This window comes from Pipistrellus hanaki (genome assembly GCF_964339955.1).
Source record: "Pipistrellus hanaki genome assembly, chromosome: 13".
Lineage (NCBI taxonomy): Eukaryota > Metazoa > Chordata > Mammalia > Chiroptera > Vespertilionidae > Pipistrellus > Pipistrellus hanaki.
In genome coordinates, this window is record NC_140515.1 from 55,385,993 (window position 1) to 55,456,543 (window position 70,551).

General features: G+C 51.0%; 2 protein-coding genes across 3 annotated transcripts; both read right to left on the reverse strand.

Moving 5' to 3' along the window:
* Positions 1–2,733: 2,733 nt before the first annotated feature.
* SLC6A20 (solute carrier family 6 member 20) lies at positions 2,734–27,061 on the reverse strand. 2 transcript variants are annotated; one of them, XM_084902046.1, is made up of 11 exons: positions 26,800–27,061; positions 15,303–15,443; positions 13,613–13,704; positions 12,454–12,681; positions 11,585–11,695; positions 10,554–10,795; positions 9,545–9,707; positions 8,215–8,419; positions 7,751–7,910; positions 4,375–4,540; positions 2,734–3,698 (listed from the first exon to the last, which is right to left on the reverse strand). In XM_084902046.1, exons 1-11 carry the CDS (start codon positions 26,918–26,920, stop codon positions 3,549–3,551), a joined length of 1,779 nt encoding a protein of 592 aa, XP_084758172.1. In that variant the 5' UTR covers positions 26,921–27,061; the 3' UTR covers positions 2,734–3,548. The 2 variants fall into 2 exon arrangements, with proteins under 2 accessions (XP_084758172.1, XP_084758173.1); XM_084902047.1 differs by lacking the exon at positions 15,303–15,443.
* A 14,987-nt stretch (positions 27,062–42,048) lies between these two features.
* Positions 42,049–52,376, reverse strand: LZTFL1 (leucine zipper transcription factor like 1). The gene is made up of 10 exons (XM_084903322.1): positions 52,228–52,376; positions 50,402–50,526; positions 49,698–49,892; positions 48,275–48,335; positions 47,152–47,223; positions 45,563–45,628; positions 45,404–45,481; positions 44,379–44,555; positions 43,582–43,685; positions 42,049–42,488 (listed from the first exon to the last, which is right to left on the reverse strand). Exons 1-10 carry the CDS (start codon positions 52,228–52,230, stop codon positions 42,470–42,472), a joined length of 900 nt encoding a protein of 299 aa, XP_084759448.1. The 5' UTR covers positions 52,231–52,376; the 3' UTR covers positions 42,049–42,469.
* Positions 52,377–70,551: the final 18,175 nt, after the last annotated feature.

The window sequence follows — 70,551 nt, forward strand, 5'->3', positions numbered from 1 at the left end:
AACCCCCTTGAAACACACCCTCAGGCTGTCTCCTCGCCAATCTCTCCACCCTTGGCCTTCCTGGCTGCATCAAACCAAAGCAGCTCTCCCTGGCCACAACTGGAACTCCACAATGGCTCTCAGCGGCCCGAAAACGGCACTTTAGATTCCGTTATCCTCCAAGACCTGGATAATTTTTGCCACCGGACAGGGAGGCCTCAGAAGTCCCTACGAACAAGCCTTCTTCTTCCCCCCGCCCCCCACTCTCACCCCTCTTTGCTCCTCGTGTTCCACCATCAGAGCCTCCTGGCAAAGTCCTCTTCTCCCTCTCAGCCCCCTTCTCTGGCTTCTGCCTCTTTCGACCCAGCTGATCGCTCACCTCCACCTCTCCCGCTCCCGCCGCCCCCTGACGACCCTGCCCAGAATCCGCTGCCCGCTCTGCCCTCTGAGCACTCTGTGCCCGCCTTCCCCTGTGCTCCCGCCCCGTGGCCCCAGCAACCCAATTCACAGGTGGCTGGCCAGTCCCCTCTCACTTTCTGATCTTTCTCAAATCAAAAAACGCCTTGGCTCTTTCTCTTCAGACCCTCTTACCCAGCAGCAGCCGCCTCCTCCCCAGTCCCTGAGAGCCCAAATCTGGAGAACCTGAGCTCCAGAACAGCCTTTCCCTCTAACACTCACCCTCAGGCCCAGAGGCCGCCTTCCTCCACAGCCTCTTCTATTCCCGCTCCACTCCGCCCTGAGGGAGGCACAGGGACTGCGGGCGCAGTCTGAGTCCACGTCCATTCTCTGTGTCCAGCCTCACAGACGGAGAGGCACCTGAGGTTTCTTTTCCCTCTGACCGGACCACCTTGACTCCCCAACACACGCCACAAACTTTAAAAAATAGATACGGCCACAAACGCCTCAAAAAGACCTCGTTAACCTGACCTTTCAGGCTTTTAATGACAGAGACCAGGAGACCCAAATCCAAAATCAAAGGCGCGATCAGGCCAGGCTGAGGCCCGTTAGGAGGCCTTCCAGCTCCCGGCCACCGCTCTCAGGTAAGATGCCCCTGACGACGCCCCCTCTCAGCAGGAAGTAGCTACGGAAGACGGACCTTTGCCCCCTGACCTTGCCATGATTCTCAATTGTTTACTATTATATTACCAAAAGCATGGATAATAGATCCTCCCCCCAACGGGTGGGCGGAGTATGACGTAATCTGTGGCCTGGACATACCCGAGCACCTAGCCAGGCGCCTTATATGGACTGTACACTGAACCACCAATCAGCACCTGCCAAATGCCCTAAGCCCTTGTCCCTATATGACCATGCAGCAAGCCACCACTCAGCGAGTGCCGATACTCTAAGGCCCCGTTCCTTCCCATTCCTCCCCTCAAAAGGCGCGTTCACCTCTGCACGTGTTGCTGTTCTCCCCTTGCGAGACGGGTCTCTTTCCCCTAATAAAGCCTGTAATCCTGGATTTCGGCTCCCGACTGATTTTATCACCGGGCAATATTCCCTGACTGGGAATCAAATTGGCAACCTCCTGGTACATGGGACAATGCTCAACCAACTGAGCCACACCAGCTGGGCTCATTTAAAAAAAAACACAACTTTTTCTTTTTTTGTGTGCCGACCACAACCTACGCAGGCATCGGGGCCATTTTCCGTCTTTCTTTCTTCTTTTCTTTTTTCAAAACTATATTTTTAAAATTGATTTCAGAGACGAAGAGACAGAAGAAACATCCAGGATGAGAGAGAATCATGGATTGGCTGCTTCCTGCAAGTTCCCCCACTAAGGATCGAGCCCACACCCCGGGCATGTGCCCTGGACCAGAATCGAACCTGGGACCTTTCAGTTCGCAGGCTGATGCTTTATCCAGGCTAAGATTCCTTCTTTCCCAAACGGGTGCTGTTTCTCGGGTTTGGCGGGTGCCAGAATGTGGCCTGGGCATCGGGGTTTTAAATGCTTCCAGCTGGTTCAAATAGGCAGCCAGGTGGAGACCATTGAAATCCAGTTACTGTGAATAACGTGATGGTCTACTAGGACTGTGGTCGGCAAACGGCGAGCCACATGTGGCTCTTCCACAAAATACCGCGGCCTGGGCGAGTCTATGTTGAAGAAGTGGCGTTAGAAGAAGTTTAAAAAATGTGGCTCTCGGAAGAAATGTCAATCGTTGTCCTGTTGCTATTTGGCTCTGTGGACCAATGAGTTTGCCGACCACTGGCCTAGGACCTCGGTCTCCAGGCTCCTGGGGACCCATTTGGGCCTGAGCCCAGGCAGGGTGGCCTGTGTTTAATGTCAGACAGAGGACCGGGGGCTGCGGGTGGGGCTGGGCTGTGTTTTCACCATCCAGTGCGCTCACTCTTCACACCCGGTATCCTATCCGAGGTTTCTCAACACTGAACACCCTCAGGAGAAATCAGAGGACTGTGTGGGGTAAATAAACGCTGGTCCCTCCATGTGACAGGCAAGTGATCTTTTTACAACCGGCCAACAGTGAGGCCGAGGGTGCGGATAAGGGGGCAGCTCCGGACAGAGGACGCCTCCTAAGACCCCAGGAGAGGGAGTGGCGTGGAACTAATGAAACACACAAGCATCTCCACCTGATGTCCCACCTCAGTGCTTCCGTGTCTGCAAAGGTGTCTGCACACATCCACCCGGGACCGGCCCTGCACCCCGGGGTCCAGGGCCGCACACACAGACCGCACACACCCTCTCCCGAGGGCCAGCCTTCCGCAGCAAAAGAAACACGCAGGAGTCGGTCAGGGTGGTGGACGAAAGCTCTATCATACATACAGTGGTGTCGCTTACAGGACGCTCTGCGGGAGGTATATACACTTTAGAAAACCTATGTACAGATAAATAATTTAACGGGGCTGTCGGTAGTGTTCCTGGCCTTCCCAGCGATGCCCGTCACGCCCGATGGAGCGCGAAGCCGCTGGGAAAGTCGGGTTTAAGGCACCCAGACGGGGCGAGGGGCCCTCCATGGCCACGCCGAGGCGGCTGGGGTGCACCCTGTGGGGGATCTCTGTGGGGAGGAGGCCTGGGCCACCGGAGAGGCTGCACACGAGGACGGTGCTCTGCCCCCTTCCCCCCCGGGGGTCCCGGGTAACGGCCTCGCTCCGGCCACTCACCCGTTGGCCGGAGACGGCGGCGGCGCATCCTGGCTCCGCAGGGAGGACCCGGGCCGCCGGGGACACGCAGGGTGTCCTCTCCGCCGCTTACAAGGGCCCGTTGGCAAACGATGGCCCGCTACTATTTTGGAATCTCGTTAGAAAAAAAAAAAAAGGCTTACATTTTATTCCATAAACATGGTAGTCAAAAAGTCAGCTCACAGTGTGCGCTAATTCTAGGCCTTCCGAGAGCCGAGGAGGCCGCGGCGGCCTGAGGCTGGCCCCGAACACCGGCCCCTCCGGCGGAGAGGCCCTGCGGCCTGGGGGGCCTCCTCCACACCTTCTAGCGCTTTCTAGGCGCCGGAAGACGGCGCTCCGTGCTTCCGGAGTAAATGCTGGCGAAGCGGCCGCGGAGGCGCCCCCGGGAACTAATAGCGTGAACGTGGGCGGCGCGGCCTCGGAGCCGGTCCTCAGGCCACGGGCGCCGGGTCTCCCCGCCGGAGGCGGCGCACGACGAAAGTCCCCAGGGCCACCAGCGGGATGCACATGGTGGAGGAGGCCACGAGCAGCCCGATGACGGCCAGCGCGTACGCCGGGTAGTCCTTGGTCACCAGCTGGCCCTGCAGGGAGAAGCGGAGCTCAGGGAGAGAAGCTGCACAGGTGGAACCCTTCTGGAGCGCGAGAGGCCCGCCCACCGTGCCCGGGCCCCGCCCTCCGGCTCCGGGCCCCGCCCCTCCGGGCCCCGCCCCTCCGGGCCCCGCCCTCCGGCTCCGGGCCCCGCCCCTCCGGGCCCCGCCCCAGGCCCCACCCTCCAGCTCGCCCCGCCCTCCAGGCCCCGCCCCAGGCCCCGCCCTCCCGCTCGCCCGGTGTGAGTGTTGGGCATACAGGAAGTAGCCAATCCAAGAGTCTCTCTCATCATTGATATTTCTCTCTCCCTCTCCCTCTCCCTTCCTCTCTGAAATCAATAAAAATATATATTTAAAAGAAAAAGAATAACTGCATGTGGTTATGCTTGAGACGCCGGGCAGGGCAGCTGGTCGTGGGGGTTGGCTCTTTTAGCCCAACACAGTCCAGTAGAACTTTCTGGGCTGATAGACATGAGCCACGTCCGGATACCAGACACAAGTGGTTGCTGAGCACCTGAAGTGGGGCCGGGGAGGCCGTGTGCTGAGCGTTCAAGTACCTGGGCGATGCGGCCCTGTTGTGACCTGCCCACGCCACGGCAGGAAATCCTTGGTTTCAGAAAACCAAGGCCTGCGCTCGCGAGGCAGCTGGGGGCCCCAGCAGGGCAGGTACCTGGGAGGCGTCCCAGGCTTGGTACTGCAGGGTCCCCGTGAGGATGTAGTCGCTCAGGTAGAAGAGCAGGAGGCTGATGATGAGCAGCGGGCTCACGCCAGCCCACATGATCTTCCAGTACCAGCTCAGGGTGCGGCCGGTCATGGCCTGAAGGTCATTTTCAAATCTGCTCGGAAAACGGGAGAGGAAGTCCGGATTAGCCGCACTGTTGGAGCCAGGGGAGCCCAGCTTGCGCATCCCTGTTCGCTTGGGGAGAGTCTGCTCTGGCTCCATTGTGGTTTGAGCACAAGCACGGGGCCTCCCTCCCTGATTCCTCCTGGGGCTGGATGGGGAGAAGGGCTGAGGCTGACCCGGAGCGGGTGCAAAGCGATGGCCCACAGAGAAGTGGGCGCCAGGAGCCATCTTCCTGGTGCTGACCGTCAGCTGGAGGCTGGCGTACACCAGAGGGCAGCTCCCAGCCGCGGTGGGAACAGAGAGCCTGGGACATGGGTCCAGCCAGCCTCAATGCCAGGGCACCCCCAGGGCAGCTCTGCCCCACTCCTCCTGGCTTGGGGCCTGCCAGCGACTCTACTCCCCATTGCAAACACCCCAGAGGGGAATCTCTTTTGCCCCCTGAAACCACAGCAGGTTTTCTGGGCGCAGACAGAGAGCCAGACTTGGGATTAAAGGGAGGTGGCCCGGTGGTTGGAGTCACCCAGGTGTAGTCGCCCGAAGCCCACCACCGTGTCCAATCGTGTCTGCAGACTGTCTTTATTTCCTTTCCTAAGTTCAGCAATAGCATAACAGCATCCATTCTTTTGTGGGTTTGATAAGCTAATCATGTATTTTAAAAAAAATATATTTTATTGATTTTTCTTACAGAGAGGAAAGGAGAGAGATAGAGAGCTAGAAACGTCGATGAGAGAGAAACATCGACCAGCTGCCTCTTGCACACCCCCTACCAGGGATGTGCCCGCAACCAATGTACATGCCCTTGACCGGAATCGAACCTGGGACCTTTCAGTCCGCAGACCGACGCTTTACCGCTGAGCCAAACCGGTTTTGGCTAATCATATATTTTTAATATGCACACAAGTGAGTAAGAAAAGGATCTTGGGTACCCTGGGAAACGCTGACCCAGCCATCTCCTCGTTTCACAGGGGAAGGCACCTGTGGCTTGTCGGAGGGCTCCAGGTGTGGCAGACCCAGTCCAAGGGCTTTCAAACCGCTCCCCAGGACGGAGGAGGCGGCCTTGCGGGAGGGGAGGAGTGAGACTGTCACCAGGTGCCACCACAGCCACTGTCTCTCTTCTACCCCTGGCCGGTCCCACGAGATTCTACCTACCCCTGTGTGGCCGCTGACCTAGCCAGACCTTAGGCCACGAAGACTCAGGTGCATAATGTGAACACTGGGATTTTCAAGCCCACACATGGCAGAAAGTGTTGGGTTCTCTTGTCTGGTTACCTCCCCTGCCCTCCACTTTCCTGGTTAGGGAAACGTGGGAAGAGCTGCAGAAAGGCCGAAAAGTGGCCACTAGATGGCGCAGCCCCCCCCCCCCCCGCCCCTGCAAGCAGAAAGACTGCCCTCTGCTGGTCATCCCCAGATCTGGCTGCTTGCAAAATCCCCAGGATACCTTTCGTTTCTCCCTCCTTTCTGCCATTGACCAACACCCCTCTCCAGCCCCTCCACTGGGCCCTCCAGTCTTTGGCCCCTTGAGTGCGGCTCTTCCACAAAATAGCACAGCCTGGGGGAGTCTATTTTGAAGAAGTGGCGTTAGAAGAAGTTTACGTTTAAAAAATGTGGCTCTCAAAAGAAATTTCAGTCGTTGTGTTGGCTCTGTTGACTAATGAGTTTGCCAACCACTGCTGGGCATTTCCTAGGTGACCAGTTTGTCCCAGTTTACCCAGGACTTCCCTGGGTTTAGCACTGAAAAAACCCCAACGTCCCAGGAAGCCCTTCTTTCCTGGGAAAACGGGGTGACTCTAACACTAAAGTCCTCGCAATGTTACCAGCTGTGGGGAAGGAGTACGGGCCGATAAAAAGGCATTCCTTGTAATTTGCAGTATTTGTTACAACTCCCTCTTTGAGATTCACAATTGTCTTCAAGGGTCTGAGAAATCCCAAGGCAAAGAAACTGGCTTTAATTCGTGTCCTGGACTTATTTGATGGCGAAAATCCCTCAGAAAGGCTTCCAAGAGCACAGTGGGACACTCAGCACAGGGGCCTGGCTCCTGGACTGTCCCAGCTGGTCCCCTGAACCCACCTCCAGATCAGTTGGGAAGACGATAAAAGACTGGGGTGGGGACAACGTGGTACATGCCTTCATTCGAGCAGCAGCAGGTCCCAAAACATAATGGGCCTCGACCCCCAAAATATGAAACTGATTCAACGGCTTGTGGGCCTGAGGCCCTGCATTCTTCTTGTTTAAATAATACATTTGTATTGCTTTCAGAGAGAAAGGGAGAGAGCTAGAAACATCAATGATGAGAGTCATTGATCGGCTGCCTCCTGCACACCCTCTGCCAGAGACCTAGCCCACAACCCAGGCATGTGCCCTCGACCAGAATCAAACCCAGGACCCTTCAGTCCACAGGCCGACGCTCTATCCACTGAGCCAAACCAGCGAGGGCGAGACCCTGCATTCTCACAAGCTCCCTGAGGCTGCTGCTCTGGGGCCAGACTCACCTGCAGCTAGAGCCCCACCTGGACCCACCTAACCAGCATCCTGGGGATGAAGGCGGGGGTGGGGGAGGGGGGTCCCCAGGGGCTCCGGTGCACGCCCAGGTCTGAAAACTGCTCTAGCCCCGTGATTCTAGAACCTTAAATCTGAATCTGCCAGTCTTCAAGGTCAGACTTATCAACTGGCCTTTGGTCAGCGAGCTTCAAAAATGCTGGTTTCAGCCTTAGCTGGTTTGGCTCAGTTGATAGAGCGTGGGTCTTGGGATTGAAAGATCCCGGGTTCGAGTCCAGTCAAGGGCGCATGCCTGGGTTGTGGGTCAAATCTCTAGTAGTAGAGATGTGCAGGAGGCAGGTGATCAATGATTCTCATCACTGATGTTTCCATCTCTTCCTCTCCCTTCCTCTCTGAAATCAATAAAAATACATATTTTTTTTAAAAAAACTGCTGGTGTCGGCCAAGGGCCAGAACAGCCAGGGCCCGGAGGCTGGACTGCCTGCCCCAGGAGCCGCTGGGGCTCAGCAGGGCCGAGGGGCCAATGTCCTTTACTAGAAAGTAGAAGCACAGGAACGGGGAAGATGAAGGCTGAAGGCCGGCGGAGGGGACGTGAGGCAGAGGGTGAGCTGCGATCTGGGGGAAGACCAGAGCCCTGGCAGGGGCCAAGCTTAAGGGCAGCGCGCAGTGCCGCTGGGCGGGTGGTTCCTGCGGGTGGGCTCTCACCTCCTCAGCCCGTACACGTAGCACACGGCCACCGTCTCCACCAGCACGATGAGCAGCAGGGACAGGGTGGCCGCGTAGTCGTTGAAGATGTCGAACCAGTAGTTGCCGGCCTCCAGGGTGAACACCAGGCCCACGGCGCAGTTGACGAGGCACACCAGACCTGCGCCAAGACACGTCAAGTTCACTGAGTTGGGCCTCTGTTCAGCAAGGACAAAAGCGGCGTCTCTCCTGGCCCCGGAGCTCTGGCTGCCCGCGTGGGGGGCTTGGCCTCTTCCCAAAGTCGGGGTGGCCGCTTCCCGTCCCCCTGGGGTGGAGAGCCAGACGCATGGGGTGACTGGCCCATGCCAACTGCCCAGGGCGGGGAGCCGGTGAAGGCAGGACTCCTGGGAGGTTGCCACCTCAGCCCCGTGGCCATCCACCTGCTGCTCCCAGCCCCCCATCCGCCCTCCCCGCCCGCCGCTCACCGGCGATGGCCTCCTTGGGCAGGTGGCGGGTGATGGCCTTGCTGTCGGTGAGGGGCGTGAGGATGGCGGCCGTGTTGCCCAGCATGCTCCCGATGCCCAGCATGAGCAGCATGAAGAAGTAGAGCACGGACCACAGCTGGGAGACCTCCATGTTCTTGATGGCCTCCGTGTAGACGATGAACGCCAGGCCGGTGCCCTGGACGGCCTGCCCCCGGGGACAAGGCCCCGTCACACACCGAGGGCCGCCCGGCAGCTCGGGCACACCCGGCGCTGAGCCGCGGGGGCCTCGGAGCTGGCTCTCCCCCCTGCAGACCAGCCCCCCTCCTCGGAGCCCCAAACGGCAAATGTTTACAACGGTTCCTCCAGGCTGCTGCCCACATGGGTGCCGGTTAGATGACTTTGTCCTTTCTGCCTTTTTTTTTTTTTTTTTTTTAAATATATTTTATTGATTTTTTTACAGAGAGGAAAGGAGAGGGATAGAGAGTTAGAAACATCGATGAGAGAGAATCATCGATCAGCTGCCTCTTGCACACCCCCCACTGGGGATGTGCCCGCAACCCAGGTACATGCCCCTGACTGGAATCGAACCCAGGACCCCTCAGTCCTCAGGTCGACGCTCTATCCCAGTGTTTCCCAACCTTCTCTCATGATGAGAATCACCTGGTGGAGTTGTTAAAACACAGATTCCTGAATCCCAACTAAGAAGTGCTAAACTAGAATTTTTGAGAACATATAGGTAAAATTGTATACCTAACTTAGTGCTCTGTATATAAAATCTGTGTTAGAGCACTAGTTAAGTATACAATTTTACCTATATGTTCCCAAAAATTCTAGTTTAGCACTTCTTAGTTGGGATTCAGGAATCTGTGTTTTAACAACTCCACCAGGTGATTCTCATCATGAGAGAAGTTTGGGAAACACTGCTCTAGCCACTGAGCCAAACCGGTTTCGGCCTTTCTGCCTTTTTAACATTTAAAAGGAAAAGGAGCCGAAACCGGTTTGGCTCAGTGGTAGAGTGTAGGTCTGCGGACTGAAAGGTCCCAGGTTCGATTCCGGTCAAGGGCATGTACCTTGGTTGCGGGCACATCCCCGGTAGGGAGTGTGCAAGAGGCAGCTGGTCGATGCTTCTCTCTCATCGACATTTCTAGCTCTCTGTAAAAAAATCAATAAAATATATTTAAAAAAATAAAATAAAAGGAAAAGGAAAAGGGGGCAGGGAGGACCCCAAGGGCCCAGGGCCCCCGGGCGGCCGCCAGGGAAGAGGGGGCTCCGTTCTCCCTCCTCCGGGAAGAGGCGGAGGGAGGAGAACTCCCGCCCGGGGGCGCCTCACCGTGTCCAGCTCGGCCTCCAGGCTGCAGTTCCTAATCAGCGGGAACACCTGGCTGTACTGGTCGGGATAGGTCGATGCCAGGTAGCCCTTCGCCTGCTCCAGGTTGCTGGCCGTCAGGAAGCCATCTTCCAGGTCGAAAGAATTGGTCAGCAGCAGAATCACCCTGTGGGCAGAGCAGGGGACTGACCTCTGGACCGGGAAGGCCGCGGTCCCCGCTGCAGGGGGCTCAGGCCCACACTGCCCACCCCCTCCCCCGCCCCCGCCTCCTCTTCTCTGATTAGGTGAGGTCTGCAGATTGCCAACCTTTCATTTATTTAAAAACATACACTTGTATTGATTTCAGAGAGGAAGGGAGAGGGAGAGAGAGAGAAATGTCAAAGGTTAGAGAAAAAAAATCATTGGTCGGCTGCCCACTGCACGCCCCACAATGGGGATGGAGCCCACCATTTGGGAATCGAACCCTGACCTTCGGAACGTTCAGAGGTGGACGCTCGCTCAACCACTGAGCCACTCCGGCCGGGCAATTGCTGACCTTTATTTATTTATTTATTTATTAAATATATTTTATTGATTTTTCACAGAGAGGAGGAGAGAGGGATAGAGAGCTAGAACTGTCGATGAGAGAGAAACATCGACCAGCTGCCTCTTGCACACCCCCTACCGGGGATGTGCCCGCAACCAATGTACATGCCCTTGACCGGAATCGAACCCGGGACATTTCAGTCCGCAGACCGACGCTCTATCCACTGAGCCACACCGGTTTGGGCCAATTGCTGGCCTTTTAAAGGGCAAGGTGCTTAGAGCGGCTCTGAGGAAGCCTCGCACAGGAAGCGGTGACCAGAGGAACCTGCTGCACCTGCCTCTGGCAGGGCGTGTTTCCAGGACGTGGCTCTGCCAGCGCCACTGGCCTCCGCCGACAATAATGAAAGAAATGCCCACGCGCCTCCCAGGCGCCCCCCGCACCCCGGTGCCCGGCACTGCCCCTCGCGGCCCCCGGCGGCCGGCTCACTTGCTCACGCAGCTCTCGTAGTTGAAGGTGGCCTTGAAGCCGTAGATGGAGAAGGTGACGACGCTGGCGAAGATGGAGGTGGAGCTGTTGATGAGGGACACGATGATGGCGTGCTTCTGGCAGTTGTTGGAGGGCTCGTTGTAGCTGGCGAAGGCGATCAGGCTGCCGAACCCCAGGCCGAGCGAGAAGAAGATCTGGGTGGCTGCGTTGATCCAGGCCTTGGGGTTGGCCAGCTGCTCCAGCTGGAAGCCAGTGGGAACAGGCTGTGAGCTGGGGGATGGGGGGGAGGAGGAGAGGGAGGCCCGGGAGGCCCCTGCCTGGCACAGCCGGGCCTGGGGCTGGAGCCCGGCCTTCCTGGCTCAGGCCGGTGCCCCGCTCACTGCTTCGCAGATGAACATCCCTCCTGCGTGTCCCCACGGCCCCTTCCCCAGGGGAGTGTGCAGTGGGAAGTGTGGGGTGAGTCACCGATGCAGGAGCCGGACGCTGCACGGGCCTGGGCCTCCCGAGATGGAGGCGGTGAGGCTGAGGTCTGGGTTGAACCCTGGCAATGTGGTGGGGTGCAGGGGTTCTTGGGGGAGCTGCTACCACAGCCATTTGTTGCCAGGGGCCCGATTTGCTAAACAAAGAATCTGTCCGGCCCCCGAGGCAACCGTGAGGAAGACTGGCTGAGGGGAGCCTGGGGAGGGACCCCGAAACCCCTGCCGAGAGGGGATTTGCCCCGAAGGGAAACCGAGATGATGCTCACAGCAGATAACTCAGCCCGCAGGCTGGAAGGCGAGGCTGGGGTGAGCCCGGGGCCGGGAGGCCAGGCGTGGGGCAGCCGTCACCGGGGGGCGGTGAGGAGTGGACAGAAGACGGGATGCCCCAGAAGTCACAGGGCTTGGGGACCGCCTGGCTGAGGGCCGCTCAGCACCCGCAGGTTATCCATCCCCACCCAGCCTCCTGGGTTCACCCACCCTCCCTCGCCCTCTCCGCCCTCTGGAAGGGGCAGGAGGGTGGGGCCCCGCAGGCCCCGCCCCTCCGGCTCGTACCTTGGGGGTGAACATGTACAGCAGGCCGTTGGTGGCCCCGTGCAGCGTGAGGCCCCTGATCAGGTAGATGATGAGCACGCAGTAGGGCAGCGACGCGGTGAAGTACACCACCTGTGGGCACAGGGGGCAGAGTCAGCCTGGGGCGATGTGGCCAGAGGGCCCTGTTTGCCTACAGCAGGCCCGCCCTCCGGCCGCAGGCTGCGGGCCACGGGGAAGGCACGGGTCTCGGTCAGGTCCTGCGTCTGGGCTGGGAGACGGGCGGTGGGACGTGGTCGCCAGGCCCGTAAGCGCCAGGAAATTCCCGGTTGCACAAGAGGCCCGGCCCTCCACGTCCCTTCAACGCAACCTTGTTCCGGGAAGGGCTGGGGCCGCCCTCAAACATATCCATCACAGGAACGGGCGTGCATTTCAAACCCAGCGCTCAGGCTGCCCTCGCCGATCACCAGAACCTCCAGGTGTGTGTGTGTGTGTGTGTGTGTGTGTGTGTGTGTGTGAGGGGGGATGGAGGGCTGAGACGGAAAAGCTCTTAGGCACTGCCCGTGGGCAGCGAGGCTGAGAACGGGGCAGGTGTCTCCGGGAAATCTGGAACCATCTAAGGTTTCAAAGGAGGAAAACTCCCTGCCTGGTTGCTTGGTGCTCCTGGGCAGGGTGGCTGTGGGGCTGGCTGCCCGGAAATGGCCGACCTTTCAGGGGAGGGGAGGGCTGCGCCTCTGACCACCTTTACAGTCAGTCACCGGGAGGTGTTTGTGCCGGTGCACCGCCCGCCGCCCCCAGCCAGCTCTGCCCTCGCCGGCAGGAGCCAGCCTGGGCCCTGACACCCCGCCCCGCACCCTTACCCCCCCCCGCCCCCCCTCCCCGCCTTGCCCCACCTTGCCCGTGGACTCGGTGCCCCGCAGGATGCACAGGTAGACCACGAGCCAGGCCAGGAGGAGGCAGAGCGCGGGCTCCCACTGCAGGCCGCCGCTGTCCTGGATGGACGGCGAGATGTTGAGGGTCTTCCGGTACCAGAAGTACTTGGTGGAGGAGGCCTGCTCACACTCGGCGTCGTAGCCCGTGCGGTTGGCGTTCAGCGGGCAGACGGACCACGGCAGGGGGTCCTGGGTCAACACAGCACCACGCAGAGGTGAGGGCCGAGGCGAAGGCCGGGGGAGGGCGGGAGGGGGCCCTCCCACGGGGCTCTCGGAGGAGAAGGGAGCTGGTCCCGAAGGGCAGGCGGTGGGGCCCCGAAGGCGGCCAGGGAGTCAGGGATGTGTCACGGATGAGGTGGGGAGAAGGGGGAGGCAGGGAGGGGGTGCACAAGGGGCTCCACACGCCTTACGGCCCTAACGGTGCTTTTGGAGGATCATCTGACTCTACTGCGGGTCAGAGAGACTGAGGACACAGGCAACAGAACTCTGCCCGGCAGCCCGGCTGGTGTGGCTCAGTGGCTGAGCATCAACCTAGGAACCAGGAGCTCACCGATGGACTCCTGTCAGGGCACATGCCCGGGTTTCAAGCTCGATCCCCAGGAGGGGGCCGTGCAGCGGGCAGCTGATCAATGATTCTCTGATGTTTCTACCTCTCACTTTCACTCTCCCTTCCTCTCTGAAATCAATAAAAATATATTTAAAAAAAAAACCAAAACCAGTTTGGGTCAGTGGATAGAGCGTCGGCCTGTGGACTGAAGGGTCCCAGGTTAGATTCCGGTCAAGGGCATGTACCTTGGTTGCGGGCACATCCCCAGTAGGGGGTGTGCAAAAGGCAGCTGATCAATGATTCTCTCTCATCGATGTTTCTAACTATCTCTCCCTCTCTCTTCCTCTCTGTAAAAAAACCAATGAAATATATTTAAAAAAAAAATATATATATATATATTAAAAAAAAAAAAAAAAAAAAAAGGAACTCTGACCTCCAACCTCCCGCCTGTCCCCTGACCCGTGGCCGCCTGCCCTTACCCCGCCCCCTCATGCACCGCCTCTGGCCCCGCCCCTCGTACAGGCCCCGCCCCTCGCCCCGGCCCCGCCCCACACTCTGGCCCCGCCCCCTCACCTGGAAGGAGTGGAAGAGGTACCAGAAGGCCCAGGCGTTGATGACGTTGTAGTACATGGACAGGAAGAAGGACACCACCACGCTGGCCACGCCTGTCAGAAGCAGAGGGCGCTGAGGGCCCGTCCCCGCCCGCCTGACCCACAGCCCTGGTCCCCCTGTCCTCCCCCCCCCCACGTGCGCCCAGGACACCCCACCCTGCAGTGACCGCCCTGGGCTGGCAGAACCTCCGCAGCAGGTGTGGGCGGCTCCCCGTGGCCAGGGCCCTGCGAGCACTGCTGAGGGTTAGCCTCTCCCTCTCCTCTCTCCGGCTCCTGGGACAGGAGGTGCGACATTTCTTGGAGCCCCGAGTGCCAGCTGCTGTGCTAAGGACTGTACGTGCCTGGGCGTCACCATCCCCTCACAGAAGGGAGAACCCAGGCACAGAGCGCGCCTGGGACCCAGGCTGGGCAGAGGCAGACTCGGTGATTCCCCTGCCCCCTCACCTGGACCAATCCCCGCCCTGGGGCGGCAGGGAGCAGGGTGTGAGGAGGTGTGTCAGGTGCACGGGACAGGAGGGAGGCTGTCCCGCCCGCACGGTCAGTCTGCAGGGGTCCCGGGGAGAGGGAGAGGAGAGCCGAGCAGAGGGATGGCTGACAACCAGCGGTGTCTGCAGGCGTCAGCAGGCGCCCACCCCGTGTGCGTCTCTGCCCAACCCCTGGCTCCGGGACATCTCATTGGGAGCTTGAAACTGGCCGGGGTGTTGAATTCACACCACGGTGTCAGCAAACGCTGTGCCTTCCCGCACCCCACCGGGAGAGCTGTGGTTAAACATCCACCAGCCCCCCGTTCGGCACACACGTCCGGCCTCTTCCCGGGGACACGGCGGCCGGTGCCCTGGAGAAGCCCTCTGGGACTGCTCGCGGGGCGGACTGTCAAACCACACGCCTCGGTGCTAAACATTAACAGCCCCGCAGTCCGGGTTTGAAGATGGTTTGTGAGGGCACTGGGCACATTTCTCCTGCGCCCGAGCAAGTCACGTACACGTGTACCCCCTCCTCGCCCTGGGGTGTCACTCTGGCATCCTGTCTGGGGCGGGATCGCTGGCAGGACCGAGCAGGGGCATCGCTGGTCAAAGTCCCTCCTGCTGGCGGAGGCAGCCCAGGAGCCACGGGGTGTGAAGGCAGGTTAACCATCTCCCCAGGGTGCCAGGCCCTGGGCTCAGGGTGCCAGGCCCCGGGCTCAGGTGGCTCAGGGCGGGCAGGCAGTCGGGCGGCGTGTGCCCAGCTTCCGTCCACCAGGGAGATATGGATGACAGCCCGACAGCCCCTCAGTGGTGGGAAGATGAAAGGAGCTGATGTAGGAGCCTGTGCTCTCCAGGCCAGCACCTGGCACCCAGCAGGGCTCACGGAGAGGAGGTGCCACTCACAGCCAGCAGGGGGCAGTGCCCAGAGCACACGGAGGCACAGCTCCAGCGTGCAGCTGTTTCCTCTCTACAGACCGGCACCCTGCGGTCCAGTGCGGTCTCCGTTCCCCACCTGTGCCTCCTCCAGTCCTCACTCCTGTTCTAGGGCGGTCAGTCCCCCCTGGGTCATCTGCCCACTCTTGGGCCTTGTGCTTACCCTTTGCTCCCTCTCCCCCCCCCCCCCCCAGGGCTGCCCAGGACACAGGGAGGGGGCCTCCCGGTGGGGGAAGGCTGGAGAGCACCACCTACCAACTCCGCTCAGGTAGGGGCTGATGGTCCTCCAGGCGCCGATGCTGCCCTGGCGCATGCGCTGTCCGACCGCCAGTTCCAGGTACAGGAGCGGCATGCCCTCCACGATGAGCATGATGAGGTAGGGCACCAGGAAGCTCCCTGTGGGCGGCCAGAGCCAACAGCCAGGTCACCAGTGGCTGTACTCGGCATCCACCAACCTCCCTGCCAACCTCCCCCTCCTTCCCTCCTTCCTTCCTCCCTCCTTTCCTTTCCTTTCCTTTCCTTTCCTTCCTTCCTTCCTTCCTTCCTTCCTTCCTTCCTTCCTTCCTTCCTCCCTCCCTCCCTCCCTCCCTCCCTCCCTCCCTCCCTCCCTCCCTCCCTCCCCTCCATCTCTCCATTTGCTCATCCTGCACCTTCAGCCTTCACACGCTTCCAACTGTCATTCCTCTCATCCATCCATCCATCCATCCATCCATCTATCTCCTCAGCCATCTGTCCTTGGGTGATGACACCCAGCCATGCCAGTGAAAATCTCTGGCCTATTTTACCGAGAATGTTGGAACTCTGTCTGCGAGGCAGTCCCCGGCAGGGAGGGTGCGACGGAAACGTTGGTTTTCCTACCCACCTCTTCTACTCCATATGGTTTATCTAAAGACTCTTTAACAATCACAACTAAGGCTCCAACTCATGTGTTTGCTAGTGTTTTTTCTCTCTCGCCTTGGTAGTGACAGCTCAGGGTAGCGCCGTGGCACCCGGGAAGTCTGAAATCGTCATCATAAAAAGAGACTTGCCAGGATGTATTTGACTGCTGAATCCTGAACATCCAGACCCTTACGGAGAACACCTCTTTAAAAAAAATATATATATATTTTATTGATTTTTTTTTTACAGACAGGAAGGGAGAGGGATAGAGAGCTAGAAACATCGATGAGAGAGAGACATCGATCAGCTGCCTCCTGCACCCCCCCCCCCCCCCCACTGGGATGTGCCCGCTACCAATGCACATGCCCCTGACTGGAACCGAACCTGGGACCCTTTAGTCCACAGACCGACGCTCTATCCACTGAGCCAAACCGGTTTCAGCTGGAGAGCACCTCTTAAGGGGCCTGTAAACTACACATGATCGACAGTCTTATACATATTGTGGACGGATCGTGAGAATTCTCGTGTTTTCTGCTCTTGTGGCCGATCACTTACCTGGCCACTTGGGTAAAGCTAGCAATAGAACTACTGGTCTGCAATGTGTTAAAGTATGGCCATTACTCACCACATCTGAGGTAGGTATTGTGGCTATAAATACAGTCGCTTACAAAGAACAAAATCCCTATTCTGTCCTCTCTTGTGGTGACGGATGGTGAGTCAGGGCCGGCCACACAGAGTTGCTAAATATTTTGCACATCATTCCACCCAGCTGCCCACCTTTGGCGTTTTGCAGCCCTGACGTGCCCACCGGGAAGGGTGTGCGGAACGGCTGTTTCACTTTCTCCAGGTCAGCCCTAGAGCTGGGTGTGGGGAGGATGGGAGGGTAGCTGCCCTGCTCCTGGCCCTGGAGGGGTCACCTGGACAGAGGAAGGTCAGCTGCCTCTTAATGGCCCCGCTCGCAAGCTAGTCCTCCAGCCTCACATTTCAGAGATAAGGCAGGGGCTGCGGTGTCTGTGTGGGGAGGCCAGGGGGTCCCCAACAGACAGAGCCTAGGCTACCACCTCCTTTAGGAGCACCTCTATGTGTATGTTTTATACCTTCAGCCAAAAATTTCATTAAAGAAATGTTTTTATTGATTCTAGAGAGAGAGGAAGGGAGAAACATCTATCCATAGACAGAAACATCCATCAGCTGCCTCCCGCACACCTCACACTGGAGATTGAGCCTGCAACCGGAGCATGTGCCCTGACCAGGAATCGAACTGGTGACCTCTTGGCTCACGGGTCAATGCTCAACACCTGAGGCATACCAGCTGGGCCTAAAATTTCATTTTAATGAAACTGACTAAATAAATTTTACACCCTCTGATTCCCAAGGAGCCACCTGTAGACAAGTACCCTTGGTGATAGCGGGGAGCCAGTGAACAGAGCTACGGACACCCCCTCCCCCCCACTGCCCCACACATGGACAGCGGCAGGCAGCCTGTGTGTGGGGGTCACCACATCTGACACCATCCCCCCTCCAGGCAGATGCCTGACCCACTGCTTCTCCTGTTGGCCCCGCCCCTCCTTCTCTGCAACCCTCCGGCCATGGCCATTCCTCCCCCAGGTCTGTGGCTGTGAACCTGAGAAAAAGGTCCAGTGGGAAAGATAGCAGACTCTGAATAATAAAACCCTGACGCTGCAGTGCAGGGCTTAATTAAGGTCTGGTTCCAGAGGAACCGGCTCTGAAAGCTCAAGGTAAACAATGAGATTCACACCTGCTTACATAAGCAGCTCACACAAAAAGCCTCCATGGTGGGTGTATGATGCCCTATAATCCCCCAGGTCTGCCAGGCCCTCTCCCGACACACCCCCATCACCCCGTTAGTAGCTGCAACATTCCGCTAGGAAAACGGGTCTAGAATTCATTTCATTGTCCTTGGACACTTGGCCTGTGGCCAGTTTTCTGCCATCCCAATCCCGGCTGCGGCACAGAGCCTGGCGCTGTGTGTGGTTATTTCCTCGGGTATAAATCCCAGAAGTAGATGGCAGTGAACATGACCAGGCAGAGGCCCCGGGGCTCTCTCACCGCAGAGAGAAGGGGGAGTGCAGGGCAGTACGGTTCTGGGGCCTAGAACAAACTCTGCCCTCTCACTTCTGGGCCTGAAGATGCTGCAGGCCACTCCCCCTCCTGCCCTGCAGAAAGGCATCTCAGCACCGTCCCAGGCTCCTCTCGCCAGCAAGGAGTCCATCACGGTCCCACCCAGGGCATTCCGACAAAGAGGTGGTGCTGACACACCTGCTTGGAGCAACATCCAGACTCTCAGTGGTTACAAGAAAAGCTCAAGGTGTTAAACGGTCACAGCAAGGTGCAGGAAAGCTTGTCCCTGTGACAGGGCTGGCCCCATGGCCCCCTGCCCGTGGAGGCGGGCAGTCCCCCTGCCCAGGTGGGAGCATGGGGCTCCATCATCCTGCCCCACAAATATCCAAACACACAACTAGAACAATATGCAGAGAAAACGAACTTCAGTATCTCAGACTGTATACTGAAAACCCTACCCCTCAAAATGCATCATCTTTATATATAAAAGCCTAATATGCAAAGTGTCCCCTCGGAAGTTCAATGGGAAGACTGAGAGGTGGAGTTCAATTGCTCGCGATGACATGAGCTGACCACCGGGGGCGGCGTGGAACTAAGGATGGCCCCAGCTGGCAGCTGGAAGGCCTGGATGGGCCCTGATCTTCGGCCGCACTAGGGATTCTACCTGTGCATGAACTTCATCACTGGGCCTCAATTAGGCCTGAATGTATAACTCAGGACTTTTATAAAATTTCTAGAAGAAAACATGGGAGAAAGTCTTTCTGACCTTAGGTTAGTCCACATCAAAACGTGTCCTAGAGACGACACCGAAAGCATTACCTGTGAAAGGAAATATCGACAAACGGGACGTCCTTTTAGTTCTGCTCCGTGAAAGACAGCGATAGGAGAATAAAAAGACAAGCCACAGACTGGGAGAAAATATTTGCAAAACACATATCTGATAAAGACTTTGTAATCTAGCACATAGAAGGGACAATCAAAACTCAACAATGAGAGAAAAAAGGAACCCTGTACAAAAAAAAAAAAATTGAGCAGACATTTTACCAAAGAAAATATTTCGATGGCAAATTAGCACGTGAAAAGATCAACGTCAGCGTTCACTGATTCACAATGCAAATTCAAACCCCAATGAGATGCCCCTGCACGCCCCTTCGAATGGCTCAACTCGCAGACGCTGGGAGCCCCCGGCCTGCGCTGGACAGGAGGCTGTCGGATTCTCCAGCCGCTTAATAAAGCCAATGCCAGTGCCTGGGAGGGTTTGAGAACGCCCACAGTCGCCGGGGAAACGGAAGATGCTGCAATCTGCCAGTTTGGCCGTTCCTTATAGCTTAGCGCACACTCACCGAGGACCCCACCATGACAGTCCTAGAGAAAGGAGCACTCACATTCCCACAAACCCCTGGACGCCATGTTGACGGCAGCTCTAGTCGCAGTTGTGGAAAACTGGAAACAGCCTACGGTAATCACCCTCCTACGGGTGAATGGGCAATAAACGCAGGCACCTCCACACCCGGGAGACTTAACTACTCGGCGACGAAAAGGAACAGACGCCCGCAGCTCCCAACAGCCCAGGAGCATCTCAGAGAGGCATTCCGCTGAGGGGAAGCCGCCGGAATCCGGGCCCCACACCCTGGGACTCCGTGGCTATGACACGCTGGAGAAAGCAACCCCGTGGGGACAGAAAACAGATCTGAAGTTGTGGGGGGAGAAGGGAGTAGGGAGAGGGGGGATTGACCGTAAAGGGCACGATGGTGGCGACAGTAACACAACCATTGCATGTGTCATCACTCACGGAACTGGACACCAGAAAACCCCGAAATTTTCTGCATAGAAATCTCTGCCGATAAAAGAGAAATTGGGCTGAAACCGGTTTGGCTCAGTGGACAGAGCATCGGTCTGCGGACTGAAAGGTCCCAGGTTCGATTCCAGTCAAGGGCATGTACATTGGTTGCAGGCACATCCCCGGTGGGGGTGTGTTCAGGAGACAGCTGATCGATGACTCTCTCTCATCGATGTTTCTAACTCTATCTCTCTCCCTTCCTCTCTGTACAAAATCAATAAAATATATAATTAAAAAAAAAAGAGAGAGAGAGAGAGAGAGAGGGAGAAATTGGTTTTGCAGTCCGATTGAAAACACGTCCACTAGCCCACCTTCTTCTCACGGCACTGTCCCCCAGGCTCCCGCATGTGGAAGTCGGGACCCGGGCTCTGTGCGGGGGGACCCTGGCGTCAGGGAGAGGCGGACAGAGGCCCGCGAAGCCGCCTCTGCTCCTGCGTGTCCTGGGGCGCATCGCGTGGTAGGTTACACGCAGCCACATTCCGTGCAGCTGCTCCCACGAGGAGTGGAGCCCACGTCCCACCTGTGGGTCTGGCTGGCCGTGGACCTGCTCTGTGGAATGGGAGGTGGGGAGAAGGATCCCTCGTTCTCCTGGAACTTGGCCTGGGACCCCCTTGTCAGGCAACCGAGGAAGACCGAGGCCCCGCCAACTTGGCACCAGCTTCCAGCGTGCGAGGGGCCCGGCCAGACCAGCCGAGAAACATGCAGCCCCCCAAAGACCCGTGAGAAACAACTAATTGTGGTTTCAGCCACTATTTTCTTTTTGTAAAAAAAAATATATATATATATATATATTTTTTTTTTTCATTGCTTTCAGAGAGGAAGGAAGAGAAACATCAATGATGAGAGAGAAGCATTGATTGGCTGCCTCCTACTGGGGATCAAGCTGGCAACCTTGGCGTGTGCCCTGACCGGAGTCGAACCATGACCTCCTAGTTCATAGGTCAACACTCAATCCCTGGGCCACACAAGCTGGGCATTTTTTTCTTCTTCTTAATACTTCAGCGTGTATTTCCTACAAACAAGGACATTCTCTCACAGAATCCCTGTGCACTCAGCAAAATAAAAAGATTAACGCTGAGCCCTGGCCGGTTAGATCAGTTATTAGAGGATCATCCCGATATGTCAAGGTTTTGGGTTCCATCCCGGGCCAGGGCACTTACAAGAAGCAACCAAGAAATGCATAGATAAGTGGAATAACAGATCGATGTCTCTGTCTGTCAGTCTCTAAAGTCAATAAAAAAAGTTAACGCTGATAGAGGACTATTATTTTATCTACAAACCTCTGAACTTTGGCTTTCCTTTGTGTCCCAGCCCTCGGAAAGGGAAGGAGAGAAGCACTGTGAAGACAATGTTAGAGCAGCGGTTCTCACCCTTCCCAATGCCGCGGCCCTTTAATACAGCTCCTCATGGTCTTAGGCTCTACAGCAGCGGTTCTTAACCTGTGGGTCATTAGCAGGGTCACCTAAGATCATCGGAAAACACAGATATTTACATTACGATTCATAACAGTAGCAAAATTACAGTTATGAAGTAGCAATGAAATAATTTTTAAAATATACATATATTTTATTGATTTTCCACAGAGAGGAAGAGAGAGGGATAGAGAGCTAGAAACATCAATCAATGAGAGAGAATCATCGATCAGCTGCCTCCTGCACACCCCTACCGGGGATGTGCCCACAACCAAGGTACATGCCCTTGACTGGAATCGAACCCGAGATTCCTCAGTCCACAGGCCGATGCTCTATCCACTGAGCCAAACCGGTTTCGGCCAACGAAAAAAATTTTATGGTTGGGGGTCACCACAGCATGAGGAGCTGTATTAAAGGGCCGCGGCATTAGGAAGGTTGAGAGAACCACTGATCTAGAACTTGGTCTCTAAGAGTCAAGGGGACACTGCGTATAGAACAGCATCAGGCAATGAAGAAGAAAGGACAATTCAAGAAGAAACAGGGTTCCATGACGGTGGAAAATAGGAACACAGCCTTGAGCCAGGATCCTGCCGCCCAGAGGAAAAGGGCGAAGTGGGGACCAGACGAGGCTCGGACAGTAAGCCCCAGGGTCTCCCATGGGGAATGAGGACGGGGACACAGGCGGCACGTCCCACAGGACATCTCCCTGCGTGTGTCACCGGCGGGCTCACTGGTCCCGGGGAAAGTGATGAAAACGTACTTAACACCGAGACATAGAACTCACACGTTTTAAAGGTAAAAATTGCCCCTAAGGGGGCCTAATAAATGAGGATGGAAGACTTGACTTTAGGTGATCTTGTATTTTATGTCTGTGTTGTATTTTACTTGTGTTTTTCTGTTTTCTAAATGTCATACATGGAGAGGCAGTACATGGGTAACTCCGAAACACAGAAATCCGTTATTCTAGAGTAGGGATGTCGAACTCAATCAGAGAAGGGGCCAAAATCTAAAATCCAGCCTAAATCGCGGGCCAAATGGTTTACTGAACAGTCATAAACTGACAATGTCATAAACTGACAGCGGAGTGCAGTGATGACAGCGAGGTGCGGGCCACATTGCAAGGCCTGGTGGGCTGGATTTGGATCTAGAGCATGCTGCTACTTATTTTCCTAATTGTCCCACCTGATCTGTCTGCTACACCCAAGAATCTCACTGGAAGAGAAATTCCTTCTGTGTGAAACAGACCACCACCGCAAGCCCTGGCATCTGGCTCTCTCTCTCTCTCTCTCTCTCTCTCTCTCTCTCTCTCTCTCTCTCTCTCTCTGAGTCCCAGGAAGAGACAAATCGGGGTCTGCCACTCTCAGGGCAAAGTTTCCTCAGGCTCCCGAACTCCTCCTCTGCCTGCACGTACACACCTCTGTGCTCTGCAAAGCCCACCTGCTGTGGCTCCGTTCTGGGCTGGGTGCGGGCTAGAAGGGCTGTGGCTACAGCCGTGTGCCGGGTCCGGCTCCCCCTGGCTCCCAAGAGCTGGCTGTGCCCATCTCCTCCCAACCCCGGATGTGACTCTGCTAGTCTGCCGTCGGCTGTGGTGGGAGCATTTACACCATGGGAATCAGCACCTGCTACACGCTAGGTCCTGTGCTACTAAAGCCGGTGGTCCAGCACCTCCCAGCCCCCCACCGCCTGGCTCCCACAGCTGGTGCCGAGGAGGAGGCTTCCTCTGACGTGTGGTCCATGGACCAGCCGCTATGATGGGCACTGCCGCCTGGGAGCTTGTGGGAACCGCAGAATCCTGCCCTCCCGTGGGTACCGGAGGCAGAATCTCTGGGCCTGGGACCCAGCGGCTCACCAAGATCCTAAGACGCAATGGGGAGAGCAGCAGGGGCTTTGAGGGGAGGGGACAGCCAGGCTTAGAGTGTCCTACTGCATGGTCAGCTAGCCTCGGATGCCCTCTCTTTATGGCTCCAATAGCCCACAGAGACAATTCAGGAGGAAAAAAAAAAGTTCGATTGCCAGCAGCCACACCACCATGCTCAGGGCCGCACGTTTCTTTCCGGGCGGGAGCTCGTGCTTCTGCGAACAGCCGCCGCGGGCGCTCTCTCCCCTGCACCTCAGCACGCGGCAGGCATATTTGCATCCCGATTGCTTCCTCCTGAACACCTTAGACTTTGGCATGATCACCGAGACCCGCCGGCTTTTTCCAGAAGAGGTGGTGTGTGTGGTTCCGACAGCTGCACCCCCTCCCCCGCCCCCGGGGCCAGGAGGCGGTTGGTACCTGGCGTGCAACCTGCAGAATTAACATTCCGGGAGGAAAGGAGTCTCCCCGATGCGGGCACAAACCCCTAATCCGTTTTATTCTGGGAAGTATTTGGCACCTCGAGGCTCCGCGGCCGGTCAACCAGCTCTTTGTTGACCGGGGGTGGGAGGTGCCCGCTCTGTTTGGAAGGAAGTGGCACTCGGAGCCTTTTATAAGGTGGCTGGTTTTCCCTTCAGCTTTCCGTGAGGGATGCATCTGTAAGCTGCCTGGGTTGTGGGGAGGGGGGAGGGGAGGGGAGACATAAATCACTTATGAATTAATAGGCGACACGATTGTCAGCAAAAGGCTCAGAAAAACCACGGGCCTCCCCACCTCACAGACCCTGCGCTTTTCATAACCTGCTCATCCACCCAACAAAATATAGTGGCGCCTCCTCTGACCCGCGCCTCTGCACGGAGACGGGCCAGGAGGAGACAGAAGCTCCAGAACAGGGTGCAGACCTTCGGGGGGACCGCCTGGAGGAGGCCTGGCCTCGGGGAGGCCTGGGAGTGACCCAGACTAACTGCAGCTCGGGAGGAAATACCCGCGCAGGGTGCACGCGGCGTAGCTGTGCCCCAGGGAGAGTGGCTGGTGTAGTTGGGGGAGGGGCTGGAAGCTGGGAGGCAGGGAATGAGGTGGAAATCGGGGCAGGTTCAAGTTAGGTGTTAGGTGTTCACTGTGCTAGGATAAACTACTTGGTCATCTTTCTTTCTTTTTTTTTTTTTTTTAAAATATTTCATTGATATTTTACAAAGAGGAAGGGAGAGAGACAGAGAGCCAGAAACATCGATGAGAGAATCGACCAGCTGCCTCCTGCACACCCCCCACCAGGGATGTGCCCGCAACCAAGGTACATGCCCTTGACCGGAATCGAACCCGGTTTTGGCGGTCATTTTTCTATAGACACTAACGCCTGAGAGGGTGCTATTCACCCAACCAATATCCACCCATCCCCCAACCCAGCCATCCTTCCATCCTCCCATCCCTTCGTCAACCCTCATTCATCCATCTTTCTAGCTAACGACCAAGTTAATATACTCTGGCCTAGGCACAAGTTTTTTCTTTCTTTCCTTTTCCTGAGTCCTCAAGTTCTTGAGGTTTCCCCCAGCAATGCCTTAGATCTATTCCACTCCCACGTTATTGTGTCCACCTGCAGACTGCCCAGGTGATGGTGTTGTTAGAAACAAGGAAGGAATAGTCATGTGACAGCAAGGCTCACCTGGCCAGTGTCGGACAGGACAAAGGTAGCAGGGGTAAGTGTGCTGACACAGAATGACAGGGAAATCGCCTCCTGACAAGTAATTACTTCAAAAGGCAGTTAGGGTCCCATTACGGCATATGGCCACACACACCCTTCACATGACTAGGATGTATTTATGTCATTAGCATTAAAAAAAAAAAAATTCAGCCAAAACCGGTTTGGCTCAATGGATCGAGCGTCAGTCTGCGGACTGAAAGGTCCCGGGTTTGATTCCGGTCAAGGGCATGTACCTTGGTTGTGGGCACATCCCCAGTATGGGGTGTGCAAGAGGCAGCGGATTGATGATTCTCTCTCATCGATGTTTCTAACTCTCTACCCCTCTCTCTTCTTTTCTGTAAAAAATCAATAAAATATATTTTTAAAAAAGGAGAGAGATAAGCCTTTCTCTGACTTAAAAAAAAAAAAAGTTCAGGGTTAAGAATGCACTATTTAGCCCTAACAAGGCTCAGTGGATAGAGCATAGGCCTACAGAACGAAGGGTCCCAGGTTCGATTCCAGTCAAAGGCATGTACCCTGATTGTGGGCACATACCCAGGAGGGAGCGTGCAGGAGGCAGCTGATCGATGTTTCTCTCTCATCAATGTTTCTCTCTATCCTTCTCCCTTCCTCTCTGTAAAAAAATCAATAAAATATATTTTTAAAAAAGAGGATAAATCTCATTTAAAAAAATGCACTTAAAAAAAAAACCCCTCTGTGCATTAACCTTTCTGTTGAGGTTTTGTTTTTTGTCTTCGGAGTGGTGCTCCCAAGAGAGGGGAGCACTGTTTTAGGTCTTGGTCTTCTTACATGGGTTAAATTTTGCAAATACTTTGGCTTGACATCTTTCATTGTCCTTCATGGTGGAAAAAAAAATCCATGCAGATTATAGAAGATATTACACACAAAACACACACACCCACACACACACCCTCTAACATAAGCCAGCACCACCCACAGACAACTAACTACTGTGAACAGGCTGGTATATTTTTTTCATTCTCTTTTCTCTGCTTATTTTAAACTGAGATCACTCATTCTATGCAGCCTGGACTCTGACTTCCCTCCCTCCACTGAATGCGTGAGATGAGAAAATGCATTAACAGTGGGGGCCCCGCACGGATGGTCCACGTCTCCCCAGCCAGGCGCCCGCCCGGTCAGCAGTGCCGGGCTCGGCAGTGTTCAGTGTTTCGCTTTTTCTGAAAGATGGAGAGCATCCTGTACCTTCCGCCTTCTGTCAGAACTCTCATGTCTCCTTCGGGTGGAATTTTAGAAACGGACCCACTCAGAGAAACATTTTTTAAAAACCGCCGAACTTCAGTCCCTGCGGTCACATTGCCTTCCACAGGCCCTTGGCCTTCGGGGAGGTTCGGGGGACCTGGTGCAGGCGCCCCAGCTCTCCGGGTGCTAAGAGAATGGGGTGCCTGGTGCTGTCCACCTGGTGAGTAGGCTGTGATGCTTCAGAGAAAAAAATTGTAAAAAAAAGGAAGGAAGGAAGGAAGGAAGGAAGGAAGGAAGGAAGGAAGGAAGGAAGGAAGGAAGGAAGGAAATGATTTGCCTTCCTGCCCTCTGCGGTTCCAAACCCAATCTTTTTATAAGAAATCTAAAGAAACGGCTCACGATCCTCCCTCCTGAGTCTGTCCTGAGTTTCTAACCACGCTGCGGGAACCAGAGAGTGTACCGAGTTTCTGTTGAAGCAGGCAATTTCCTGCTCCCTTTTGACCCTCATTAGAATTCAGACTGCTGCCACCTCTCAGAACAGGGTCCCCTCCAGCCTCCTAGAGCCTGGCCACCAGTGTCCGGTCAGGGGGCTTGGCCGCCCCTGCGAAGGAGCTGGGGCTGGGGCTTCAGAGGACGTGGGAAGTGTGGGGGCGCCTTGGCTGCCCCTGGATCCCCTTCCCAGCTCTGCCAATCGGGGCAACCACACCAGCACGCCCCGGGCCGGTCCCGGCGCGCCCTCCAGCGCGGGGCTCGGTGCCCGGGGCCGGCGGCCGGCGGGCACTCACCTCCGCCGTACATCTGGCACAGGTAGGGGAAGCGCCACACGTTGCCCAGGCCCACGGCGTAGGAGATGCAGGCGAACACGAACTGCAGCGGGTTGGCCCACAGCGGCCGCGCTTTCTCCATGGTGGCGGTCCGCGCTGGGCTGGCCTCCCGCCCGGCGCCCGCTCAGCTGCTTAGGTGTCCGGCCGCCGGCGCGTCCCGCCCCGGCCTGGGGGTGGCCCCGCGCCCGGCCCGCCGCCCGCCGCCTGGTAATGGCTAATCTCATTAACGGCGCGCCCGGCCGAGGGGCGAGGCTGGTGAATGGGTGACGGGCGGGGTGCCCCACCCCGCCGGCCCCCGAGGCCGGGAAGGCGCTGGAGATTGCGCCGCCCCATCCCCCGGGGCTGGAGGTCGGGCTGGGGAGCTCCTTAGAGTGATCAACCACCTCCCCAGCACTCAGTGGGCGCCTCCTGTGTGCTTTGCCGGGGGGACAGGACTGAGAACTGCCTGCAGCTGACATTCTGGCAGAGCAGTGTTTCCCAAACTTTTGACACATGTGTACCCCTTCTATAATTTTCGTCACGCTGAGCACCCCTCGTGCTCATGAGGACGTAGAATCAGGCGCAGCTAAGCACGGTGCAGTGCATGTCCCCACCGAACTCCGGAGCAACGTGTGTACCCCACCAAACTCTTCCCGTACCCCTGGCGGTGCGTGTGCCACACTTTGGGAAACACTGTGGGTGAGGGACACACTGAAGAACTGAACTGAATAAGACGTTCTTCACGTCTGACCCACAGAACAGACAGTTTCATTGGGTTCATCAAAGTCCACATGTAACAGGGTAAGATGCAAGGAGGGCAACCGAGGCAGAGCAAAGGGGTTAGTTACGGGAGCCGTTCCCACGCTGGGCTGGTATGGTCAGGGAGGGCTTCCCGGAGGAGGAGGCATGGAAGAAGCGGGGGACCTCCTCCCCCTTCCAGAGGAAGAGCCCTCCAGGCAGCCCCACTGCTGTGCATCCGCTCAACAGGCCAGCCCTAGGTGCCTGCTGTGTGCAGGGCCCGGGGCGAGGCTCCGGAGGGCCCTGTGCAGCCCCCAAACTGGGTTTAGAGTAACTGCCAAGGGGGGACTCTGCTTCTCGGCCAGTCTAAGGGCCAGAGATGCTGGTCATTAGGCTCGGGGTGGGGCCTCAGAAACCTCCTACTTCCGCCCGTCTTGCAAGGTGACTGGGTGCAAGGCGGCCACCAGACAGGCTCAGCCCCGTAGAGAGTAGAAATGCAGGGACTCTCTGGCTTCGAACCCCAGCTGTGCCACTGACTTCCCTGAGTTCCGTTCCACAAACATCCCCCCACCCCCCAGGGGCTCCTGTAAGAACCAATTGGTAACTTAGCTGACCACCTGGCCCATAGTAGGTGCTCAATAAAGAGGCCATGTGACACATCCCCAGCAGGCTGGAGGCACGCATGTGCGACACGCTGAAGAAGCTAACAGTGAGGACACCTGTTGAGCAGGGCCTGGCACACAGTAAGCTAAGCATATGAGGAGCCAATGCAGACACAGGGACCACTAAGAAGAAACGAAAAGCCAAGCTGCTGGTGGAACTCCTACTTGAAGCCAAAATGATGTAACCACTGTGGGGCAGCCCCGGCCGGACTTTCCCGGGAGTTCCTGATGGGCTGGTGGCAGAGGAGCACACAGGGTGTGGTGAGGAAGGCGCGGCTCCTCCCGCACATTGCCTGTTCTGGAACATTCTACCTCCAAAATGCAAAGCAGAAAAATCCAGCAAAGCAGGAAAGCCAGCAAGCCAGCTGGATAATCCCGCAGGAAAATCCAGCAATGCAAAAAAAAAAAAAAAAAAAAAAAAAATCTGGCAATCCAGCAGGAGAAATTATTATTATTTTTAAATTGTGGCTTAAAAAATATATATATTTTATTATATATAATACATAATATATATTATATATATATATATATATATCCTGGCTTTTGGCGCTGCTTTGAGTTGTACATGAATGGGCTCAGATACGTGCTCTTCCGGGCCTGGCTTCCTGGGTGGGGCCCATTCATGCCCGGGTGTGAGTTGTCGGTTGTTGGGTGCTCCGTGTGAATACACCGGTTGAGCACCATGGACGTGTGTGCTGTCTCCAGTGTGGGGCTCTCAGGGATGAAGCGGTAATGACACGCTAGTACGCGCCGTCGGGTCCACGCAGGCGGGTGGGCCGCAGGCGGGTGGCTGTCAGCCGGAGCGGTATGGCCCAGCCGTTTCTAGAGAGGCTGCACCAGGTCAAACTCCCACGAGTTTCGGTTGCTTTGCATCCTGACTGACGCTTGTCATTCTGTCCTACACAGGCTCATGGGTGTGGCACGATCACTCCCTGTGGCTCTGAACGTGATCTCCCTGCAGGCTAACTGGGTCATCTGGACGTCGTCTTTCAGGAAGTGTCTGCTCCAGTTAATGGGCGGGGCTGTCCTTTTCTACCCACAGTTCTCTCCGTATTCTGGAGACGCACAGTTCTCTCTGTATTCTGGAGATGCACAGTTCTCTCCGTATTCTGGAGACGCACAGTTCTCTCTGTATTCTGGAGACGCGAGCTCTGTGTCAGTCTCATGAGCTGCACACTTCTCTCCGCCCGCGAGTTGCCTTTTTGTTGTCAGTGGTGTCTGCTGATAAACAGATGTTCTTAATTTGAACAAAGTCCAATTTGCCCATCTTTCCCTCCAGGGTTCTCCTTTAGTTAAAAAACAGTCAAGTCCTCGTGAAGAAAATTCTCCAGGATCATGGAGATAGTCCTGGGGGTTTACATTTGTGGCAGAGTCTGCCTCAGCAGTCTTCAGATAGGGCTGTGTGTGTGTGTGTGTGTGTGTGTGTTTTATTGATTTCAGAGGGAGAGAGATAGAAAAATCAATGATGAGAGAGAATCATCGATCGGCTGCCTCCTGCATGCCCCCGTACTGGGGATCGAGCCTGCAACTCAGGAATGTGCCCTTGACTGGAATCGAACCCAGGACCCTTCAGTCTGCAGGCTGGCACTCTATCCACTGAGCCACACCAGCTGGGGTGATAGGCCACCTTTGTAATGTTGCCGCCTTTGTAATGTTGTTGCCTTCACATTACAAAGGCACAAAGGCACTGGACAAGGCGTGTTGCCTCCTCCAACTATCTGCTTGGCGTTCTTATTCTCGCAAATGCGTTTTCCCTTGAGGGTACCTGGCTACCAGGTGCCATTGAGGACCTGGGCACCTTGGAGAGATGCCACCCACGGCTGTCTGTCATCGGGAACCGGAGGCTGCTAGGACTTGGTTGGTTTGACATAGGCAAGGCCCCTCTTCAATTCCCTGCCCCCGTCAGGAGGAGGCCAGCCCTCCCTCCCTCCATACGGCCAGACTCCCTGGAGCCTGTCCAGGGTATGCAGTCCTGGGGGGCGGGGGGCAGAGGCCGCACAGAGAGACGTCTTCAGAGAGCCTCACAACAGGGCTAAGTCCTCAGAGGCTCCCCACACCTTCCTAAAAGCCACCCGATAGCTCTAATCTGACCAGACCAGCTGTGCCGCTGCAGCTGCTAGAGGGGGGAAGGACAGGCCTGGGAAGGGGGAGTGCGCTTTCACCAGGACGGGCAGAGCAGGGTGGGGAGGTGAGTGGTGGCTGCTGGGAAGTGTTTAAGAACTAGCTCTGCAGCCGCAGCTCTGATGTGCAGCATCTGCCAATTTCTGTGGTGTAAATACTCCCCTGGTGGCCAGCTCCAAGCTACCAACGCGGTGCCCCTGAGCATGGAGTTGGGGAGAGGCGGGCAGGGGCACATCACTGTATTCATTTCCCACGACACATATGCAATGGCCATCCATAACCTCAAGAGCATACATGATAGTGTAGTAAGTAACTAGGAAGTGGTGGGTATGGAGCATTTATAACCTGTTTTTGTTGTTTTTTTTCTGTTCTTTTGCATAATGGTCATGTTTAACAATCAGCTCATGAGTCCCCGTTGGTACAGCTGGGAAGCCGACCGAGTGGCAGAGCTGTCACTCAGGACACGGTTTCCGGAAGGATGCCAGCAGTTTATCTGATTTCCAGACGAGAGTGGAGAAAGAGGGCACGGCCATGACTCAGCTGCCCGGGTGTGGTCATAGCCTGGTGCCTGGATGCCAGGTTCTGACCTGACCAGTCACGGCCACGAAGCTTTCAAAAGCAGCCCTGGTGACCCGCTGCGGCTGAACCCCCCTCAGCGGCTCCCAGTTCCCCACGAGATCAAGGCCAAAGTCCTCGGCCGGGTCTGGGAGGCCGTGAGGAATCTGACCCTTGCTCACCTAGGTTCTGGGAGAAGCTGGACTTCTCATCTTCTGGAAAACGTGCATTTTAATGCGTCTGGGTCGTTCCCTCAGCCAGGAGCGCCTCTCCTCCTCCTGCCCCGGGGGAAATGCACCCCTTTTAGGGAGCCCAGCATCCTCCTGGCAGCCGATGCCCCAAGCCCAGGCGCACGTGTTTCTAAGGCCGTCGGTGCTGCCCTGTCACTCACGGTGCCCGGCTGTTCTCTCCGGTCTGTGCTGGCCGCCAGCCTGCTGCACTCTCCCCCGTCCTGCGGGCGGGTGGTGGAGTTTCAACCGAAGGCGGCTGGTCAGTGAAGAGCCTGCTGCAGAGACCACACTGCAAAGGGCAGCGTGCAAGTCTCCGGGGGAGAATCCGCGGGGAAACCAGGGGCTGCTGGGAGGACTGGCCCAGCTCAGGACCCCAATCAGGACCAGAGCCCCCAGCTGAGCGCACACCGTTGCTCTGGAGGAGGCCTGGGCCCGTGCTGGCCCACGTGGTCGCCGCTGGCCACAGGGGACTGCTCCGTTTTTGTTAAAATGAAATAAAATGAAAACAATCCCGGTTCTCAGTCACACCTGTCACATTTCCCGAGCTCGGTGGCCCATGTGTGCGTGGCTGTGGAGCTGGACGGCGCGGACTGAGAGAACATTTTGTCATGCAGGACAGTCCGACTTGGTGGGAATTCAGGCACGGGCTTCACCTCCTGAGCCTGGACTGTGGGCTGCTCCTTGGACAAAGCAGTGTCCGAATGCTGTTCCCCCGCTCCCTCCATCCTCCCTGTCCCAGGTCCCGGGAAGAGGGAAGATGGGAGCTTCCTTCTCTCTGCTCCTCGCCTCCCACAGCAACTCCATGAAGCCACTCCAGCTGTACCGCTGGAAACCCCAACACTCCTGCACCCCATCCCCCACCCCCCCTGCAGCCTCTCTCTTCTCCTGGGACCGGTGTCTGGCCCTCAGTGCCTCCCTCTGGTCTGGATGGACCTCAGGGTTGGCCGTTTCCACATATTTCCCTCCTACCTCCTCTGTCCCCAGCCCTTTCACCGTCTCTCAGCCTTGCACCACCCAAACCTGAGGCTCTCCAGGCTCCCAGACTGTGGTGAGGGCTTCTGAAGCGTCTTCCAGAGCTGAGGATGGGTCTGCTGCAAACCGGGCGGTGAGGCCTCTGCAGGGCCGTGGCGCTGCCCGTCCCGGGGCCCTGGCCCAGGTTTCCAGCTCTGGTCTGTGTGCCTCAAACCTCTTCCCATCCCCTCATCCCACTGAGAACCCTATGGACAACTGGAGGGCACCCCTTCCAGGCTGGCGCCCCTGCCAGCCTTCCTGGGTGAGCGACTGCTCCCTCCCGGGGCTCATGCGTCTCTCCCGCCTCACCCCCACTCCTCCTGCATGTGGGTGGTCCACATTCCCTGCGTCCATCCCTCATCTCTCTGTTCAGTCCTTCATCTCTTCTAAGGGAGTCACGTGGAATCCAGACCCCAGTGATGACGAATGCCATCTGTCCAGTAACCTCCGTACTGACAGCCCATCCTTGCTGTCCAGTGAGGTCTTACCATCTAAGCATGAGTCCCTGAGCGCTACCCTTTAGTTTATCCGTGCTTGATCTTTATATTGTGGAACAATGTAGTGTTTATTCTTTGGTGTCTAACATTTCTTGTCTCACATTATGTGATTTTAAAAAAAAAGTTTCATTCAAGTTGGTATGTGTACCTATAATTTTTTTTTTTTTTTTTTTTTCCTCTACTGTATTTCCTATGTGGGAAAACCACGGATCATTTATCAATTTTTTCTAATGATGGACACTGGGATTATTTATGAGTTCAGGCTATTATGAAGAATGCTTCTAGGGACATTCTGGTACATGTGTCCTGGTGCACACAGGCAAGCATTTCTATGGTTAGAATCGCTGGAACATAGTGTGTGTGTATTTTCAACTTTGCTAGAGGATCCCTAAAGTGGTTGTATCAATGCATGTATATGTATTAATACTCCCACAGTAGCCTGAGAGTTCTAAATACTTAATATTGCATAGTCTAATGAAAGCAAAAAAAAAAAAAAAAAAAAAAGGAGCTATTAAAAATTCAAAACAAATAAAAAGCAAATAGTAAGATAGGGAAAATAAGTTCAATATATAAGTAATTTTAGTAAATATAAATGGATTAAATAGACCAGGTGTAAGACTGGAATAAAAAAAATCATCTAGTTACATACCATTTATAAGAGAATACCAAACATAAGATCACAGAAAAATTTGCAGTAAAATGATGAAAAGGATGTACCAGGAAAATGTTATCTAAAAGAAAGCCAAAAGGAGCTGTATTATACCAGACAAAATAAACTTTAAACCAAAAGTGTTATTAGTGATGACAAGGAATATTATCTATCAGTAGAAGGAATATTCTCAAAGTTGAATACAACTAATAAAACAGCTTCAAAAGACAAGGAGCAAATACTGATAGGACTACATGAAGAAATGGACACATTTTCCATCATGATAATCTCTGTAGTCCTATATCCATTATTGATAGACAAAAGCAGAAAATAAAAGAACAAGAAATAAAAATAATATAGATTGTTACAATGAGAACCAAATGGAACTTCTAGTAATGAAAAATTCAACAATTGAAATGATAAGTTCAGTGGATGGGTTTAAAGCCTGATTAAACACAACTGAGAAGAGATTCAATGAATTCAAAGACATGCCAGAAGAAATGTTTCTGGAATTTGCATTGCAGAGAGAGATAAAGAGACAAACATATGAACAAGCAAAGCTATATACACAAGATACACAGGATAATAAGGTCTTATATATGCTTGCCTAGAATTCTAGGAGAAGAGAGAAAGTGGGACAGAGAGATATTTCAAGTACTAAGAGCTCAGCATTTCCCACCACAGATTCATGCAACCCAATGAATCATGAGTAGAATTTAAAGAGAGGAAAGAAATATACCTCGAGATACATCATCATCATCATCATCATCGCGATGCTCCAGAACATCATGGTGAGCCCTCAATCTATGTCAAGTCCTCACTGCAGAGGAGAGTTTAATTTGTGGGATTTTGAGACAATAAGGTAGAACTTAAATCTTGGACAGGTAGAACAGCAGGTAACTTAAGGAGAAGCATGTACACACGCAACTGGGATGGACCGAAGATTGAAATAAACCCTCAAAACACAACCACTGACCCACCTGGCTCAGGAGAGCAGGTAAGGCCAGTTTCCCCTGAATTGGGTGGAGGGCTGGCGAGAACCCAGGAATATTCCCAGAAGCCAAGGGCAGGCACACCCAACGGCGGGAGGGGTGACCTCCCTGTGACCTGCCCGACAACACCAGATCTCACAGGAGCAGATAAGAGCTGACCAGCTGCTCCAGGATGGACCTAAACAGCCCAGCCACACCCAGGGAGAGGTCGCCAGGGGAGAGGGGCCGGCTCCGGGTGCGAGTCGTTGGGAGATTGCAGAGGCTCCCGAGCTGGGGACAGATGGGAGTAAGGGTGCTGCCACCCAGCAGAGGGTGTCCAGGATGGGGGAGAAAGACCAGCCCAGGACGAGTGCCGGGCTCTGCAGGGTCCTGGGGACAAGAGGGGCAGAGCAACTTTGGGCAGAGACATCTTAAGAAATATGTCCTGCTCCAGCCAGTGTGGCTTAGTGAATAGAGCGCTGGCCTGCAGCCCGGAGGGTCCTGGATTTGATTCCGGTCAAGGGCACGTGCCTTGGTTGCAGGCTCCTCCCTGGGCTGGGCCCTGATCGGGGTGCGTGCAGGAGGCAACCCATCAATTTCACACTGATATTTGTCTTTCCCTCTCTCTTCTACTGTCTCTAAGAGCAATATGAGTTGAAATGTTCTAAGTTGGTGAATACCTGCAGACTCTGTGAAAGTATGCCAAGTAAAAATGTCCAGTTGTTGTCCCCTGATGTTTTGTTTTTTTTAAATCTTCACTGAGGATATGTTTTTTATTTTAGAGAGAGGATAAGGATGAGAGAGAGACACTGACCAGTTGCCTTCCATACTTACCCCAATGGGAGATTGAACTTTTTGGCGCATGTGTCAACACACCAACCACCCGAATCCCCTGGCCAGGCCTCCGAGCACTTTCTAAAGCTCTCCAGGGGCCAATCAGGGTTCCTACATTGCTGTTATGAACAGAGGTGTTTTTAGAATCCTTTCCCCACTTTTCATTTTTCCACCTTATTAACTTGCTGAAGAGATTAGGCGAATTGTTTAAATTGCAGAATGCCTAACATTCAGAATTTGTCTGATTATTTCCTAGGGGGTCATTTAACACTGTCTTTCCTTCTCCAACGAATGTACTCAATTTAGTCTTTATATGGAGCATATATAACATATTATAGCATTGTGCATACACTTAGGCCCGTGGTTGGCAAACTCATTAGTCAGCAGAGCCAAATATCAACAGTACAATGATTGAAATTTCTTTGGAGAGCCACATTTTTTAAACTTAAACTTCTTCTAATGCCACTTCTTCAAAATAGACTCGCCCAGGCCGTGGTGTTTGTGGAAGAGCCACACTCCAGGGGCCAAAGAACCCATGTGGCTTGAAAGCCGCAGTTTGCAGACCACGGACTTAGGCAATGAACAGTGTTGCTGATGGACTTGGGAGAAAAGGAGGGTATAACCTTTCTGAATCTATATCTGACATGTGCAAAACGGAGACAGTATCCCGGCGGTCCAGACCACCTGGCCAATCTAACAGGAGGCAGAGCGGCCCCCAGGATGCGGGGAACCGCTGGCCAGGCCCACGGGCAAGGCGGCTGCACAGTGGGGGCTGGGTGCAGTGCTGGACTCTGTTTCTGGCTCTGCTGGGAGAGATTAGAAAACAGATGGGACACAGAGGACTTTAATGGCAGCTGTAAAAGTGAGAGAAAAGAAAACGAGAGGTCTAAGGCTGGAAAGCAGGAAGATTTAACCTAAAATAACTCAGGCAAGTGCTTCAATACGCTTGCATGGATCCATTTCGCCAGTACAGATGCGTAGCGACTCGGGGCTTCCTGAGACTTGGAGTCGCATTAAAGAAAAGAAAGCAGACTGTGTTCTTTGGTTCACACGCCCGCTTCCAAAGGACAACTGTTCCCACAGAGCGGCGGGAAAGGCTTTTCTGGAAACGGACACTTGTGTTGTCCAAAGCCCCTCATTTGGGAAAACGCCACGGAGAGGGCACCGCTCAGAAGGGCCCGAACGGAACACAGAGGCATTTTTTATTTATTTTTTTCCAGGTCAGAGAGAACAGATGCAGAAATGAGCTGACCTGGAGCACGCGGCAGCCTCTCCCCACGACCACTCAGCTGACCGCCCGCGTTAGGCAGACGCAGCCACGCGCTCGAAAACCCGGGGCCGAGCGCGGCCACGGACCCTTCCGTGCTTCTTGTTGGTGTTGGCTCGGTTTGCTTCTTCCCCTCAAATGTTTGTGCTGGGAACAAGCAACTGAGACCGGCTAGAAGGCGAAACCTGGTGGAGAACAGACAGAGCTCTGTGAAAATATTTTCCAGGGACAGCGTGTCCCTGGGGGCCCGGGGTCTCCATCAGCGACCCCCCCGGACGCTGCCCGTGTCCGGCTGAGCTGTTCTGAGCTGTTCTTTCCTTCGCCGTGGGAGAGGAGCCCTAGGAGTCCGGCTCTGCCAGGAAACACACAGCTTCGTTGCACAAGCTCAACGCTTCCAATTAGGTTGGATTTCTTCCATCGCTCGGTGCTGAACACAAGGTCCACGGCCGAGCAGGGACCCCGCCAGGGAGCTGGCGAGGATGCGGATTCTCAGGCCGCCCCAGGCCTCTGGAGTCAGAACCTGGTTTGAACAAGGCCCCTGGGTTTGCGCGCACGCTGAAGGGTTGGGCTCGCTGGGCTCTCCAACCTGGCTGTGCGTCAGGATCTGTCCAGCTGTCAAAACACAGATGCGGGGGCCTGAGAACCGCGCATTTGCCAGTCTCTCCACAGTTTGAGACGCAGCATGGCGGCCGGGAGAGGAAGGACCTGCCACCAGCGCTCTGCACGAGTGTAACGTCCACAGAATGCCCCCTCCTGGCCCCAAAGCCCTGGGAATGGCCACCCCTGCGTTCCCACCTCTTCAGTTTCCTCTAAAACACATGAGTCCACAGAAAAGAACCTTCAAGGCCGTGTGGTTGTCTATGCAACACACACTGCTTCCCATGACCTTGAGGAGCCCAGAGCCTGTCCCCCGCTTGCCCAGGTGCCACGCCACCCGCGAAGCGCTCCAGCTCAGAGCGGCTGTGCCAGGCTGATGCCCGCCGGGTCACACCATGCTGCCGAAAGGGCGCTCCCCACTTCGCGGTGCCCATTGCTGATCTCAGCCACCTCGAGCGGCACAGTGTCATGATCTGCCACGCGCGTGTTCAGTGCTTTACAGAGCACGGCATGTAGCAAAATACATGTGTGTAGTGTGACAAACCGTTACAGTGCTGGTGCCCATGCAGCCACAACCCCAGTGAAGACAACCTTCTCTGTGGCACCCAGGGTCCCTGCCGCTGTCACGGCCACAGCCAGCTCCCCCAACACCTGACCGCACGGCCACCCCTTTGTTTATGGCTTTACTATCTGTCCACACACCCTGACAAACAGAGCTTGGTTTTGCATTTTCTATAGGCGGAATCATAATGTCTGCCTTTTTTGCATTTTAATGTCCAACTTGTAGTGGTAATGCATGCATTTTTGCTGGTGTGGGCAGCCAACTTGGAGCAGGTCTAAAAACAAAAACGTGGCAAAAATGCACAGTCTAAGGAAGCAGAAAACATAACGCCAAGGTGACAGACAGCAGGGAGCTCTGAGTCCTGGGAGCCTGACTGAGGACGCGCACCATGGAGCCCACCCTGCAGACCCCTGCACAGCTGGTCCCCAGCCACCAAGGGGCGGCCTCGGTCATGCAAGGAAGCCTGGCTGGGTTAGCGGGCGCTGTGCTGGGGATGCGGGTAGTTGCTCATTATCCTCACAACCTCACCCTCCCAGTCTTTCCGTGAAGACGGGCTTGACTCTGATATGGATTGTTTTATTGTTTTCACTTACAAAGCAGAGTTGACGCTGGTTAAAGAATGTGAAGGTTGCGTTGAATATTAATCAGTTATTGATTCAGAAACACTGTTGGTGGCTTTCAGCTGCTTTACAAGGAAGGAACATTCCAGAGCAATCACTCACTGGACTATTGAGGCTTTTAGCTCTTTACAAGGAAGGGAAATTCCAGAGCAATCACTCACAGGAATACTGAGGCGGAAATCCTAAATAATGGATCAGCTAACAGGACCCAGCAGGGTATAAAGGACAGCTATGACATGGGGAGGGAAGGGGAAGGACTGGACAGATCTAACGAATGGCTCTGGACCCCGTGGGCAGTTCTGAAGGTAAGACACACTCAGGACAGCCCACACTGGGGGAAGGGCCGGGCTTTAGTCTTCCCCACGGACGGCTGTTGGAGGCAGTCACTCTGAAGCGGAGTGTAAACTCGGGGGAGGTGGTTCTCTTAGGCTGGGCAGTTGCAAAGGAACAGCGAAGGGCCAATGGCCAGCGACCCCTCAGGAGCCGGGCCACAATCCTTTATTCCAGAAGGGGATTGCCAAGCAGAGCAGCAGCCACGGCTGCTGGGTCCGATGGTAACGATACAACGCGCCACTTCTAAATTCAGGCAGTTTATTACTCATGCAGACAATCACAGGCCAAGAGTAAGCCAACGGTGCCAGCTCCCTAGACCTCCTCTCATACATCAGAAAGGACAGCATGGAAACGCCTGGGGCGGGTGACTGCAGCCTGCGCAGTGGGAGGCCACGCTGCTGAGGGGCCGCGTCTAGACTGCTCTACACAGAAGTTTTACATCCCGCAGGTCTTATGAGCTCACCGGAACTTCATCAGAAGCCCCCAGGAGGACAAGCAGGCGGGTGGGAGATGGCCTCGGAGCAGGTCCTCTCGGGCCTCCCTGCTTCTCGTCTTCTGGAAAACCACAGGCATTCTGCCAACACAGAGGGGCTGTGGGTCCACTCTTGCCTGCGCGTGCCAGGGTGACGACAGCACCCACCCCCAATGACCCAGTGGAGTGCATTTCAGCACCTAAGGACTGTTTAACATTAGAAAATTGTTGTGGCTCACAACATTAACAGAAAAAAAAAGAAAAAGTTGTATCATTATCTCCATAGATACAGAGAAGGCATTTAGCAAAATTCAGCACCCATTCGTAATTTTTTATAAATGCTCATAGCAAACGGGATGGAAAAGCACCTCCTTAACCTAATACACAAGGTTGCAAACATCCTTTAATGAATAATAGTGAGGCAAGGCCGCTTTCTGTCACCACTTCTGTTCAGCACTGCACTAGAGGTCATGGCCAGTGCAATAAGGCAAGAGAAAGAAATCATTTACCTGGAAACTGCAATGATCTGAAGTCAACCTAACATCTTCCTATAAATCAATCTAAAATAGAGCTGCCGAGATGCCACAAAGTCTACGCACGTCACTCACAGAGGACGAGTTTCCGAGCCCTCACTGAGGATGCACAGAATTCTAATAAGCCACTCTTTCCCAAGCCCAGAAGACATGGCAAAAGAGATTGGCACACTGATCAAAACCAGGGTGTTGGCTGCCAGTCCGATAGGAAAGGACAAGGGTGGATGTACACAAACCATAAAAATCAGATGCAACAGTTCAAAAAACATAGTGCATGCAAACCAATTATTATAGGGGCAAAGGTCTCCCCACACCTAAGTAGCCCTGAGGCCACTGCAGTGCAGGTCACTGTTGCAGACATCATTGGAATAGTGTTGGAACGACTTGGAGTCATCAGGAAAAGATAAAATCATGCTTATGGCTCTCCGCTTAAGACAGGAAATTATGTCCCAAGGTGAAGATTTCTCTAATGGCTGAATTTAAAGTTTTGACCATTTATATGGAGAAACCTTAGCACTAGAAAATTAACTCATAGGTAATATCTAATTTTGGTCAAGCTACCAAGCTTTTTCATGGCTTAAGCTGTGCTTGTGCAGGGAGCAGAAGTTCAGTTTCACAAACATTTGGAGTGAGCACCCACGACAGGCTGAGTCACTAAGACAGGGTCTGGACTGGGTTCTCAGTCCAGGGAGACTCCTTTTCAGGGCTGTAATGAGGTAAAGGCAGCTGTGGTCTGGCCACCTGAGCACAGTGAGTTCATCCTTTGGTTAGTATGGCATGTCAGACTGTCCACTGCATTTACTCTCCTGTCTTCCCAGTTCATCGTGGACCACATGCTTACCCTAGCCTGCAGGTGGCCAGGAGGAGGCTCTCGGTGTCTGCTCCTGGGGCACAGCCAGGCACAGGAAGTGCAGGAGGTAACATCACCCTGATAACTGAGGCGTTGGACCATGCTCTAGCCTCCTCACTCCGGAGAGGGACTAAGGTGGCGGTCCACAGGGGTCACCTGCTGCACTGACTTCCGTCCCTTCCTGTCTCATGCCCCCATACACTCATAGTGCTTCCTGGAACACCCCCAAATAGTAAGCTACTTAAACAGAAATCCTTGCCTCAGAGCCTGCTCTTAGGGGAGCCCAGCTAAAAGGGGTAATGCCAGAAGTGGCCCAAGAAAGCAGGCCCTCAGGAAGAGACACGGGATGCAGCCAGATGGCAGCAGGACCTCACTGGTGGTAAGCCCAATGGTGAGGACTCTCACTTGGACTGGACTGGAATGAAGGGAGAGAGGGCAGGTTCTGACTAGCCAACTGTCACCTTAGGAGATGCTGAGACAACTAGAATGCCACATGGCGACATTTAAAGAGACCCCCTAATTGCAGAGAACAGAAGATGCTGAGAATCAGGCCCAGATGGGATCACTAGGGTGGTATGTTACAAAGGGGACAACACTCACACCCCTAGAACGTCTCCTTTAAGTGAGGGCTCTGATTGGGAAGGAACGATACTCAGTCATGAGTGAGCCCATTTGGGCAGATGCCCTCAAGAACCTTGACACCCCAAGTTCCCCTGAAACCTTGAGTCTAGCAGGTGGCTCACACCCCTGTGCTAGAGAAGGGCAGCATCCCCCGTGACAATCATTCAAAGGCCTCTCTTGGGAGAAAAGACCGGAAGGACAACCTTTGTCTTCCCCAAGATCTGCCCACTTCCACTCGTTCCCCCTAAACCATCACATGGGTGAGCAGCAGCGCGGCCTGTGTGGAGGAGCACCTAGTCACTCCCCCGGAGAGCTGCAGACCTGGCTAGCTCACACGGGCTGGCGGGAACTGGCAAGCACGTGTGGGCGGGGATCGTGAGGATGTGGGCCCAGTGGGGGCGAGAACAGAAGCTGGCTGAGTTTACTGATGTGGGGGTTCTCTGCTGCTTTAGGGTTTGGCACGTGGCAAGGACACATGAGGCCAGTTCCAAGACCCTGCTTCAAGATGATGGCACCCCCAAAATGAGGCGGGTTCCACAACTGCCTGGCAGAGCACTGAGGGCCAGAGGGCTCTGAGGGATGGTGTGTGGGAACGGCTAAGACAGGAGAACCCACCTCGGGCAGGCATACCCCCTTCACTGAAACCCTGAGGGCGGTAACATCAGCTTTGCTGAGCTCAGCGGTGGCTATCCCGTTGTTCAGAGCTGACAATAGGAGATGCTGGAACATAACTATGTGTGTAATTTTAAACTTATGAATTGTTTACTTCTGGAATTTTCCACGGAATATTTTCTGACTGAGGTTGACCGCAGGTAACAGAGACCACGGAAAGTGAAACCGTGGAAAAGGGGGTACTACTGTCCATTTATTTTGAGCCCACACTTTCTCAGCTGTGGAAGGACAGCGTGCCACCAGTTTTCTTGCTAAGCTGTGTGCAAAGGATGTCCGAACCTCCGTCGCTGAGCACAGCACGGAGGGGACCGCAGAGGTCAGACCCTCACGCTCTCTGTTCATTTTCCTATCGTCGGTGAAAATGTTGCCTATGACAGGTGGTATTTACATTTCCAATTAATTCTTCTTGATGATCAAATAGAGAAAATGAATTAGGTTTCATTTTTCAAAATAAGGTTTATTTGTAATGTCTTCAATAACTCTGTGTCTGTATTTACCCTGGGGAATGCACAGGGAGGGAGATTGCTCGCTTTAACATTTGCTAAAAAGGGGTTCTCCTCAGAGGAGTGCAAAGGCTGAGCCCCTTCTTCCCGCTAAAATCTCTTCTTTACTGTGAGGGACTCGGTGCTTGTGAGCCAAGACCCTGGAGCACTGGGCAGACAGGGGTTTGGGACAACGGCCGGAGCCAGGCTGTCCTTAGGCAACTGAAAACAGGAACTCCAGTTTAAACCGTTGGAGCAAAGTCTAAAAGTTAGAAAAGTAAAGAGGGAATACAACAAACTTCTTCAAAATACATGCCTGAGGTGAGAACAGCTTGTGTTCACTCTCCGGCAGCTTCCGGATGAGACCTCCAACTTTTAATCTTCAGGTTCATATCTGGAAAGAGACAGCAATTAGCTCAAGAGCATAACATCATGATACCCTCTTGTTGTCACTGTTACCAGGTGAGCTGACGTGAAACATCTCCAGTGACTGCAGCAGCGACACTGCATTTCTCGCTTTGATTCACGGCTGAGGCAGAGTCAGGCCCTGTGAGGGGACTCAGAGGGGCTTCCTGCGGCAGGCAGAAGGGGCCAGCTACCTGCTGAGATGCCTTCAGACTCAGCCTCTGTATCTGACAGATAGATCCATGCCGGCAGAGGAGAAATTCAGTCGTCTAACTTCAGATCCACACCACTAGCAGGTATGGCTAAGCGAGTGAAGGGTTAACAAGCCCAGATTCACCTCCTAGCTCTGTCCCCTAGAACACTGATAAAAATGTCAGCTGAGTTTGCAGACAAAACCACCGATGACAAAAGTGGCCCTGATTAGCAGACTCCATCTGGACCAGGTCTGTGAGCAAACGCCAAGTACGTGGTGGCGTCACGACTTGAGACCTCTCTCTGCACAGTGAGTTCCTCTAACTGCACTTCCCTAGCCGGGGACCACATGGTCTATGTGAGCATGGACTTCTCAGCCATGCTGGCCGTGGCATCCATCTGCATGAATCTCATTCTCTTGCACCTAATTTGTCACTTGAGGGCACAGTATGGCCAGGTCTTAGATGCTGCAAGGACACTGTGAAGGAGAAATGCCCAGCTCAGCAAAGCTGACAATACCTCCCTTAGGGTTTCAGTGAAGGGAGTATCCCTGCCTGAGGTGGGTTCTCCTGTCATAGTCATTCCCGCACACCAGCCCTCGGAGCCTTCAGACCCCTGCCAGCTGGCTGTTTCCCACCCAAGATCCTGCTACCTGAATACAATGCCAAGAGTAGCCTAGAGCCGCCGCGGGTGGGTCTACAGGACTGGCTGTACCTAAAAGCTACCCTGAGCAGGCCAAAGCTCCTCCGCTGTCTCAAATGCAGGCTTTGGATAAATGGTAGAGCAATGCGCACCGGCCTGACCTCTCTGGACACAAGCTTAGGTTTAATGAAGAACAGACGTCAACCCATCAAGGAGACAAATCCGAGAGGCACACGGGCACGGCTTACTTGGCCAGTTTTTTCCTCAGGTCTTTGATTTGGTCGTTCTTCTTGGTCAGAATCTCTTTCATGTTCCGGTAGGCTGCTGTTTGCTGGAATTTCTTCTCTAATTCCTGCACAGTGAAACATGCCTGCTCACTACTAAGAAGTGGTTAAGGAAGGAATGAACACATCTGATGAAAGTGTATATTTCTTGCTCTAATTTTACTAATAATCTGCTTATATTGTTTTCTGATTTCTTTTAAAAAACATACTCATATAAAATTAAGAGTATCCAAACTTTAAAAATATTCTTCCATATGACAAGCTGCTAAAATAGTAATGTCTTTCCAAACATAATGCTAGCAAATGACTCAAGAATACTGTGCCCGAGGCATGGGCAAGGCATTTGAAACAGTAAACTAATTTCAGGCAAAATAAGAACGATCTCTTTTCAAATCCCAAAGTAGAGTCACATTTCAGGATTTTTAAATCACTTAAAATTTTGCTCCCAAATTCTTACAAATTAAAGGTATAGAATCCTTAAAAAAAGTCACTCATCCCTCTGACAGGCGGTAGAGGGATGGCGGGAAGGGCAAGCCACTATGGAATATTCTGCCACACAGCAGAAGGATTGGAGATTTTTATCATCACAGATATTTTAGGGCCAAAGATGGAAGAATTTCAGTGGCCAGAAATGACGAATCTTTAGAACACACACTGGTCAGCAGCCGAAGGAAAATGCAGATGTGCAGCTGTCTGGCGCTCGCCTGGCACTTTCCCTTAAGGCACCCACCACTCCAGGGACGTTCACGGACAAATCGGACCTTTTCAGCCAAGCTCAGCTGCTCCTGAACCCTCAGCAGGTCGTGCTTGGCCGTCGCTAGGCTCTCCTCCAGACACTTCTGGTTTTCTGTCTTGTCGCTGAGTGTCTTCTGAAACTCACTCTTTAAAGCGGCAACTGTGTTTTCCAACTCACACAAGTCTTGGGCCTTTATAATATCCTATGAAAATGCACACGTGACCATAAGTTCATGCTGACGCCCTAAACAGTGAGTGTGCTAGGTGGCGATTCACCTGCACAGGAGGCAAAGGCAGGTGCTCGCCAGCCTCCCTCCCAGCTTGCACCCTGGCTCCTGGCACTGCCAGCCCCCACCCCTCGTTCGCCCTCAGCTCTCAGTGCACAGTGTCCTGCACATGGCAGAGTGCAAGCTCACTGACTTCCAAACTCATAAAATACGATGTATGGACTGCGGGGATTCAGAAGAGCAGGACAGAGGTGAGATTCTAGATATGACAGTTGTGCGTCTCCGTGCTGGGAAGGCAAACAGGTTTTATATTTTATATTTTTTTTATTAAGTTTAAAAAAATCCTAGTGAAGAAGTTTAAATGATACACATGGAAGAATAAAAAAATTATTTATGACCGGTCTGTGTGGCTTGAATCAAGTGGTCACTGGTTCGATTTCTAGTCAGGGCACATGCCTGGGTTGCGGGCTCAATCCCCAGTGTGGGGCATGCAGGAGGCAGCCGGTCAATGATTCATTGATGTTTCTAGCTCTCTCTCCCTCTGCCTCCCTCTCTGAAATCAACAAAAATATCTATTAAAAATAACATATAAGGATCTCTTGTATGCCAATGAGCTCTTGGGACACGTGAGCTGGGTATGTGTCCTTGGCCCCAGAGGGCAGAGTGATGGGTGCCATTCTCACTGGCTTTTCCCGGACCAGGAGGCCCCGTGCAGCACATCAGCGGTGGGGAGTGAGGGAGTGGTGGAGGAGGAACAGTAATGAGGACTTAATATTCAGTTCATAACTCTGTTTAGCTAACGTGAGAGAGCTGCCTTCGTTCACCTTCTGGTCGCCTTGGTCCAGCTGTAAGTCATGCAGCGCCCGCTCCAGCTCTGACTTCTCGTCCAGCGCGTTCATGGCCTGCAGTCAAGTTTGAGCACAACATGGTCAGGATGAGCCTGTAAGTAGCTCTCAGGGTTCGCTAGCGGGTTTCTCAGGTACCTGCATTTCGATGGTCTTCAGCCTGGACTTCAGTTTCTCATTCTCTTCTCGAAGCCTTAAAATTTCCTTTGTGAGTAAATTAAAGTTTTGTTATTTCAGCCAAAGAATTTGTAATAGTTGACATTGTTTTATTTTAAAATCCTATATAATAAGAGATAATATGCAAATTGACCCTCACGCCTTCACAAGATGGCTGCCTATGACTAGGCTGGCACCAAATGATTGAACAGCAGGCAGTGGGGTGACCAGGCTGGCATGGGAAGGCAGTTGGGGGCGACTAGGCTGGTACGGGGGGCAGTGAGGGGCGATCAGGCTGGCAGGGGCAGGCAATTAGGAGCGACCAGGCAAGCAGGCAGGTGAGCGGTTAGGAACTAGCAGTCCAGGATTGTGAGAGGGATATCTGACTGCAATTTAGGCCTGATTCCAACAGTCAGACATCCCTCAAGGGGTCCCAGATTGCAGAGGGTGCAGGCTGGGCTGAGGGCACCGGGCCTCAGGTAGATAATAAAAACCTGCATGCCCTGGTTATGGGTAATATCTCGTTTTCCCCAGTGTACTGTCCACCGCATCTGGAGTCTCCATTGGTTCTAAGACTTCTAGTTGCTTCTCTCAGGTCTCAGACTCTCTCAGCTTCCCCCTCAGCCTTTGCCTATCCTCTCCCTGCCTTTTCTCACCCACCTGATCCTGCGACTCCCATCTATTCTCGGCCTACACTGCATCAGAGTGCTGCCCGGTCCCATCCTGCCAGCCTCCTCCCTGTGCTGCCTGCCATGCCTTTCTCTTCTGACAACCTAACCTGTCTGCCCTCTTCAGCCCCGTCCAGCACTGCCTTCCCCAAGTCTGTCCTCCTCTTACACACACCTCTTTGCTGCCGCCCGGTGGCACCTGTGGCAACAACCAGCATTTCCCTATCTCTGCTTCCAGAATACCAGTTCCCTTTCCCACGAGACCGGAGGGTGTTTGAGGGCAAAAGGCCAGGTATTGGACTGCTTTTTGTCTAACAAGAGTTAGCATAATGTTGACAATACAGGAATCATGAAAAGTATTTATTTGTATATTGGTAATTTTTATAAACCACTTAGTAAAATTCCCTTTATTGTTATCACAGATTATAAATTTCAAATGCCCATCAATAAATGATGTCCAGAATTCCATGCTCTTCACCTCCCCATGAGAAAATGCAATGAGAGCTGCTCAGTGGGGATGCACAGCATTAGCGCAGGAATATGCTCACTGACACTGGAGTAACTGTGAGGCCAGGCGAGTACTAGGATTGCCAGGAGGATCACTTTGTATATTACATAAATGTCTAACCACTATGCTGTACCCCTGAAACCAATATAAAATTATATTGTATGTCAACTGTAATTGAAAACTTTTTTTTTTTAAAGAGCTGCTTCAGACTTGCTAAGAGGTAAGTATGCCCTCTTCTGGCCCACCGGCACCATTAAGTAAACAACAGGAGACTAATTACCCTTCGTGGACGAAACCCTGACCCAGCCTCCTCCTCCTCAGTGTCTCCATTCTAGAGCTGTGAGGCAAGGAGGATGGAATAAAGGATCTGCGCCCCCAAACGATGGCAACATTACCTTGTTCAGGAGCTCTGCTGTTCCACCCTCGTTAAGTGGAGCAAGTTTTGGCTTTATGATGTCTATGATGGGCTGAAATGAAATACAGAAACCGAGCTGAAACCAGCACAGGATAAATCGCGTGTGATCATGGAACGCTTGCACTTTCTAAATGGAGACGCTGTGAAAGCACGTCCACGGGGAAGTCAGCTCCTTGGGCGAGGGGCTTCGCGTGGTTTTGGTTCTCTGCTACGTCCCAGGGCCCAATACAAATGGGAGGAAAACATGAAACTCACCCTCCTGTACCTCTTGTAAAAAATACAGGTGGAAGGAAAGGAGGGAAGGTGTTTAAAGCCATAGCAGGTATAAAACCCTGGCATCTCAGGACTGGGATTGAAAATGACCCAAAATGGCCCTTTCAATTAACGTGTGGGATCGGAAACAGATTTCTGCATGAACTCAGACTCTGGGAAAAACTAATAGTGATGAGGATGTAGGCAACTACACTACAGATGAAGAATCACTTGGCAGTGTAGCAATGTGTACAAAAACCAAAAGACTCCATTCCCTCTGACCCAGAAACGTCTTAGCCAGAAACGTGTCCCACAGGGATACCTGGGGAATTGTTTGTACGTGTATATTCACGGGTTCCTCTCAGCAGCATTTCGGGGTTTTTATGGGGCAACAAGTAGTCACTGCAAATGATGAGGAGGATTACAAGCGAAGTAGCTCCTTTTAGTACGGTCTCCACATGACAGACGAGGAAAACGAGGCCCAGCCATCTCTGGTAAACTGCTCAAGGTCACGCAGCTCTGGAGTGTCAGAGCCAGGATGTGCGCGCAGGTGTGGCTGACACACCTGCGCTCTGCATCATGGGAGCAGAGAGTTTATATGGCTGGAGTCAGGTGGACAGCAGGGAGTGTGTGTGTGTGTTGTGTGAGAGACAGTGGACAAAAACAGGCTTTCACAGTTATTTACCAAACTTTTCCTCTTTTGCCTGAAAATATGAGACAGTTTTTCAATCCTGCTCTTAAATCGAATGCTTTACCTTGAGGGCTCACACTTTCACCTCTGAGTGCCAGAGTAACTTGGGAACTTTAAATACTGGCTATTACAGCACAGACTTAAAATGACCAAAAATTACCTTTTTAGTGGAAGATGTAAATTCTGCCTTTTCAAATTCTGCAACTTGTTCTAGTAATTCCCTAGAGAGTAAAAAGCAAATTTTAAAAACATTTATTTAAAGTGAATTTAAAGTAAAATCACACACACGAGAACCAATCTCACACAGGCTGGGAGAACAGAGCAAGATGCGCACCTCCCACGTCAGGGTAATACCCAGTTACCAGCGGTCAACGTCCAAACACAGGCCTCAACTCTGGGTCTGCCACAGCACCGAGGGCTTGGCCCCCACTGAGTGTGCAGTGTGACTGCTAGAACTACAATGTTAGACAAATATGTCTGAAATTTGTAGGCAACTCTGTATTTCTGAGGTGCTATAGGGAGATTGTCATATAATATATATCATTAGCTAGTGGATGTTCAAAAAGACAAACTGATTTTATTTTTTTATTTTTTTAAAATATATATTTTATTGATTTTTTTACAGAGAGGAAGAGAGAGGGATAGAGAGTTAGAAACATCGATGGGAGAGAAACATCGATCAGCTGCCTCCTGCACACCCCCTACTGGGGACGTGCCTGCAACCAAGGCACATGCCCTTGACAGGAATCGAACCCGGGACCCTTCAGTCCGTAGGCCGACACTCTATCCACTGAGCCAAACCGGTTTCGGCGACAAACTGATTTTAATTGAGTAGCCTCCCAAAGATGGGATTCCAGTAGTGTGAGCCACCGGAAGTCTGACAGTCCCAGAGACAGTGGTCCTGGTGAGCCGCCTGACTACTTCCTCTCCTTTGTAAAGGTGAGTGAGAGCTGATGCTACGAGAGCCTCAGTGGGAATGCAGTCACTGCGTGTTCAAGCTCATTCCCAGCCAGCTTCTCCTTTACTCGCCAGTAACCTGCTCTTGGTTTTCCTTCCCTACCTCAGGCCCTACCCGTGTGGTCAACACTCCACATGGCCCACAAGCTGCAGCTGTGCTTCGATAACAGCCCCCAGGGTCAGAGGTCAGCCTTTCCTGATTTCTGCATGACTTTTCTGAGGATGAGTTTCAAGCTTGCCGGTTTTTAAAAATTAAATGAGCTCTTTGATGATCTTTGGATTATAAAAATTTTTTTTACATTTCCTATTTAAAAGATAGGTCTTGTTGACCTATCTCTATAGATTTATTGTAATGCTGATCGGGCCACTACATATACTGTAAAGGAATAGTTAGTAATAGCCTAAAAGGCAACTTCATGTTTCTAATGCTCAGGAACAGTAGAAGCAGAGAATTTTGAAGAGGAATTTCAAAATTTCAAGTGATACCCAAGAGGTCACTCAGGACCCATGCTTTGCCGCTGCTCAGCCTGAACTTTCTTGCGCACCTGCCCCAAGAAGACATTCACTAACGTTTAAAAACGTGCGTGGGCAGCCATTGTCATAACTGCAGGTCCAAACTTTATTACCTGTTTTCAAGCTCAGAGATATCTGTTTGCAGCTTGAGGTACCACTTCTCAGCTTGCGAGAAGAGCTGCCGCAGGAGCAACACGTTGGTGTAAGCCGTGTTGATGAGCTCCGACTCCACCTCGCTGTGAACCACAGCCTGCAGCCCGCTCAGCACCTCAGACACTTCATCGATGGTGAAGGTCTCGTCCACCAGCCTGCAATGCAACAGCCCAAACTTCCGCATGAACAACAAAAGCCAAGTGCAAAATAAAAGCAACTGCACTGTGACATGGAGGGTTACTGGGACCATCTCTCTGGGAGCTATCCCCTTTATTAATAACTTAAGCTGCATTAAATGTTGATGCCTATTTAAGCGATTGAATTGTGGCTCATTCTTCAAATGTGGACATCCTTTAGTACAAGCACGTGCTCGGAGACATGTACTTTTGGGGCCGACTTCTTCAATCCCCTCACTCTGCAGACGGAAACGCAGACTCAGGAGGTGGAGGTGACAGGCCCGACGCCCCACTGCAACCCCTTATGTGTGCAGGTTTGAGAACAGATCGCTCCCACCATGATTTAACTTGAGTCTCACACATCCATGTGGCCGTGTAGCTGCTCTCAGTGAGAACTGGCCATGATGATCCTGGCAAAGGCTTGCGTGGCCTCTGCCACAGCCTCCCCACACTGGCTGCCGGGAGGGCCCGTGTTCCCACCGGGATACCTGCTCTCCTTGAGGTCTTGGAAGCAGGAATCTACAGTTTTGAGTCTCAAGCCTCTTTTTGAACGAGCAAAACGCATGTAATTAATAACTTCATTTTGATGGTGCTCATTTAGGCCCAACTCTGCCTGAAAGAGAGAGAAGTAATTTGTTAGTCTTAAAGCTGTAATAAAGGAACCAACAAGGAAAACACAGGGTGTCTTTTGGTGGAGATGCCAGATAGCCATTAAATCTTGTTCTCTTCTTCCCAGGAGCATGGCTGCCCAACCAGGGGACACTTCCCAGCCCCCCCGCATCAGGTGTGACCACACGACTACTCAGTAATGGATGTCAGAAGAAGAGATGAGGGCTACTTCCAAAGCCTGGACCTTAGATGGGGGTGTGTGTGTGTGCGCCACACCCCATTTCTCTGACCCTCGGAGGAGGCGTGACTAGGCTGATCCTGCGGACAGCAACTATGCCCTAGGGTAGTGTTCGGCAAACCGTGGCTAATAACAATGTACCTACCTATATAGTTAAGTTTAAAAAATTTGGCTCTCAGAAGAAATTTCAATTGTTGTACTGTTGATATTTGGCTCTGTTGACTAATTAGTTTGCCGACCACTGCCCTAGGGGTTGGGGGTGCAGCAAGATGAAAGGCACCTGTATCTTTAAATGACTTAATGAAGCAGCACTGACCCACTCACCTGAGATGAGCAGAGAGAGAGCTGTTAGGTGAGAGAGACAGAACTAACCCCTGCATTCTTTAAGCCAGTGTTTTTTTAGATTTCTGTTATAGCAACTCAACCTTACCTCCTCTCATACAGCTTTAAACATTAGATTTGGTTTTGATATAGCCATTAATTGGCCTTGAATTTAAACCAGATGACAGCTTGACAACTATAGGCTAAAGATTAATGAAATTCTTTTTCATTTTTTAAAAGTTTTTTAAATTAAATTATTATCTGTGTACATATTTTAACATTGCCCCCCTCCTTTCATACATACCCTCCCTCCCCAGAGTTTTGTGCCCATTGGTTGTACTTATATGCATGTATACAAGTCCTTCGGTTGATCTCTTATCTCCCCCAGATCTCCCTACCCTCCCCGCTGTAATTTGACAGTCTGCTTGTTGCTTTACTGTCTCTATATCTATCTTTTGGTTCATCAGATTATAATGTTCCTTATCATCCACAAATGAGTGAGGTCATGTGGTGTTTCTCTTTCATTGACTGGCTTATTTCACTCAGCATGATGTTCTCCAATTCCATCCAGGTTGCTGCCAATGATGAGAATTCCTTCTTTTTTATGGCAGCATAGTATTCCATGGTTGAAATTCTTTTTCATTTTATAGCTACGCTGTTTGAGCATTCAGGAAAACGGGGCCTCTTTTCAACAGGTCAAAACGAGAGGAAATGTCACCCAAGTTCCCTCAAAGTCATTCTCACATCAGAAAGAAAGCTGGATTCAACCGCGTCCTCCCTCCTCGGCTCCTTAACACAGAATTGTTTATGGTGTGTGTGTGTGTGTGTGTGTGTGTGTGTGTGAACACTCGGAGTTTTTGGAAGCGAATGACAATCCTGAGAGCAGTGAGTCCGCAGCTCTCCACCGTCCGCCGCGCGGGGTGGCCTGGCGAGGCCGCCCGGGCAGGGCTTCCGCTCGGACTACCCCGATGGGCTCCGGCCGAGGTTAACTGTGCCCCCGCACCCGGTGCGGCCTCCCCTCCTCAACGAGGCCCGGAAGCGGGCTCCCCGCCGCCGCGGGCCACGCCATCACTGCGGGGCCCCGCTCCGCGTCCCCAGCGCCGGCCGCGGCCCACTCCCGCGCGGCGCCGGCGGGTCGCTACTCACCATGGCGGCAGGGGAGCGAGCGACCTCAGGAGCGGGAGAGGCCAGGCGCGGCCCGCCCAGAACTGGGACCCCCGGGGAGGTTGGCCGCAGCGGCTGCGGAGGGCGGGCAGGCTGTTTAGAAGCCTCTGGTTGCTAATGGCAACGGAGGCACGTGACCCCGGAGTTAAACTATTTTATTGGTCTTTAAGGCCACGAGACAGGAAGTTCCCTGTGACTGGCCGGTCTCCGCATGCGCGTCGGGTCTCAGAGCCGGAAGTCCCGCCTTTTCGCGCCACGCTGTCTGCGGGCGGGCAGCTGTTGCCAGGGTGACAGGAGGGGCGGGGCTGCTTGGGGCTCAGCGCTGGAGCCTGGAATCTGATGCTGCGCGGGGCTCATCATCGCTTATGGCTAGCAGCCTGGCGACCCCGAGGGCTTTGGCCACCCGACTGACTCTCGACCTTTCGATGGGTTCCCGGGGCGTCGGGTATCCCCCCACCCCCCAGACTTTCTCTTCTGTCCAGGAGTTCCCTAAGGTGACCAGACGTCCCGCTTTGGGCGGGACAGTCCCTATTTTTAACAATCTGTTCCGCGGCGTTTTAAAAAAAAGCCCCGATTTTTAAAAACGCGGCGGGACGCGGGACAAATTGTTAAAAATCGGGACGTCTGGTCACCTACACCTTACACTTGGCTGAGATAGGCCGACAGCACCAGTGCCAGGTTCCTGGACCTTAGAGCCTTTAAAAATATATATATTTTATTGATTTTTTTTTTTTACAGAGAGAAGGGAGAGGAATAGAGAGTTAAAAACATCGACCAGCTGCCTCCTGCACATCTCTCACTGGAGATGTTCCCACAACCAAGGTGCATGCCCTTGACCGGAACCGAACCTGAAACCTCTCATTCCGCAGGCCATCCCTCTATCCACTGGGCCAAACCAGTCAGGGCGACCTTAGAGTTTTGAACGACACTCTTCCCACCCCGCCTACCTATTCTTTTATATTCCTGGTTTAAAAAAAAAAATCTCTAATAAAACACCCCTTTTCCTTAAAAAATAATCGCGAACTTAGTCGTTGAAAGAACAGCGAATTTCAAACGATTATGCCTAAAATTACCCGGCAAGCTTGTTGAAAGAAGGCGTCCGTGGCCTCACCGCCAGCAAGTCTAACGCATTGTGAGGCCTGGGTCCCTAAGGACACTCCAGGAGCGAGACGCCCTCTCTGTAACGCTGTCCTAGAAGAGCAAACGTGCAGAAGAGCCAACAGACTGCAGATACCAGGAGGATGGGGCTGGGTGGGTGACAGCCATTGAGTGTGCATTGGCCATTGAGGAGGCATTTCTGTAGGCTGAAGGCAGAGACATGAGCCAGATGCCTTTCCTGGGGAGGCAATGAGTAAGCGAAGACGTGAGCTCAACACATAAACAGAATAAGGTGCATACTAGTAGAGAGGGGAGGAATCTGGGGGACTAGAACTTGAGGAGAGGAATTTGGCATTAGCCCTGACTCATGAATAGATATAGTAACTTGGGTAATGCTTTTTGGGTTTATGTTGATTTTGGCCACTCCACAGTGCAACTTAAAATGGATCCCAATCGGGACCTAAACGTCTAGAAAGGATTTTAGAGATCTGGTTCCACCTGTTTACGTTATGGAAGAAGAGACCCAGAGCCAAGGTCACATGTTCAAGACCTCAAAGGGTTGGGTGGGGTATTCTGAGGTTTGAGTTTGGGACGAAACTAATATAAATATGTTTTCAAGAGCAAAAACCAGAAAGCAGATGTGAACTATTCTGGGACAGTGGGTGTTAATTACATTCTGGTATCAAGAATTTCATTTTTCTTTTCATTTCCCGCCCAGCTTCACTTTGGCCTCCCAGTGGCTTCTGGGCAGAATCTCTGGCTTCCTGCAAGGTCCAAAAGGACCGGTTCTCAAGCCCCCACTCCATCAGGACCCCTCCCAGCTCAGGGAAATTTCTGCTCTACCAGGCACTTCTCACATTGCTGTTCAGTGAGTGTTCGTTCAATTTGATAATAACAGTTGTCATTATTTAGTGCCTACTAATGGCTAGACATAGTCAGTTCCAGTAGTTGATCTTCACTGTCTTCTGTTCTACAATAGATATTCATTGAATTCACTTGAATAGGTGTGGATCCAAGACAAAGAAAGAATTTCATAAACACTTTTATGACATTTAAGAAAATAGAGAGTTGTTTGTCAGTTTGTATTCAAAGGAAATGTAAGTGTATTTTCTTAACAGGCAAACTCCTAAGTGTTGTTAATATAGGGGAACTAACGCTGTGGCCACATATTTTATTTGTGAGTATATTTGTGGCTTGGGAATTTTGTAAGTTTTTCTACAAAGTCGCTCATTTGTTCTTATTTAAAATCCTATTTTAACCTAAAATCTTCTGTACCAAGGATGTCATATCACTTTTAGCCAATCTATCCAGCTGAGTAGAGGGTTGTTACATAAGCTGTCTAAATAGTGTCAGCAAATATGAACTCGTATTTTGGTCTTAAATTGATGAATTTGGCTCATGAAAAGGCTGAACTTGTGCTTTGGGCTGTTTACTAGCTTGGGTTGATCACTAAAGCAAACACTTCGAGCTGTGAGGCAGAACATCCCCACCTACTTTAAGAGTCAGCTTCTTAGTCTCACTCTATTTTTTCAGGTTGTTGTGACAATTTTTAAAAATGTGTGTGTGTGTGTGTGTGTGTGTGCGCGCGCGTGCGCACGCGCATGTATGTATCGGTTCTGAAGGATTGCATGGGAGGCATACAAACCAGACCATAAATATCTCTTAGTATAGTTCAACATAAATAAAATGAAGACCAACTCTTTATTTATTTATCTATCTATGCTTCTGTTTCATTTCTGGAATGAGTTGTTTTTTTTTGAAAAATTTCTTTATTGATTATGGTATTTCATATGTGTCCTTATCCCCCCATTACCTCTCCTTCCCCCCACTCATGCCCTCACCCCCTTGTTGTCTGTGTCCATTGTGTTAGGCTTATATGCATGCATACAAGTCCTTTGGTTGATCTCTCCCCCTTACCTCTACCCTCCCCTACCTTCCCTCTGAGGTTTGAATGTCTGATTGATACTTCTCTGTCTCTGGATCTGTTTTTGCTTCTCAGTTTATGCTGTTCATTATATTCCATAGAGTCCACTTATAAGTGAGATCATGTGATATTTATCTTTCTCTGACTGGCTTATTTCACTTAGCATAATGCTCTCCAGTTCTATCCACGCTGTTGGCAAATGGTAAGAACTTCTTTTTTACCACAGTATAGTATTCCATTGTGCAGATGTACCACAGTTTTCTAATCCACTCCTCTAGTGATAGGCACATAGGCTGTTTCCAAATCTTAGCTATGGTGAATTGTGCTGCTATGAACATAGGGGTGCATATATCCTTTCTGATTGGTGTTTCTGGTTTCTTTGGATCAAATGGGAATTCCATTTTTAGTTTTTTGAGGAAGCTCCATACTGTTCTCCACAATGGCTGTACCAGTCTGCATTCCCACCAGCAGTGCAGGAGGGTTTCTTTTTCTCCGCATCCTTGCCAGTGCTTGTCATTTGTTGATTTATTGATGATAGCCAATCTGACAGGTGTGAGATGGTACCACATTGTCATTTTGATTTGCATCTGGGATGATTAATGACTTTGAGCATGTTTTCATATGTCTCTTGGCCTTTCTTCTGTCTTCTTTTGAAAAGTATCTATTTAGGTCCATTGCCCATTTTTTGATTAGGTTGTTTATCTTTATTTTGTTAAGTTATATGAGTTCCTGGAGATCAACTCTTTTTAGATTATTACTAAATGAGGCTCTAAGGAATTTATAAATGGCCAGAAACTGGTGGTACCACTGGGACCACCAATTTCAAGGCGCTTACAAGCTAGAGTAATGGGAAGGTGATCATGGTCTTCTGGGTTGAACGGAGTCACTCATTCAGCCACTATTTACCGAACCCCCTTTGTGTGCAAGGTTCTGTGGCCATGGTAGTGGGAATCTGAGGGGACCGGTGTGGGGATTCACGAAGCTATAAGTCCCCCTACTCTATAGATCTTTGCATGAGATTGGAGGGACTAAGATAAGGCTTTACCTTAGTAAAAAGAGGAAATCATTTAAAAATACTTTTATTGATTTCAGAGAGGAAGGGAGAGGGAGAGAGGTAGAAACATTAATGATGAGAGAAAGAATCATGGATCAGCTGCCTTCTGCATGCTCTACATCGGGGATCAAGCCTGCAACACAGGTGTGTGTCCTGACTGGGAATCAAACCATGACCTCCTGGTTCATGGGTTGACACTCAACCACTGAGCCATGCTGGCCAGGCAGAAAATCATTTTCTAAACAATTAATAAAGGTGGTATGCAGAAAAGGCAAAAATCTTGAAGGCCATATGGGAAAGAGGAAGGTTTGAGAAACACTGAACTGGTAGTAGGTGGGAAATGTTTAGGGGGAAATCACTTGGGGGATTATCTTGAAGAAGGCAGAGCTTTTGGAATATGGCATCCTGCATGTCATGAATCCTGGCCATCTTCTCTGACCCCAGGTATGTTTGAGAACATATCCAAGACTTTCAAGAAGGGAAGAGCCCAGAGTTGAAACAGCGTGTACAGGAGCTCGGGTATTTGAGTGGGTCTGTAGTGTAAGAGGTTATTTTCAGTTCTTCTGCTGTTTGCTCCTTCAAGTAGTGGGTTTCAAAATGCTCTAATGGCCGGCAGAGTATTGAAGGATGCTGACAAATTAGATTAGTAAAATCACTATCACAGGCATTAAAGAAGGTCAGGCAAGGAAGTGGTTCACCATAAAACACTACAGCTCCCTTTAAGAGTGTGTGGACAAAGCTAATTTCTTAGCCAAAATGATAGATTAGTTTCACTGATAACTGGATGAAGCTAATTTCTTAGCCAAAGTGACAGATGAGTTTCACTGATAACTCTCCACACATTAACCCCCCCCCCCCCCCCCGAGGAAACAAACAACAAAATCATCAAAAAGGTAAGCCTACCTAAAAACAAGTCAGGAATGGAATACCTTCTTGGGAAATACAAGAAAAATTTCTTGTGAATATGGTGACACGTGCCAAATCCTTATCCTCCACCCCATTGTACACCAATGTGTTTGAGTCAGACCAAGCTCAGTTCTTGTGTTCAGTGATTGCTCATGGAAAATTGGACACATGAAAGACATTATAGAGAAGGTGACAGTGAGCAAGGTGGAATTTGTCCCCTTCACCCATGGCCCTATACACAAGTCAAGGGGGAAAGCAGGCTTGCAAAACAATCTCAAAGCCGACAATAAGTGGCATGCATCAGAGAGGGGCATGGTCCCCTCTGTTGAAAGTGGAGGGAGGTTCAGAGGGCGGTGGAATTTGGGCTCGGCTCGAAGAGGGTGTGTGGAATAGTCATAGATGGGTGTGTGGATTGTAAGGGAGAGGAGGTTGTCCTGAGTAAGGAACCAGACTCTGCATCAGGTGAAGCAGTAGAAGCATCCAGAGATGTCTATTTCCATTTGTCATGTTTCAAATTGCAGAAAGAGATACAGAATATTGGAGATCCTGGGCCAGGTCTTACGTAGGAAGGCAGGCACTCCCAGATGTGACCTTCACTAAATGTTGACTGGACCACTGTCAGTGTAACGGAGTTCACCAATTGCATTCCATCGTAGAAGGTAAAAAACAGACTTCTGTTTGCTCAGGACGTGCTGCCTACAAAGGTAGGATGCTTTGGAAGGTATGAATTGGCCTCGTGCAAATATGTTCAAGAATGGAGGTTTTCTCAATGAGATGGGTAAATTCAATGAAGGACATGCCATTTTTAGTTTACGCCTGGTTGTCCTTCCCACGACTTTCAAGCTCCCTAAAGGAAGGAATCTTTATTATATGATCAACCTGAACCCTCCCTCAAGGAGGGCTCCCAGGAAAGCATTGAGGAAGATAATGAGCTCAAAGATGATAGGAACAAGGTCCCTGCTCCAGGCTCCTGTGTGATAGGAGAGAGAGACCCATTAGAAGGTTATGTCCACATTATGTGGTCATCTTTTGGGATACCAGGTAAGGGGCACTTAGCTCAATCTAGGGTTCTAAGGCAAGCATTAAGCAAGATCCCTGAGTGGAATCTTGAGGGGCTGGAAAGAGTTAGCTTGGGGAAGCAAGGTAGAAAGGGCAGAGAGAGCTTAAACCTGAAACGGCCTGACTTGTGAGTTCCCTAACAAACCCCAAGAGTTTAAATATTAGGTTAGCACCTAGTTTTAGGAGTTAATGTTGCCAAAATATCACTATTTGCTAAAAATATCCGTTAATAAGTCACAAGTAGAAAAACTCTGACTCTTCACTCGTTCAGGCACACCTGAGTTTTGCGGCATCGGACTCCACCCTGTCCTGCCATCCCCATGAGCACCCACCCGGCCCCGCTCTGTCCTGGCTCTGCCTGCTGCTGGCTAGCCACCTTTAGCTCTATTTCTCTGTAGCACCTGCTCCCTCCCCACACCTCCCCACAGTCCGCAGTGGCCATTGCAGCGCTGACAGCTGGAACTCAGGAAAGACCTCTCTGGTCATCACCAGCTCCCCGCACACAGCACCAACTCCTTCACTCTCCTTCAGCCTTGACCCTGACCTGACTGTCACCGTGGCCTTCATTGTGGTGAGCACATAAAACAATGGCAAATGAAACCAAAGTGTTTTTTTTTTTATCAGCTTTTATTTTCTCTTGATGACATTAAATAAAAGTCCACTCAATAATGAAATTCAAATTATAAGCATGTATAGAGATTAACCACCCCCCACATCTATCACCTTCTATGTCCCTCTGCTCTATCAGCCTTTCTCCTCAACTCACCTCTCATGCTCCCACGTGCAGACCTCCACGTCATCACTCAACCATGAGAAGTGTCTATTTCTCACCCAGTGACTCTGTTACACCATCAACTCGATCCATTCCAGCCATAAAGCCATCCAGCTGCCCACTTTTTGGTTCTTGCTGCCAAACCAGAAAAGTCACATAACTAACTGTATTGGCTTTATAAAAATGTTTGGACTCCCCTTCTCCCTATTCCCATCTTCCTCTGGGCTTTCCAGCTGCTTAGATCAGTTGCTGCTCCACCTCACCTAGGTGGCTGTCTCTTAAAGTGGTCCTAGTCCTCACACACTCATCCCCCTCCTCCTCTTCAAATCCAGCGGATGACCCCTCTTCTGCTTTTCTAGAAAAGTAAGCTCCCGATGGAGTTTGTGCATTTCTGCTCAAAGTGAGTCATCAACAAGCCACCAACTTAAAGATGATGACAACTCAGTATTGCCTTGGGCATGAGCAAAAAGACGTTCTTCAAAACTCTGGTAGACGGATAAAGCAGTATGGCTTTTTTTTTTTTTGAGAGCAAACTAAAAATTAGCATCAAAACTGAAAATGCACACACCCTTTGACCCAGTGATTTGCCTTCACTTCTAAGAATTTATTGAAGAAAAAACAAGAGCGCCAAGATGTGTGTACAGAGATGTTTACTGAGGTTTTGACGTGGTAAAAATCTTGAGATCAGTTAAATGCTCCTGTTTTAGGTGGGAGGGGGGAATGTTAACTAAATCATGCTGCAAGAAAGTGGAATTTCCTGCAGCTGTCAGAAAGAGCAAGGAAGAACTCATGTGCACGGACACGGAAAGATGTGTAATACAGTGAAAAATCAAGTTGGAGAATAGGAGTCCTAGTAAGATCCCAGCTGGTTAGTTAGAAATGCACATACAATAAATTCGGAAAGGCAGAGCAATAAGCTCCTTAGCCCCAAATCTGGGCCAGGATAAGAGAAGTGATAGATGTGGGGAGTGGTTCATCTCTACTTTATCATGCTTGTCATTTGAATTTCATTATTAAGTGGACTTTACTTTTATTTAGTGATGTAAAGAGAAAATAACAGTCAATACAAAAGCACCTTTGGTTTCATTTGCCATTGTTTTATGTTCACCACAACGAAGGCACCTTCCTCCCAACGGTCAGGCGTCATTTCTGTTCTAAACTGCAGGTCACCGAGAGAGCTGGGTGCCCTTTCTCTGCTTTTCTTTCTTTTTTAAATCCTCACCAAGAATATGTTTTTGTTTATTTGATAGAGGGGGTGGAGAAGAAGGGGAGAGAGAAATAGAGAGAGAGAGAGAGAGAGATCGGTGAGAGAAACATCGACTGGTTGCCTCCCATGCACAAGCCAACAGGGGATTGAACTAGCGATGAAGGTATGTGCCCTGACCAGGAATAGAACCTGCAACCTTTTGTATGTGTGTGTGTAAGAGGATAATACTCCAAACAACTGAGCCACTGGCCAGGACTCTTCTTTATTTGTTTTAGCTCCTATATCTTCATTCTCTTCCTCTTTCTTTGATCCCTCCTGGGGTTGAAATCCTGTTCAAGTCTCCCCCAGATTTAAGATGTAACAAAACAATGACTAACAATACCCCCAAACTGACATGTTCTTTTCCCAAACCTTTTCCTTCTCTCTTTTTGCTAAACTCCATGGGAAAGCTCCCACATCACCTGTCAGTCACCCCAAAGCCTGGCTGTTTTCTTCTCCTCCCTTATTGAAACAGACTCCTCGAAAGTGACCAGATGGCCTGATGGGTGCCATACTCAGTGCCTCATCGCAGTCAGCATTGCAGTATTTCGCAGCAAGTACCTCCTCCTCTTTGCCCTTTCCTTGGTGTTTGCTGCTCTGCCCTGTCCTTTCTGCTCCTCACTCCCCAGGGCTGGCTCTGCTCCTGCTCACCTCTGAAAGGTGATGTCCCTTGCAAGTCTTAGCACTGTCCTCTGTCTTAGCACTGTCCCCCCCTTGTCTGTGCGACTCCATTCATTCCCAGGGTTTCATCTGTCATGTCTGAGGATGGCCATCAAATCTGTTCCTTCAAGCCATGCTTCTCACTTGCATACCCAACTTCTATTTAGCTTACAGGTCTTCTCCAATGGGGTGTCCCAAAGGCTACCGAAATTCAGTGCACCCAAAGAGAGTCCCCCATTCTGTCTTGACCCCATTGCATCACCAATCATTTTATCACCATCCACCCATGAGACGATTCAGAGGCATCTATGAGTTCTCTTTTCCCTTCTGCTGCTCCCAGAGTATCTAGCAATGATATCTCCTGAAATGGCTTTCCAAATCGCCACTCCCCTCTTCTTCATTCTGACAGCTACTCCCCTGGTCCCATTCCTCTTAACTGGAATACTAATAAAAAAGCAATACAACAACCAAATATAATTCTGATATGTCTGTAGACTCTATAGCAATCGTCAATGTGCAGAGCTTTCTCCTACTGAAATTTAGATCAGCTTCATGGAAAACATGCGGGAGGTTGGGTGAGTGGGGTACAAAATGCTGCATATTCTCCTCCTTCCCCATGAAATGGGAGTTTAAAATAAAAATTTAATTGGATCTTGGAAAATCAAAGTGATGGTTCTTGCATGACTGACATGAGGGGTATATTAGTTACACCAACCTAGAAGTTAATCACATCAATAAAATTGCCCAAAGGGCTAAGAATCATACTTAAATATTTCAAGTAAAAATAATTTTAACCCCCCCCTCCTTAGAAATTTTATTGGGCAAATAAAGACCACTGTGTTTAGTTTTTATTTCTAACATATAAAAACCAGTGTTTTGTAATTGTTCAAATCAGTTAATTATAATGATCATTTTATCAAAGAAGTGCTGGTTTTAATGCCTTTTAATTTTGCATTTTTTTTCTTGTGAAATGGATTAAATCAATGGTATATATATATATATATATATATATATATATATATATATATATATATAATTTTTTTTTAAAGCTTTTCACACACTTGATCTTCAGGAAAAAAAACAAAATCTGGCTAATTTACATCGATTCCCAAGAATAGTGAATAAAGATATGAATAGTAGATGAAAAATCAATGCCACTGTATTTTTCTCTTTTAACAACTGTCAGAATGTGGTGTCAAGAAAGAAACACCAACTGACTCACAACAAAGTCATCTTGTGCTGATCTTCTTTACTCGGAAAGATTCCATGAGTACTTACAAGTGCAAGGACTTTAGCCCAAATAAGATGACCCCTTCAACGTTTCCTCCAAGGTCCGGGGAGACGCTGGAGCACAGCACCTCTGAGTAAACATGGTGACAGAGGAGCACCATGTTGTAGGCGGATGAACTAACACACTCGCCTACGTTTTCACCTAGTGCCATGGAGATTAGTATTAACATCCCTAAAATCTTTTCTATTCTTTGTTAAACTTAAAACCACATGCTGTATTTTGCAAACTATACTTTAAATGCTACATATACTATAAAAACAACCTTATTATTATTATTTTTTAAAGAGATATCTTGAGAGAATGAGAAGCTGTGGACACCTTTGTTTGATCTAAACGAAAAGGATAGTGAACTTGGCTAAGTCTGGACTACTATTTTATCTCATTGTCTCTACCCAAAGAGCGCATAGTTATCCTGTAATGTCATCATTAAAACAATAATTCTACGAATTGTTGATCTGAAGCTTGAGGCCGCAAAATTTGTTATGGGATGTTTACTATAGACATTGGTGTTTGTTCACCCAAAATTGTAGGCTGTGGTTGTTGGGGGAGGTTTGTTTACTTCCTCATCTTTGTGAGGAATCCACGGACTGAACTCAGAGCAAGCATGTCAGACTCTCAGCCCCAGGGCTGCATGCCTCGCTTATTTGGCCCGGGTTAGCCTTTGAGTTTGACATGCTTGTTCTAAGATGCTCTCCGAGAAAGAGGCATTTAGAGGTATTGCTCCTTGAAAAAATTATTTACAGCTGAAAGAAAACGGCTCTGACAGTTGAATTTAAAAACCAAGTGCAGGAAGTCACTTTCCTGGAGTGTGAGTGGGTAATACTGCTCATGGGGCAGACATGGGAACTGATCTCTTCCTGGATTTTTAAAAAATATATTTTATTTATTTTTCACAGAGGAAGAGAGAAGGACAGATAGTTAGAAACATCAATGAGAGAGAAACACCGACTCAGCTGCCTCCTGTACACCCCCTACTGCGGACATGCCCGCAACCAATGTCCAAGTCCTTGACTGGAGTCAAACCTGGGACCCTTCAGTCCACAAGCCGACGCTCTATCCACTGAGCCAAACCAGTTTCGGCTCTTCCTGGATTTTTATTTTATTTAAATTTATTGGGGTGACATTGGTTAATAAAATTAAACTGTATTTTTTTTAAATTGCTCTGCAGAGCCCAGCCGGTGTGGCTCAGTGGTTGACTGTTGACTTATGAACCAGGAAGTCACAGTTTGATTCCCACTCGGGGCAATTCCCATGCCTGGGTTGTGGGCTCAATCCCCAGTAAGGGGTGTGCAGGAGGCAGCCAATCAATGATTCTCTGTCATCATTGATATTTCTCTCTCTCTCTCCATCTCCCTTCCTCTCTGAAATCAGTCAAATATATATTTAAACAAACAAAAAAATTATGCTAAGCGAATGTAAGAGAGTGTGTGTCCATGAGCGTGTGTGTGTGTGTGTGTGTGTGTGTGTGCATATACATGTGCGTGTGTGTTGTGTATGGGTGTGTTAACGTGTGTATGAATGAATGGGGATGTAGTAGAGGTGTACACGTGTATATATGATGTGCATGAATGTGTGTGTGTGTGTGTGTGTGTGAGTGTGTGTTAGTGGGGAAGAGCAGAAATGAACAGAAAGGACTTGGGAATCCTGAGCTAATTCAGATGCTGGATGGGCATTTATCACGGGCTTATCTTAATAAATGCTTTTTGTGGGTGATGAAAATGAGCAAAAGGGAATAACCCGATTCTCTAATACTAGCATCGTGGGAGATTTTCTTTGCCTGAAATGAATCTGTCCTTATTTTAGATTTTGTTCAAAATACTTAGGCTGGATCCAAATGTTTCAGTAAGAGGCCACCACGAGACTGTCAGAGCAGGTGGCACAGACAAGTCATTTTGAAATTGGGTCACAAGAGGCCAGAGGGAGCTCCCCGGGGCTTGGGAGTGGAGGTGCAGGCTGTCCTCACCTGGTCTCACAAGCCCGGGCACAACAAGGAAATGGGGCTGGAGATTTACGTAATAACACGGAGTAGTAGAGCCAGTTACAGTCTGTGAGCCAGTTGCATACCCCTCGCCCCTTAGTTTAAAAGTCGCTCTATTTTCTGCGAGGAGGAGAGATGTTCAGCTTAGGTTTCCCAACTGATTCTGGTCCAGTTCATGGCCCACAATTTTCTGCTTGACTCTCATTTGGGCATATTTCTTTAGGATTATTTATATTAATAAAAGAGTAATATACTAATTAGACCGGGAGGCATTCCAGGAGGCCTTCTGGACAAAGCCATGGTGGTGTGACCAAGGCAGAGTCAGTTAGGGGCAATCAGGCTGGCAGGGGAGGGCAGTTGGGTGTGAGCAGGCCAGCAGGGGGGGCGGGCGGGGGGAGACAGTTGGGGGTGAGCAGGCTGACGGGGGTGTAATTGGGGGTGATCAGGCTGGAAGGGGGGGGCAATTGGGAGCAATCAGGTCAGCAGGCAGAGTGGTTAGGGGTGATCAGGCAGGCAGGCTAATGAGTGGTTAGGAGCCAGTGGTCCTGAATTGTGAGAGGGTGCAGCCAGGCTGAGGGATGCCCCCACCTCCCCCATGTATGAATTTCATGAACCAGGACACTAGTTTTTATAGAAAAGGTAAGAAAACATGCACAGCGTCCAAGCACACTGGCTTTGTAGAAATGAGCTTAGCCCGAGAGGCATCATTTCTGGGAAACCAGAGACACTGGGAGTGGCACTCATTCCAAATCTCAGGTACCCCTTGTGGGCTTTCTAGTTCTGTTGAAAGAATGCAAAGAAGCAAAACAACAACAATGAAAAAAGCCCCTTCGAGGGCAAAAGTTCAAGGGAGGGTTTATTTTTAATGGCAAAAGGGAAGATAGATGGTGAGTAAAATCGAGAACGCTGATTAAAACTCGAAAGCTCAGAACGCCCAGAAGTGCTGTTTGGTCGGCTGCCTGTGTGTTTTTTTTTCTGAGCCAGAAGCTATCAGACACATCTGCCTGTTCCTAAAAGGTTTTTCTAGCTGGCTGCTAATCTCAGATGAGAACCATTTACCACATTCAGCTTCCATTTACTACATTGTGCAGAGCAGGGGTGGGGGGTGTATTAAAAAATGTCCATGCATGGGTTGCCCCTGCTGATGAATGAATGATATCTGCAAAGGTGTGTGTGGGTGTGTGGGTGTGGATACGTGTGTGTGTGTGTGTGTGTGTGTGTGTGTGTGTGGTGTGGTGTATGGTGTGCTGTCATGCCTGCTTACTAGTATTTGCAGATACAAGGGGAAGAATTACAGATGAGACTCTAGGTGAGACCATAGGCTGGCCCTATGGGCATGCTATTATAAGCTCAAGCACAACTGATTTGAAGTTTAACCCTTTCCTTAGGAGGTCCCACCAGTTACAAATCTCCAGGTAACTCACTGGAAGACCTCACTAAAAGGGAAATCTATTTATTGAAGCTAAAAGCCACGAGGGACATTCATATCATTTATTACAAACTTGCCTTGGAGATAACCGAGGTCCCAAGCAGCCACATGGCTTGCCTAAGGATCAAAGTCACTGTCAAAGCATTTATTCCCTGCCTGGTGGTTATTGTCATTATTATTGGTGTGGAGGTCATTTTTTCTGAGCAAATAGAATTACACAGGATGGGGCAAAAGGATATATACAGTTTTGAGTATGAGAAACACAGGCTAGTTCTTGTATTGTTATTATTATATTATTTTCCATACAAACAACTATGAATCTACTTTTGCCCCACCCTGTATATGGCCATCTATGGACTTTTGCAAATCAAGGTCATTTTCTTGTTCATGGAATGTATTTTGGATCTGCTAGATCTGTCAGATACCACATGAGGCTCAGGGGTCACTGCTCTTGTGAGGTTAAGTGAATTGTAAAGCTGAGCGAATTGGTTGTGGACATCTCTCTTCCTTGGGAGAAACTTGCAGATTAACTGTAGCCTCTGCGTCCTCCACGGGGAACCAGTAGGGATGTGTGGAGCTGCCTGGAAGCAAGCCCCATAGATGTAACTTCAAAGAAATACAGGGAAGCCCTAGCTGGTTTGGCTCAGTGGGTACAGTGTCAGCCTGTGGACTGAAGGGTCCCAAGTTCGATTCCTGTCAAGGGCATATGCCCAGTTTGTGGGCTCAATCCCTGATAGGAGGTATGCAGGAGGCAGTCAATCAATGATTCTCTCTCATCATTAATATTTCTCTCTCTCTCTCCTTCTCCTTCTCTGAAATCAATAATTTAAAAAATTATAGGGGAGAGAGCAACAAGTTAAAGGATACCACAGTTAATCAAGGGGTCCTCTATGAATGATTAATGATTAATTAATAATTTTTATAACTTTTCTTCCTCTAAGGCCCAGTGACTGAAATAAGGAGATTCCACAAAGAAAAGTCAAGAGACTACACTAAGACATCCACGGGACGTTACCAACCAGTCCCAATGCATGGTCTGCGTGTGGTTCCTGGTTTGGACAAATAAGCTACAAAAGACATTTTGAGGGAATTTAAATATATACAGGATATTAGATGATTAATTTTAGCTGTGGTAGCATTTTGCTTGCTATGTAGGAAAGTATTCTTAGTATTTTTAGAAATGCATCTTGAGGTATGTAGGGGGTCATGTCATGGTCTCTGTTCTTCACGGATGATGCACAGAGGGACATTGCATATGAAACAGACTGAAGGTCAGGTTCCCCTCTGGAATGGCTGAACACACACAGACTTTGTCCCAGCCACACGTGTCAGAGACAACCATGCTAGCAAGTAACGTGTAATTAATTATAAGTTGCTATCAAATAATGAGCACAAGTTGTGTACACCATCTTCTGAAGATTGATGTCTTGCTGGTGAGTAAAGTGAAAAAGGAGAGCATTAAATGTTTAGTTCAAAATATCGAGGAAGGCATTTTCACGAGACGATAAGTAAAAAAAAAAAATTATGAAAACCTGGGAACTGACTTAATTTCAGTACGTTCACAATGAAAGATTTTTCCCAACGTATTCACATTTTATTTATGTTGAAATAAACTAAACTAAACTGACCTTCTTCACCAAAAATAACAGCAATATTTTTTGTATTATTCCTAGATAATCACAATGAATGATTTTTGTAACTTTTCTTTCCTCGGTGCTACTCAAAATCTTCATCTACTAGTAAAAATCGATCAGCCATGGGAATGGTTAGATAAATTATGGTATGTCCCTATCTGAAATATTGTGAAATCATTAGCCATTAAGATTTGGATTTAACGTAACATTTGGATTAAATATTTAATAACATGAAAACATGTTTATGACAGGGTGTACAACTATATCACCATACAGTCCAATTTTACGTAAGTGCCAATGATTGAGCCCCAGATCCTTGCTGAGGGAGAGGTAGAGAGGACCTTTGAGGCAGTCTATTTTAAAGAAGAGTAGGTTCTCACCACATTGGGCAGATGTGGTAAATGTCTGAGGCGATAAAGAGAAACCTAATTTTACTCATCTGCAAAACTGAGAGTTGAAGAGGTGAAGCCCTTTTGCCCTTCTCGGGATGACTCACCTGCAGCGAGCCTCCCCACCACCGCGCGCGCACAGGACCGGCGGCTCTGCTGGGACAAAGCGAGGAGCCCACACCCAGTGTCAGAGCCCAAACCGGTGGTCCTCCAGGGCGTTTTCACGGAACATTCTCTCTCTCTCTCTCTCCCTCTCTCTCTCTCTCTCTCTCTCTCTCTCTCTCTCTCTCTCTCTCTTCTCTCTCTCTCTCTCAGAGCGGCCAACCTGTGTGCAACCAGGAGACCAGGATCAACCCGAGAAACGCAGCCTTTCCTCAGTCATGAGGAAAGAAGAGACCTGCCTTTTTCATGGGACGGGCAAGTAAAATTCTAACCGGGTGGAAAAACACATTCCCCATGGACTGGAGTAGGGCACTCAGCAACAGTTCAAAAGACTGCGGCAGAGCCCGGAGCATTGGCAAGGAAAGACCTCCAGGCCTCACTGTGCAGAGAGTGAAGCCAGAGCAATGGGTATCATAGAACAACACACCCGTGTGCATGTACACACAAGAAAACATATGTGCATACACAAGGCGTGCACATGAAAACACACGTATACATATGCAAATATGTACATTCACGCACATGCATGCACATGCAAATATATATATGTATGTATACACACACACACACACAGTCATGCGTATGCAAAGAAAAGGCAAAATATGCACCAAACTTCTAATAATAATAATAACACGAACTAGAAAAGAAACAGAATAAAAGGAAACTTAAGCTTCTTATACTCTATATATTTCTGAAATTCTCTTTGTTACAGTAGCAGATATTCACTTAATTCTTATATAATTTTTAAAAAGAAGGAAGATGAACTCATCCACTCTTGGTAGAAATGTAAAAATGGTACAGTCACTTGAAAACAGTTTGGCGGTTCCTCAAAAATTAAACATAGAGGTACCACGTGACCCAGCCATTTCACTCCGAGGTGAAACAGAAACGTGTATGCATGCACGAAGGCATGAATGTTTATGGAAGCAGTACTTGTAACAGCCAGAAACTGGAAGCAACCACAATGTCCCTTCCCAGTGAGTGGACAGCAGACTGTGTGGTATAGCTGCGCAATTGGACACTAGTCAACAGTAGTACTGTTAGCATAGGCAGCTAGTCTATAATAATGAAAGTATAATATGCTAATTAGACTGGCCGGCCAGACGACCTTCCTGACAACCTTCCAGATGGAGCCAGAGCTGAGGGCCGAGCCCCTTGCATGAATTTCGTGCCTTGGGCCTCTAGTTAGGGAATAATGAAAGAGAAGAGAGCCAGACATCTAATTAAGCCGAATTAACTAGAAGCTGCAGGGGACAGCCACATCCTGGGCCAGAGGGACATTAATCCCAGAGCAGGCAGGAAAGACCGGCTTTCCAATCTCCCCAGAAAACAGACTGGGCGGAGAGAGGGATAAACAGCGAGGGGGAAACCCTCTGCAGGGCCCGTGTGCAGCAGAAGCCGAGACGGTACAGATGGAGGTCCTTGTATAATACTAAGCACATGCCCGTAGAAGCCAGAACTTTGAGGCATTGCGCAGTAGGAGCCAAAATAGTGACCATAAGGGGCGGAGTGTAGCCTGGGAAAACCTGGGAAATGGATCAGCGAGGAAAAGGGCACAGACCCCAGAAGATCCCGGACATGGGAAGATTCCTGGGAAAACTCAGGAAGGAGGTTGGCTAGTTTAAAAGACAGGCTGCTTGTCCCGAAACCAAGGAAATACATGGAGGACTGTCAAGGACAAAACAGAGTACATGCTATGTATTTCCATTTGTATAAAATTCTAGAAATGCAAACCAAACTACAGTGACAGGAAACAGATGGGCGGGTGAATGGGGAGTAGGGATGGGAAGAGTGAGAGGGAGGGATGGGCAAAGGGCATAGGAAACCTTTGGGGGTGATGGATGTGCTCACTGCTTCGTTGTGGTGGTGTTTTTAGCGACTAATCCTATATCAACATTTCTCCAACTCTACTGTACACCGTCAATAGCTTCAGTTTATTGTGTGACAATCATACCTCAATGAATCTTTTTAAAAAATTATATTTTATTGATTTTTTACAGAGAGGAAGGGAGAGAGAGAGAGAGTCAAAAACATCGATCAGCTGCCTCCTGTACACCACCCACCGGGGATGTGCCTACAACCAACGTACATGCCCCTGACCGGAATCGAACCCGGGACCCCTCAGTCAGCAGGCCTACGTTCTATCCACTGAGCCAAACCGGTTTCGGCCAATGAATCTTTTAAAATACATGCTTAATATAGAACATTTGGAAATTGCATAAGAATGAAAACAAAAATATAAATAGCATCCTCACTCCCTTGAGAAGACAACTGCTAACATTTTGAGACCTTTTTCTTCTATGAAATTACCCCCATCAGGCTGTAAATTCTACAAGGGCAAGCTGACCTGATGCAGCCATGTAGTCCAAACCCTGAGCCGGAAAAAGCAACCATTCAATAACCATGGAGAATAAATGAGTGATTGTGGAAATACCCTAATTTCTTCACTTCCTATTATGTCAGAACTTTTTCATGTCATTAAGAATTCTTTGAAAATATATTTATGTCTGTACACCTTTTCACCATGTGGATGTACAGTATCTGGTTTTAGACTTGGGTTAACAGTTTTTCAATATAATCAATAGTGCTTTGATATTCAGCTTTGTGGATACATCCTTGATTATATCATGGGGAGTTCCAAAGATCCAATGAAGCAGGTTAATAATTAATTTTACATTGTGCGGATAAGAATAACATAGTCAAG

Excerpts from the sequence above, each read along its gene's own strand:
- SLC6A20 (XM_084902046.1), bottom strand. The coding sequence starts at position 26,920 with ATGGAGAAAGCGCGGCCGCTGTGGGCCAACCCGCTGCAGTTCGTGTTC. Across the intron at positions 8,420-9,544 it reads TGGAGGCCGAGCTGGACACG|GCCGTCCAGGGCACCGGCCT; the intron begins GTGAGGCGCCCC and ends CCCCGGGGGCAG. Across the intron at positions 4,541-7,750 it reads TACGTGTACGGGCTGAGGAG|ATTTGAAAATGACCTTCAGG; the intron begins GTGAGAGCCCAC and ends TTTTCCGAGCAG.
- LZTFL1 (XM_084903322.1), bottom strand. Across the intron at positions 49,893-50,401 it reads CAAGACCTCAAGGAGAGCAG|GCTGGTGGACGAGACCTTCA; the intron begins GTATCCCGGTGG and ends GTTGCATTGCAG. Across the intron at positions 45,629-47,151 it reads CAGCAGAGCTCCTGAACAAG|GAAATTTTAAGGCTTCGAGA; the intron begins GTAATGTTGCCA and ends TTACTCACAAAG.